We start from the raw sequence: 72,089 nt of genomic DNA on the forward strand, positions 1-72,089 counted from the left end.
CTCCTATTCAATATTTACGCTTTTTACTTTGTTTTCTTATTTAATTGTATTTCTTAGAATTTCTAGAACCATGTTAAATGAAGTGCCGATAGCATTTCTTTACTTGAGTAAATAAAGCTTTAAGCTTAAGCTTTATTTGAGAAAATAAAGCTTAAAAAATTACTTTAATTGAAAATAAAGCTTTCAATTCTACACTGGCAACTTCACACTTAAATTCATGAACGTTTATAATTATGTAACAAACAGGTTTATCAGTCTGATACTATAGCATTTACTGAAGCTCTAATTAAATTAATGATTTATTAGGCTCTAAAGGTAATATTTCAGTATATCAGTGGATAAACTTAAGAATAAAATGTTTTCTGATTATTCTGCATTTTTGTCTCATGACTAGTGCAGTTCATACTTTGCAGGAACTAATTTGTCATAAAAAAGAGGGTCCTTTTCAGTCTCTATAAGTTCCCCACCTCTTCTTGATGAAAAATCTTCACTTAGGGTAAAGGGAAATTGGTTCTAATAATTCACCGTTGAGAGGCCCTCCAGATGAACTCAAGTGTTTCAGCACAATTCAGTATCTAAGCCTTATTTTTCAATCCTCAGGGGCTTTGTATGTTGTTTGCTTCACTGCTTTTACCCGAGTCTTGAGGACCGTGAATGTATTGCTTGGACCCAATAGGTTTTATGCATCACAATTTCTTTGTCTGAACAGCTGTTTCATTGCAAGCTACACACAAATGCCCACACAAATGCCACAAACCATTAAAATTCAGAAATTAGGGTAGACTTTCATATGAATCTAAAATAAACTAAATAACTGAAAAAACAAAATTAAATATCTATATTTATTAGATAAATGAAGCTTTGGAAAATGTTTTTTTCACTTCACCCCACCCTATTGTTTCCCCACTTCTGTGGTTACAGTGGTTAAGAGTACAGCTGCAAAGGCAACCGTGTATGGGGAATGCAACCGACTTCTCACACACGGCTGCCCAGATGTGCTCCTGTCTCAGGGATGTGGTGCTTGCTTCTTTCTGAACAACCTGGCTTGGCATTCTTTTATCTTTAACAGTGATGAGGAAAGAAATTGACTAATACAACATCATTTCCTAAATGTTTATTCATTCCTTGATTCATTCATTTAATGTTTATGAGGGAATGCCTACTAAATTTTAGGTACTGTGTTGAGCAAGAGACGTAAGCCCCAGTAAGTCATAGTTCTCTGCGCCAGAATGCTTACAAGCCCCCACGAGAGTCAGACAAACCATATAACTACGAATCAGTGTGGTGACAATATAAACAAGTGAGGTCCTATTAGGAATGCACGCATGAGTCATATCCTGGCCTGTAAGAGGATGTCTTCCCAGAAGAGGCAATGCCTGAGGCTAGTCTTGAGGGACTGGTATGAACTACCTAGACAGTGGGGGTAGCAAGTGCAAAGACCGGCGATTGAGACCACAGGCTGAGAGTGGTGGCAAAAAGTGAAGAAAAAAAGGTAGGCTGAACAATCCCTTCCTCGACAAAAGTGTCCCACATCCTAATAATGAAAACATATAAATATGTTACTTCAATGGCCAAAGGGACTTTGTAAATGTGATTATGATACAATCTCCAGATGGAGAGATTAGCCTTGATTATGCAGGTGGACCCAGTGTAATCACAAGGAATCTTCTAAGAAGAAGGCAAGAGGGTCAATGTGAGAGAAGGCATTGTCGTGATAGAAACAGGGAATGAAATAATTCACTTCAAAGACAGAGGAAGGGGCTGGGAGTTGTGGGATAGGGAGCACAGGTGGCCTCTGGTAGATGAGAAAAGCTGGAAAATGGATTCTCCCTGCAGTCTTCAGAAGTATCATAGCCCTGTTGACACCGGGGTTTTTGCCCCAAAAGACTCATTTTGGACTTCTGATGCCTGATCTGCAGGCGAATAAGTAAATTTGTGTGTTTTAAGCCACCAAGTTTGTGATAATTTATTTCAATAGCCACAAGAAAGTAATACACTAGGTCATCAAGAACCTTCCATGTTGTGTTAGTTCGTTCTGGCATTACTATAAAGAAATGCCTGGGATTGGATGATTTATAAAGAAAAGAGGCTTAACTGGATCACGGTTCTGTATGGTTTACAGGAAGCATGGTGCTAAGATCTGCTTGGCTTCTGAGAAGGCCTCAGGAAATTTACAGTCATGGTGGAATGCAAAGGGGGAGCAGGCACGTCACATGGTGAAAGCAGGAACAAGGATGGGTGGAGGTGCCACACACTTTTAAAACAACCAGATCTTGTGAGATCTCACTCACTCTTGAGAGGACAGCACCAAGGGGATGGTGCTCTCACAAGGCTCCACCTCCAATAGTGGGGATTGCATTTTATCATGAGATTTGGATGGGGACAAGAATCCAAGCTATGTCACATGCCGTGCTGGAAAGTCACAAAGGATTTTAGTTAGGGAGGTAGCTCAAAGGATTTTAGTTAGGGAGGTAGCTTGATCAGATTTCCTCTTTAGAAAGATACTCCCAGTGGGCATGGGGGATAGGTCATCTGACAGCCAGACTAGGGCAGTGTCAGATGGACTTTTGTGATTGCTGTACCCACTTAGGGGACACCACAACCAGGTCAAAGATGAGTCTGAAGCTAAGACCAAGTGGATCTTTGTGCCATCTTTCTTTTTGTCAGAATAGCTCTTCCTTCTCTTCCTCCCTTCCATCTACCAGTACTTACTAAATATTTGTTTTATTCCAAGAATAATATAGGTAGTGGAACTTACACAGAACTTGAATTTTAGAATCAGAGAAAGGCAATAAGAACAATCAGCAAAAATAAATTAATATTAATAATTAGTAATGAATTAGTGAGTAATAAATGGTAGTTAATATTGAGGAAGGGGTTTTGAAAGAAATAAACAGGGAGGCATGATAGAGAATATCAGGAGGAGGGTCTTGTTTTCATCAGAATGACCACTTCTGTGGAGGTTACATAGAAGCTAGGACCTGGAGAGTAAGAAGGAGCCAGCCACACAAAGATCCAGAGAAACCACATTTCAGAAGGAGAAGTAGCAAGAGCAAAGGCCTTAGGACAGGCAGGCTGGCTGATTCCCTATTATAAGATGTTCTGGAGGAAAAGGATAAAAGCCCTTCACTCAAGCTCTAGCTTATCTAACTCTCAGCCAATCAGTAACAAGACACCCAGAAAGCTATTAACTGCAAGCTTCTATTTCAGGGGCCTAGGGATTTCCCTGGAGCCCCACAGGTTCTACTATCTATGTTATTCTTGGAATGAAACAGATATTTAGTAAGTAGTAAGTACTGGTAGATGGAAGGGTGGGAGAGAAGAAGGAAGAGCTTTTCTGACAAGGAGATAAAGGTGGCACAAAGACCAATTTGGTCTTAGCCTCAGGCTCACCTTGGACCTGGTTGTGGCATCCCCTTAGTGGGTATAGAGGTCACAAAAGTCCATCTGTCCTGGCTCTAGTCTGGCTGTCCTATGACCTATTCTCTGCCTTCACCAGGGGGATCATTCTAAAGTGGACATTTGATCCAATTACTTCCCATGCTTGAAGAGGCAGAGAGGTCTAGAGGATGAAAGAAGCTTTCACGACAACACGTGGAGACCCAGTTAATAGACAGTATGTGGATCATCCATGTTCAAAGGAACATGATGGGCCCTGACACATTAGCAGTAGATACAGCACAGGGGATACCATCCACAGACAAGACAGAAGCCTAGAGCTCAGAGGAGTCCAAAGAAGTCACATGGCCCCAGATTCCTTCTCCCAGTACCATGTGCATTCATTTTCTAGGGTGGTGATAGCAAAGCACCATAGACTGCGTGGCTTAAACAAGAGATTTATTGTCTCACAGTTCTGGAGCCTAGAAGTTTGAGATCAAGGTGTCAGCAGGGTTGGTTCCTTTTGAGAGCTGTGGGGGAGAATCTGTCCCATGCCTCTTTCTTAGCTACTATGATATTCTATCAATCTTTGATACTTACTGTCTTTTAAAAATATAACTCCTGATCTCTGCCTTCACTTTTCACGTGATGTTTTCCCTATGTGCATGTCTGTCTCTAAATTTTCCTTTTTTTATGAGGACGCCAGTCATACTGGATTACACTGCACCTTTATGACACTTTAAATTGATTACCTATTTAAATAAACTATCTCCAAAGAAAGTCACATTCTGAGCTATTGCATGTTAAGAATTCAACATATGAATTTCGAAGGGACACAACTCAATTCATACCACCATGTATCTAAAACTCTCAGGAGAATGGAAGGAGAAGACATCTGAATTTGACTGAAGATTTAACAAGAGACTGAACTAAAATGGCATGAACTAGTTAATGGCATTTAACTAGTTAAATGAACTAAAAATGGCATGACTGAGTTAGCTTGTGTGTCAACCAGGCTTTAATGTGGCCCCTGTGATGGCCAACTCCTGAGAATCTTGTCTTTGTATAATCCCCTCCCCTTGAGTATGGATGGGACCTCTGACTTGCTTCTAAACAAAAGAATATGACAACATGATGGAATGTCATGCCTGTGGTCATATCACTTATATAAGACACTATCTTGCTGGTAGACTCACTCTCCCTTGCTGGCTTTGAAGAAGCAAGCTTTTGTTGAAAGAAAGTTTATGTACCAGGCACGGTGGCTCACACCTGTAATCCCAGCACTTTGGGAGGCCAAGGTGGGTGGATCACCTGAGGTCAGGAGTTTGAGACCGGCTTGACCAACATGGGAAAACTCCATCTCTACTAAAAAAATACAAAAATTAGCCAGGCATGGCGGTATGCACCTGTCATTGCAGCTACTCAGGAGGCTGAGGCAGGAGAATCTCTTGAACCTGGGAGGCAGAGGTTGCAGTGAGCCGAGATCGTGCCACTGCACTCCAGCAGCCTGGGCAACAGAGCAAGACTCTGTCAAAAACAAACAAAAAAATGCTTATGAAGAGAGTCATACGACAAGAGGCTGTGGGTGAACTTTAGGAGCCGAGAGTGAGAGCTATCAAGAAGCTGTAGCACTCAGTTTTACAAGCACAAGAAAATAAATTCTGCCATAACCTAAGTAACTTTGGAAATGGACCCATTGCCAGTGGAGCCTCCCGAAGAGAAGCAAGCCAGGGCCAACATTTTGATTGCAGCCTTGCTGAGGACTCAGCTAAGCCATGCCCAGACTTCTGACCCATAGAGGTTGTGAGATAGGAAATGTGTGGTGTTTTAAGCTGTTAGAAAAAGAAAGAAGGAGGAAGAGGAAGAAGAACAAGAAAAGTAGGAGGGGGGAGGGGAAAGGAAAAGAGGAGGAAGAAGGGAGGAGGAAGAGGCCAAGAAGGGGGAGGAGTCAAGAGAACAGAAGCTATTATCTTCCTTTCTTTCCAAGTTCCCCTCACCACAAGCCTATGATAGGGTGTGTGTGACTTTAATTAGAATATAAGACTGCATGGCCAGATGCAGTGGCTCATGTCTGTAATCCCAGCACTTGGGGATGCCAAGGCAGATGGATCACGGTTAGGAGATCGAGACCATCCTGGCTAACACGGTGAAATCCTGTCTCTACTAAAAATAAAAAAGTTATCTGGGCATGGTGGCGGGCACCCGTACTCCCAGCTACTTGGGAGGCTGAGGGAGGAGAATGGTGTGAACCCGGGAGGCAGAGTTTGCAGTGAGCCGAGATCATGCCACTGCACACTCCAGCCTGGGCAACAGAGAGAGACTTGGTCTCAAAAAAAAAAAAAAAGAAAAGAAAAAAAAAAGAATATAAGACTGCATCTTAAAACTAGATGAATTAAACTTTGGTCACTTAAAGTAATCTACTTCAGAAAGGGATATTCAATGGAGCATCTTTGGAGATGAGTAATTAAAGAAATGTCAGAATTATTTTATATTTATGTCCTACTGAATTAAGATTCCTTCCTAAAACCTGATACACATATGCACAGAAAATGTATATTTCACATCACATTCCTGATTAAAATCCTGCCAAGTACCTCTATTTTCTGCAGAATAGATGACAACTTCTTAGGCTGCCATGCCAAATGCTTAATCATTGGCCCCCACCAATTCTTCCAAGCCTAATCTCCAGCCACTTCTCTACAGACTGTAGGGACTAGGTATACCAAGTGAAATAGGTGTCCATGCAGGGCTTCCATTGAACCACCTGTTGAGTGAAGCAACACTGTTCTCTCTGGTAAATACATTGACACATTGAGACTTAACTACTAGCAGGCTGTCTTCTAGTGCAGTGGTTCTCAACCTTTCTGGGACCAGGGACTGGTTTTGTGGAAGACAATTTTTTCCATGGACATGGGGGGGGGGGTGAGTTTTCAGGGGCTGAAGAGACGTGTGGTCCATTCTGGGAATCCCTCTAGCCACAGTTTCCAGAGAAGACAGACACAGCCACAAAGAGTTCCATAGCATTTAATTAAATATGAGATGGTTACATATATTGTACACTTATATAGTAAGCAGCTCTGCGAAATGTTTGTAATGCATGTGGATAATACACGGTCAAATCAGAGATCTTCACTGTAGTGAACAATGGGTATTTTAAAGAATAATTCCAACAATAAACCATGGAGCTGACAAAAATTCCTCCTGATCTGCATCATTTCCAGGAGCTCTACCACATATTCTTCCTGACCCGTTCCAAGTCTTGTAGCCCCTCTAGAAGAGCTAAGAAAACACAGGTATGCACCTCTGAAACAGCCCATACTTGGCTTTTCTGAAGCAAATTCCCATGGAAACCACTGTCTGAAGGACGAGGCAAAGGCTGGTAGGAAATCAACCGAATAAGCCACGGTGCCCTAGACCCAGACACGGTTGTTGGACCAAATTAGTTGTCTTTTCATTTCATGCTATATAGAACTGGCAGTTTACACTTCTGATTAATACATTGTCTCTGATTAGGAGGTTTATTTTTTTTCTTAATAAAATCTGAAAGGAGATTGGGCAGAACCAATTAGTAATCTTATATTACACATTGTCCCTAGGTATGTAATCAAGAATTAACAGTAGTTATGATTATACGATCATAATACATGCATTTTAAATACTACAGTAACAGACAGATGCTCAGACACTAAATTCCAATGAAACACATGCCAAACAACATTGAGACAAAGGATTTTAGAGCTGGAGATATCTTGACGTTTCTCTATGGTCATCTCTTCATTTCTTCGAGAGATTGTCTATTTATACCAAGGATACAAAATCACGGCTCCCAGTTCTGACTTAATGTGTGAGGTTGGGTAGTTTACCTGTCTTCTTGTGTCCCAATTTTCCCATAAGTCAAAGAAAGTAACAATAAATACTTCAAAGAACCTCTGTGAATAAGGTATCAGAGACCTAGGTTTCGCATGAGATTTTGTGGAGCCTCCTATTTGAGATTTGACTCCCATTTCTACAAAAGGTAAAGAACACCTGCCCACTGATGAAAAATGTCTTCTGCTGCCTACAAACCAGGCAGATTCTACTTTTCCTCCATGGAAATTTACATCATTTTTGTGGCATTTGCCCTGTCTCCAACAGGGCACTTTCAATATGCCTCTTTTATAGCATTTTATAATATAACAATAATTTGTTTACCAAACTGTCACTTTCATTAGGCTTTGTAATTTATGAGGCAGAATGCCATCCTTTCATTTGTCTTTAGGTCCCCTGTGCCTAACACTATGATTAACATGTAGCAGGCTTTCCATAAATGTCTATCAAGGAGGTGGAAGGAATGCTTATCAAAGTGCTTTGAAAACTGCAAAAGCACTAGGCAAACCTAAGGGATTATGGTATTGTATTTATTACTGCTGGTGCAGAGGAGGGCACTTCGGAAAGTAAAACATTCACCTGTAGAATAAGATGGTCTGATTTTACCAGTCCTTTAAGCCAACAGATAAGGTCCATTCATCCGCAGTTAAAACCCCATTCACAGACAACACAAAACAAAACAAACAAGAAAACTAAAATATCAGAAACACCTAGTCCCCCTAAATAAAGTAAAAACAGAACAAAGAAGAAAATTCAAAACAGAAAACAATAACAACAAATCTCAAACAAAACCCTAAACCTATGACCCCTTCTTTAGTTTTCTGTGCAGCATCTGCCCTTTGTGGTTCTGTGAACAACCAGGGTTTGAAGGCCTTGGGAGAGGGGTTTGCTGCACTTCCCTGAGCTGACATTACTGAGTTGTCTTGACTTTGAGCTAGTCATTGTAAGTCAATCTAGACCAAGAAAGGTAAGATGATAAATATCAAGCACTAATATGTCTCTTCCGTATATCTTCAAGAATGTAGCCTCAGTCAGTTCACTCATTGCATGTACTTACAACTCTTTTTCCCTGAAGTTTGTGGCAGCATCTATTGTTGGAGAACTTGGGACAATTTGGGGATGAATTTAGGTTGGGGTAGTGTCTATACACATGGGAGGGGTCATGCCTCCTCTCACTCATCAAATGTACCTGTGTCCAGGGTCAGTGACATGTTCCTCTGAGATCACGGATGGATGTGGTTGGGTGGTAGCAGCAAAAGAATCACAGTCTTGGTAACAAACAGGAGAAATTGTGAGTTTCTAATTTATTCCCTCTTGAGCTTATTTTCAGAAAAATGAAATCAAATGGGCTTCATGGCTTTTTCTTGCCTTCTTTACCTTCTCTTGACATGGCTGGTCATGGGACTTCACACCCACAAGACCATTTCTCCCCCTCTTTCTTTCTCATAATCATTTTAATTTAAGCGACCATATGTATGTTCACACTTGTCTGGGGGCAGTCCTACTTTCTGCTTATTGTCCTGGAGGGATTATATGTAAGTTCCCCTTTCACTTTCCAAAGTGACTCAGTTTGGATCATAAATTATCTAAGCACACCCTGTTACTAGTGAGACCTGGCACTCAAGAATGGGGCAGTCCTCAGTGAACAGAAAGGCACATGGCTCAGGGAACTGCAATTAGACTCCCAGCCATCATATCTTGGCCCCACCCTTCACTGTGTGAACAACTTGGACAAGTTACTTAACTCCTTAGTTCTGAACTTAATGATCTATAAAAAAGTGAGTAGTCATAGTAATTGCACACACCTCCCAGTATTATTGTCAGGATGGAGTGAGACAAGGTGCACAACAGCACTTGCAAAGCACTGGATATATATTAAATCCTAATAATGGCAACTATAATTTTTTATTTTCCTTTCTTTCTTTCCCCCCATGCTCTCTTCCTGCCTCCCTCACTCCTCATTCATTTTCTTTACTCTTTCATTATTTCCTCTTAAAAAAAAAAAAAAAAAAAAAAACAGCTGAATCATTTGGTCACCCTAAACCTTGTGACCAAATCCACATGGTAGAAGCAGGATGCTCTTGCCTCATCTTGAGTGCCACTGAACTCAGGAAGAGTGGTCAAAGCAATGCTTCAGAATCCTGCAGACTGTGTAGTGGGGTTTTGCTAATTTTGTCTTCTCTTTGCTGTGAGGGAGAGTAGGAACTCTAGACTTCCCCTTTAAATCATCTTTGTTGCTCACGGTAAGTTCAGTCTGGGTTTCTTACACTTCACTGGTTTTGGTAGAAGCTGGACATGGTGACATATGCTTCTTCTTGATTTGATCCCAGCGAAGTAAGAATGGGCTGCCCTTGAGCAACTGGGTTCAATGTCAGGATTCCGGATTGGAGAGAAAATGGAGGGGGCAGGGTGCTGTTTGTAGTCCCAAGGCTAAGCAGGAGGTCCTGGTACACATGAGGCCCGTTCTTGCTACTCTCCCTGCAGTCTAGGGACCTGGAAGAGGAGAGTATAGGGGCATCACATGCACTGACATTCCCAGCCAGGCATCTGAGGGATGAATCTCTTTCAAAACTTTCTGGGGTGATGACCACATCCTCAGATGGGCAGCTGGGGCTCTGCACATCCCTTCCAAGCCTCTGCTTCTTAGATTCTTCTAGTTGCTGAGGAAACCTATCTTGCAGAAAACCTTCCACTTCATCTCTAGCTTGAATGTCATCCACCCTATGAATCTGGCAGTCCAGGAAACTTTCGGGATTGAAACTCACATTTAAATTCTGCACGGAAAAAGCAGAGAAGGCATTAAGATGGCACCAGAGAGACACACCACCAAATGTTCAGTTCCAGAGTAGGTCTAAAGAGTTTTCTGACAGGGAATGTCGCAGAATTGCCTGCATATTCTTCAATGGACTCTTTGCTTCTGGAGCTTCTGAGACACTTCAAGACTTGAAGTGACCACTGGCTATGACCTCTAGCCCCAGGGAGCCCAGAAGTTCTGAGACGTGTATCTTATTTCAGTTCCCTAGTGCAGCTAGGGTCTTAGGAGGGGCCCCAGTTACAGGATGCATCAAATACCAAAAGGTGAGGTTCAACTGTTCCTTGTCCTGGAATATCATTCTTGACCACTGGGATGTTGCCAACACAATACTTTTTAAGCACCAAAAACACTCACCTTTCTTGGTTTCTTACAAAGATGCTCCAGAGTCTTCTTATGATCAGGGAGACTGGGCCATACAATAGGCTTAATTCTGAAATCAGAGAACATTGATAGATGAAGTGAATGGCAGAGGGCACAGGCACACTGAGTCTTCCCACTTACTCTAAGCCTGGAATCAGAAGAACAGAATTCTAGTCTTGGCTCTATCACAATTAGGTGGGTGACCATGGTCAAGGGACTGGTTTTCTGTGGGCCTCGGTGCCCTATCAATTCAAGGAGGGGTTGGACCAGAGACCACTGCTATCAATCCATTCTGTGAACAAGACATGACAATAATATACCTCTGGGAAAAAGCCCTAGAGGGAAGGAATACCGAGGCTTGCAAGGAGGTAGTTTTGGTGGAGCTATGGAAGTACAATTTGACCCCGTTGTTTACTTCCAATTTAAGTGTTGTCTTTTTATTCCTTCCCTTTACTGACAGCAACTCTGGCAGCTAATTTTGATGGAAGTGGGGGAATATTTTTCAGGTTGCCCAGGGAAATTGCTTAGTACTTTCAAGGCAGTACTTTTCAAATTAAGGTATTTGTAATCCTGGGGATATGTAGCCTTCTGCCAAGGGCATTCTCCTAGAATAGTAAGTAACTTAACAAGTGCATATTTAAAACATCATTTTTACGATGAAACAAACATAGCCTTAGCATGGATTAGAATACAAAATCCCATGAATTTATATGCCTAAAGTCAAGACTTCAAGTGCATTGTGCATTTGCCATGAATGATGGCTTCTGCAACCTTTAGGAGATACTGGAAGAAAAGCTTGGGAAACATTGCATTACAGAATTCTTACTTCGGGTACAGGGTTTGCCTAATGTCCAGTTTATACATTTTTGCCTCTTATGAAATTAACTGTGGAAATTCACTGAGGATAGATAGGGATATTGGGCACTAAATTTGTGAAATGCCTTAATCCCCTTTGTGGTTTTCTCATCAATAAATGGGACTCAAGCTCTGACTGTCTGTGATCCCACACAATCACCCTTTTTATTAGTTGAAGAAGGTCACCTTTTTTTCCATAACACACAGGCCAAGATGACCAACAGAGCCACAGAGAAAAAACTCAAAATGCTGATGGTTAGTAAGATAGGATCCATCTCCCCTGGAAAGCAAGAATAGATCGTGGTGAGCATTCAGTAGCCATGCAGTGGGGGTAGGGTCTCAGGATGCTTTGCATTTACTTAGTAATGTGGGCTGACTTACTACTTCCTGAAAGTTGCTTTTGAGTTAACAGAAAGATGTGACAGCTTTATGGAGGGATTTTGGTTTAAAAGGCATTGACTTGGGTGAACAGGCCTAGAGCATCTGCCACTTGAAATGTAAACATGATCTAGCATCAAAGGTACCAATGCTCTCTTCCCTTCTTAACTTTCTACCAATGGAAAGAAGCCAGAGCAGGAGTTGATGAAAGAGATGTTCACCCGTTGCAAATTCTAGGGAGGGGATGTCTCAGTTCCTAGACATTCTTAGTTCCAGTCCCAAGGACGTCTTCATCCTTCTGGAAAAGGAGATACAGGACAGCCACACCTGCCCACATACCTGACACCAGTAAAGGTGCTTCTTAGAGGGGACTTAAAGACTGCAACCATTGAGGTCCCAGGCTAAATTGGTTAACTGGAGGTAGTGGGTGGAGATTTTGTTCAAAATGTATGGCAGCTTCCAGGAACACAGACGGCCTGTACTAATTCTCAGGTAATAAGAACCCCGCTCCCTGTGCTTCCTTGTTCTTTACAAAAGGAGCGAAGACAGCAGGCAAGTCATTCTCCAAAGAAAGTGTAAGAATGCCCTCCAGGAGTGTCCTATTTTGCAGCTTAGTTTCAACAATCTTACTCTCACTTGCTCCCACACTTTGACATGCAAAGCACTCTGGGGGAACAAAAACTCTACCACCATTCCTTACCTGGGCTATTGTTGATCTCTGAAGTTCTGAAGTAATAACTTGGACTCCATTCACTCCAGAAGCCTTTAAAATAGTGATCAGGGATGGATCGAACTTTAATCTCATACATTGCTTCAGGTTGGAGGTTTCTCTGCAGGAGTGTCAGCTTTGTGCTGGATAAATTCACATGCTAGAGAGTAGAGTGCAGTTACATTCTTAGGATGGGAAAAGAGGTATTGCCTGAATCTCCCACATCATTTCAAGTGGGATTCCTTTAGTCCCATAAGCATTCTCTCAAGGTTGTCTCATATTTGTTAGAATAAGGAGCTCTGATATGTAAAGGAGTCAACAGCAAGATTAGGGACAGAATCTGAGCTTATAAAGGATGTTGTGAGTGGTCTAGGAGGAGAGTGAAATGGTGGGTCTTATTCAGGTGAGTTAGGCACTGCCCAGGCTCTCCCTTTCCACACTTCAATATCTTCTTCTTTTCTCTCTATCCTTTTGCATATCAAGGGGAGAAGAAATGTTAGGTTAGGTTACTGAGCAGGAATCATTTCTTTCCAGAAAGATGCCATTTTACATTGTGAATAGTGATATAGAGACAAAAGCCTCCCCCACACAGTGTATTATCTTTAAGATAAAAAAAACTCTGTAAATTTGATAGATAAAAAGTAGTCCATTGTTATTTATATCTGTATTTATTTGATAATTAGTTCATTTTCATGTATTTATTGAATTTATTCCATATTTCATGAGATTTTTCCCAAATTTTTTGCTCATTTTTCTATTGTGATTTTTTTAAGGAATTATAGGAGTTTGTTATCTATTAATGATACTAACCATCTATCAGCTGCTTATGGGGCAATTTAAGCCTACTTTTAAATTTGCATTTTTGATTTTTGATTATTATGTGTGTTGACATATATAAGCCTCTACATTTTATGTAGTCACATGTCTCAATCCTTTCCTTCCTTCTACAGCTTTGGTGCTTAAGAATGTTTTTCTTCATGTCAAGATTATGTAAACATTTGGCTATATTTTTTCTAGTTTGTTTAGAGTTTCACTTTTATATAATTTCCTTAAATCATCTGTTATTTTGTTGTTGTTATATGAAGGCGGCTAGGCATTTATCATAATTTTTTGAATTAAAAAAATTTTTGGCCTGCGTGGTGGCTTATGCCTGTAATCCCCAGCACTTTGGGAGGCCAAGGTGGGTGGATCACCCGAGGTGAGGAGTTCAAGACCAGTCTGGCCAACATGGTGAAACCCCAGCTCTACAAAAATACAAAAATTAGCCAGGCATGATGGTGGGTGCCTGTAATCCCAGGTACTTGGGAGGCTGAGACAGGAGAATTGCTTGAACCTGGGAGGCAGAGATTGCAGTGAGCCAAAATCGTGCCATTGCACTCCAGCCTGGATGACCGAGCAAGACTTCATCTCAAAAAAAAAATTTTTTTTTTTTTTTTTAGTTAACTAATTGTCCTGGAAGCATTTATTCATAATCCTTCCTTTCTCCACTAAGTTGCTTTCCATTGGTGCAATTTTCACATGAATAATGAAAGATGGCAGGATCAAGGGTGGGGTGGGTAAGTAGAAGGAGGGAGCAAGTGGTTTGGGGAAGGAGTTACATTTATGCAAGTGGCATCTTGCATCATACTGCAAACAAACAAGGCCAATCTTGGCCTGAAAAAAGAGGACAGCAAGAATAAGAAGGTCTTGAGAAAGAGAAATCATCATCTCTCCTCTTCGTCTCTGAGGTGCAGAAAAAACAGAAGTTAGGCTGGTGGGTTAACAGAAATCTCATAACCTGGTACACTCCACTATTCTGCCACCTCCTCCCCCAAAATAAATTTCAGGGACTGCCAAATCATTCCAACCTCAACAAATCATGAAGAGAGCATCTAAGTAACCCTCCTGATTATGAAGAAAATTAAGCTGTTACTTCAAAACAAAGACCTTGGGCTTTAAAATAAAAACAAAACAAAGACAAACATTATGCCTCTCTTCCTTACCTCGTGCTGGTCCCATGAATCCCATAAGCGAGAATGTGGCTATGACTTGGTGATCATAACCAGATAAACATTTTTGCCAGATTTGCCTATGAAAGCGGCACTAAACATGATACTTTTTGAGGCCCCTGAATACAGAGGATTAATTTGACCTCAATCTTTATTGTTATCCAACTCACTAATGTAGAAACATTCTGAAGACCAAAATTAGAGTAGAAAAAATAACCAGAGCTAGAAGAGTATGCACTAGGGAAGACCCAGGTTTTCATGGGGCCAATATTGGGAGCTTCTTTCAGTAGAAGGTAGGTTTTGAAAGCAAAATTGTTGGGTCCTCCCAGGGGAAATGCACCACTAGGCCAACAAAACAGAAAACATTGATGTTTTTATTTTATTAATGTAGTTGAACTACATACCATCCATTTGTTTTCATCCTTTTCCTGGCGGTAAGCTACATCATGCATTAAAACTTTTACATACTTCTTTTGCAAGTGTGATGTATTAAATGTCACCACAAAGTCATTGGCTCCTTCACGATAGACGACATTTAGGTCAAAAGGAGCCTCAGGTTTAACTGGAAAAGAAAAAGAAATAAATTCTGTCTAAAGGGCAGCCAAGGAAATAATTATAGTATTTTAAATTCATCTCCTCTGCAAATCACTTTGACCCTTTTGGTGTCAGTAAATGGCCAACTATTCAGAAAACCATTTCTTCTTCTTGGGTTTAAATCCAGTCCACATTCTCCAGCCTCCCTTGCAGTGGGGTGTGGCCTTGTGAATGAGGTGGGCAGAAGAAATGCACACCCACTTCCATCCTGGCCCAGACACACACCCATATGTGACTCCTTGGCTGTGTCCTCTTCCACTACTTGGAGTCCTGCATTACAGACGGTGGAGCCACAGGATGGAAAGTGCCCTGAATACTGCTTGGAGAAGCCCCAGTTGCAGGTTAGAAACATCCATTTTGACTCTGATGTGAGTGAGAAATAAACTTACGGTGTTTGAGATATCATATGTTTGGGGGCTTATTTGTTACAGCAGCTAGTGTTAATTTTACACTAAAACACATCCTCTTTGCTTTTGAATATTGGAGAACTTGTTGCTAATGAGCCCCAAAGCAGGAGTATTTAAATTCTGAGTCTTCATTCTTGTAATAAAATTAGGTTATATGCTGTGAACCTTGCACCTCATCTCAGCTACAGTGACACAAAGGGTCTGCATCCTGGCCCTGGCTAAGACCTTCCAGAGTGGCCTCAGGGGGTCCCCTCTGTCAGTCTCACTGCCTTAATGCTGAAGGAATGCCTTAATTCCTCTTGGGCTTCCTCCTACTGCCTTCCTGCCTTGCAGAGTTGCTGTTAGGATCAAATGCTCCACACATGCCAAGCTGCTGGAGGGAGATCAGTATTACTTCAGGTAGAACAAACCCAGAGAAAGGTATTGATTTCCTAGAAAGGTCCTGAGACTTCCCTGTCCTGGCCTCTTGGCTGCTCATTGATCACAGCCTGGGAAGTTAGCGGTCTGGGGATGGGGGTGCTACTTTTTGCATGACTGATCTCGGGCGCAGTTGTTCACAAGAGGATGTGGGTTCATCAAACTTTCACTCGGTAGAGTGTGAGCTGGGATTTAGAGCTACTTGCCAGCCCAATAAAATGCAGAGTTTGGCCCAGTTCTTGTTGTAGTCACTTGTTCATAGTGGTGACTGCCTGTTTCTGCTGCTTTGCCTTACAGGTACTGAAAAAAAAGTAGTGACTTCGTTTTTCACCCTTGGATGCGTTATAAAAGGGAAGTTTATCAAAAGGAAAGATGCCCTGGACCTAGAGGGAAGCAGGAGGAAAGGCGGTGGGTGGAGAACAGCCCAACGGAGAATGATGGCAATGCTTTTGCCCCTCTCCCTGGTTCCTGCCCTCCATCCCATTCTCAACAAGGCCTTCTGAGCTGAAGCCCCTGGCCCGTGCCCATCTTTTAATAATAGAGGAATTAAAGGAAGAACACATCTCCTAAGTACTGCATGCTTTGCTTATGCTGTCTTCAAACAACAGTCACTTATCACCAGCATATTGATAAGGAAACTGAATTTCAGAGAAGTTAATTATGTTGAGGTCCCTGTAAAATGGTTTAAAGGGATTCAAATTCATTTCTTTGATTCTGAGGCTCACTCTTCTTCATTTAACTTTTGTTTCTCTACCTTGTTACATATCACAATGGCTGGTCCTGGTGTCCTCTGGACAGTTCTGCCTCAAGCCCAAATGATTTATTTGAGCAAATTAGAAAAAGGGGCTCATTCGTCAAGCAATATTTTAGAGGGAATACATCCTCGTACAATCTGAACAATCATATCAATCTACTCTGCCCAGAGAAGTGGGAAGGCAGGAAGCTTCCCTCTTCAGCCTTACTGGGTTGGGAGACACCTAAGCAAGGGGAAGTGAGGGTGCAGGTAGTGGCAGGGGAGCGCTAGCTCTGGGGCTCAATCAGAAGCATCCAGTTTAAATTCACTTAAATGGTAGTTCCATGAATGAAGTGTCCCATTAGGACCTAAAAGGAGATGCTACTGTGAGACATGCCTCCACCACCTCTCATCCTGCTTGTCCAGGGGTGCTTTCCATAGCCCCAAGGGACTCACACCACCCCTTCCAAAGGGGCCTGTGCTATCAGCAGTGTGTGTACCGTACCTCTCCCCCTTGCCGTTCGGATGAGGCATGTCAGATTTACAGTTTCTGGGGGATGGAGACTGTAAGTGCATTAAGCATGTGGGATATGGGGATTTGGAGGTGGCAGGTGTCACCTGGAGGCTCTTGGTGTGTTGTTAGTGCTTACGTGCATGTAAGTGCTTGCATGCTGGTGTGGAGTTTTGTAAGAATGGGCTCTCCCCTGATGCTCCAGGACCTTGTCAGAAGACTCAGAACCTCTGCCTTCTCTGCTCACTCTTAGAGAAGTGAATGTATATTTGCAATGTAAATGGTGAAACTTTAGATATGGTGCCCTATCCATAGAGGCCTCATCTCCAAATGATCAGAACCCAACTTTTTCATAACCTCAGAGATACCCTGTTGTTGTCATCCCTGGTCCTCTGCCACTAACCAGGACCCACACTTGTCATGGCCAACACTGCTTCTGTGTGGCCAACATGCACAGCCATCTGCCTAATGTCTCTTTTCTACTACATTTGCTTTTTCACAAGTTAATTGTTCACACATGGAACTTCTGCTTTAACTCTCTATTTTACCATCTTAGTGAAACAAAACTGAGACAAAGCTGAGCTAGGTTTCTCACTCTTTCCTGTCTTTAATGAGTATTGCTCTCTTACCTTCAATTGTCTTTTTGAGTGTTGAAGTGAGTGCGAATAGGGAATGCTAAAGGTATTTTTTTAGACATGGTTAACATTTAAATCAGTAGACTTTGAGTAAAGTAGGTTGCCTTCCATGATGTGGTGGGCATTGCCCCATCAGTAGAAGGCCTCTAGAGCAAAGACTGAGGTTCCTTGAAGAAGAAGGAAGTCTGTCTCAAGAGTACAATACAGAAAATCTGCTTGAGTTTCTTGCCCTGTGGAATTTAGACTCAGTACTGCACTCTTTCCTGTATTTCTAGTCTACTGGCTTGCCTTATGGATTTTTGCAATTGCCGGTTCCCACAACCACAAAAGTCAGTTTCTTAATAGAAATCTCTCCTGTCAATTATCTGTCTATCTATCTATCTATCTATCTATCTATCTATCTATCTATCTATTCTCCTATTGATTCCCTGTTTTTTTCTAGAAAACTCTGACTAATAGAGAAGGCATATATACTTTTTAAAATAACTGGACAAGTTAGCTAAACTTATTTGGGGATTTGGGGAGAATACCACAAAGAATTCAGGAGAAGGACAGGTGAGGAAGGAAAGAACAGGTAAGGAAGGAAAGGACACCTGTGGATGGATGACAAGAAACCCAGCTCCAGTTAGACTCTTAATGTGGATTTGCACAAACACTCTCTTTCACAGGTGGGTTTGAAGATCCTCAGAATTCTTTCATGGCAGAAAAGTACAAATTTCAAAATTTTCATTTATTAAAAAAATTTGCAGTAGGGAATTAGCTATTGTCTATTGCCAATTGTTTCCACTACTTGTCTACTTTTAACCTACAGAATGTCCAGACACAGTGTTTTCAGGTATCCCCAAAATGACAACCATACCCTTATATACAACTTCTTACCTATAGTGGTTAGGTCTATTTTTTTGCAGGTTAGACTCTTTCCTCCAACCTTCACACATATATTGCTCTTTCCAATCAGTAAGAATTTCTTTGTCTCGATGAAATATATCTCTTGTAGTTTCCTGAAACTCAGGCACTTTACCTCCACGAGGGCCCCACTGTAGGAATAAAAAGGAGATATGTCTTGATTCAGGTAGGAGTTCCTGTATACAATGGAATAGTATCATATGCACATTGATGTATGTTAGACTTTAACTCTGCTCATAGGTATGTGGGTGGGTGAGTGGGGGCATGTTCAGGAATGAGAGATAATGAATTAAAATCATATGGCTTTCTGCTGCTATGATACTTAGTGATGATTTACTTACAATTAGATGCAATTGAACCTGAAATAGTCAAAACATGTTTATAAAATTATAGGACATTTCTGTATTTTTTATAATTGATCATTGAAACACAAATGCTTTGTTCAGGTAGAAAGGTAATTGCTTTTTTTTTTGCTGCTCCATAGGAATATATGTGAGAAATAAGAGTCGTAAAAATATTGATTAAAAAAGAGTTAAAGAAAATGATAACATAGTATAAAGGGTTATATACATAATATCACATATACTTGATGGGTAATGTAAGGGATTTTTGTAGGTAATTTTGGCCGATAAACCCTAACAAGACCGGTTAAGAAAACAAAAGATATAAATTACTAATATGTGGAATGTAAGAGGAGATATCACTATAGAACATGCAGGTGTTAAAAGTACAATAAGGAAATTTTAAATGTTATTTTAATGTATATAATAGCTTAGATGTAATGAAAATGTTTTCATAAACACAAATTAGTAAATCTGACCCACATAGAAATGGAATATTTCAAGAGTTATATTTCTGTCAAATAAATTAAACTTATTATCAGTAAACTTTCCCACAAAGAAAACTCTATGCCTGAGGGTTATATTCTGGTAAATTCTATCAAATGTATAAGGAAAGAAATAGTGCCAATCAGACACAAATTCTTTTAGAAACTAGAGGAGGAATGACCCTTGTCAACCTCTTTTTTGAAGCTAGCTTAATCCTTGTACCCAAACCTGGCCAAAATATTACAGAAAAGAAGCTGATAGACAAATATCCCTCAAAATGTATAAGCAAAATTTTACAAGAAAATACTAACACACTAATTTTAATACATAATGACAAAGTAGGGCATATCTCAGTAAACCAAAGCAGGTTAAACATTCAAAAATTAATCAATATAATTTGCCACATTAACAGACTAGAAGACATAAATAACCTGGTTATAGTCAACTGATGCATTCAAAGCATAATTTAGTAACATGAATGCATCTATTCATATTAAAAACTCACAGCAAATAAGAAATAGAAAGTTACTTCCTCAACCTGATAGAGAGCATTTACAAAAGCATACAGTTAATATCATATTTAATGCTGAAATTGTGAACATGAATTGTTTCCCTAAGACCAGGACACGATGGGAATATCCACTTTCACCATTTCTATTCAGTGATGTACAAGAGGTTTTAGCCAATGCATAAGACAAGAGAAACAAATAAAATGTATCCAGATTGGAAAGAAGGAAAAAATACTTCCAGCATTTACAGACAACGTGTTTATTCACATGGAAAATGGTAAAGAATATTCAATACAACTACAGAAATGAATAAAGTGAGTTATCAAGGCTATGATACAAAAGTAAGTTTATATGTCTATAGGCTAGCATCAAACAATTAGAAAATAAAATTAAAAATGATATTTCAATTTATGATGTAAATAAATACATAAAATAGTTAGAAACAAAATTAATAAAAGATGTTCAAGGTCTTTGCACTAGAAATGGCAAAACATTGTTGACAGATTTTAAAAGAAATCTAAATAAATAGAGAGCTATGTTTATGGACTAGCTAATTCAATATTGATAACATGAAATTTTCCCCAAAATGGCCCATATAATATGACTCAAAATCTCAGCAGAATTTTTTAAGAAAGTGACAAGCTGATTCTAATATTTATGTGGAAATACAAGGAACCCATGATAGCCAAAACAACACTGGAAAATGGAAGCCTCAGAAACCTGACTTCAAACTTAGTATAAAGCTATGATAATCAAAATAATTTAGTACTGGCATAAGGATAAATAAATTGACCAATAGAAAGAATAGAGAATTCAGAAATAGACTCACATATAATGTTAATGGATTTTTAAATGCAGGCACCCAATAAATTCAATGGAGTCGTAGCACATCATTTTCAACCAATTTCTTTGAAACAGCTGAGTAAATGTATAGAAAATATAAACCCTAGTTCCACATAGTTATATAGGATTAATTATATGTCGGATATTAACCTAAATATGAAGGCTAAAATTGTAGAACATTTAAAAGAAAACATAAGAAAATATCTTCCCAATTTTGGGGGTAGGCAAAGGTTTCTTAGCAAGGATACAAAAAGCACTACATATAAAAGAAAATAAATGATATATTAGACTCCATCAAGACAAAAAAATCTCTTGCTTAGTAAAATGCACCATTAAGAAAATAAAATAGCAAACTTCAGACTAGAAAATAGATGCAATACATCTATCTGACAAAGGAAATGTATACAGAATATATAAAGAACTCATATCCAACAATAATAAAAGGACAAATAACTCAATGATTTTAACAGATTCTAACCCAAAGAAGACATGCAAATTACCAAGTATATGAAAAGATGTTCAACATTTGTTATTTGAGAAACGCAATTAAAAGCCTAGTGAGATACTATCCCAAACTCAAATGTTGCAAATGATGTGTAGCTCTCATGCATTGCTGGGAGGAGAGTAGAATGGTATAACCACTTTGAAAAACTGTTGGGCAGTTTCCTATAAACTTAGATACACTCTTACTTTATGACACAGCAATTCCATTCTGAGGTTTTATAACCCAGAGAAATGAAAATACATATTCACAAACTGATTTGTCCAAGAATGTGAACAGCAACCTAAGAAAGAATAGTCTCAAACTTGAAAAAAAACAAATATTCATCAAGAGGAGAAAGAATTAAAAATTTGTGGTATATTCATACAATGGAATTACTATTCAGCAATTGAAAAGATGAGCGATGAGATGGACATCAACATAGCTAACTCTCACAAACACTATGTTAAATGAAAGAAAATAGAAAAGAATAAAGAGTATTCTATTAATAAGAACAATCGGAAACTGGCAAAAACCAAAGGGTAATAGAACTGAGAATTATGATTGCTCCTGGGATATGAAGATTGACTGAAAGGGAATATGAAGCATCTTTCTAGGGAAAAAAAAAAGTTCTATATCTTTACTGTTGGAATGGCTACATGTCATAGACATTTCTCAAAATTCACTAAAGTTTTGTGCATTTTACCACACATAAATTTTACCCCTAAAATCCATTGTAATCAAACAAGAAAGTAAACAAAATAAATAAATAATGTAAAATTAAAGAAGTAACAAAGGTATATATTCTCATTGTAAAGATAGAATAAAAGTAAAATCCAAGGGTTATTTTCCTTTCCTAACCCTAAATTTAATTTTCCTCTTCTGTGATAAACACAGTTACCAATTTGTTTTTCCTATGTGCTCTTTAAGCTCAGCCAAATAGCTCTAAAGAGGCATAACTGGGTCAAATTGGAAGTGAAGATCTGGGCAGAAAAAAGTTCCTCTGGGTAAGTTTGCGTATATGAAAGAATTCTTTCCATTAACCAGATGTAATTTTGTTTAAATCCTAAGGAGTGTGTTCTAGGAAGGCCTTTTACTACCTACAACCCACAATGTGTGTTGGTTTTCCTTGGTGAACTGGATGTGTGTACACTCTTCTCTAAATGTGCTCAAATGAGTCCTTTCGAGAACGGCTCCTGGACTCAGCACAAAAAGAGGAGCATGTTTGTCTAGCTTCGGGTGAGCTGGCCGGGAGGTTAAACACAGGGGAGAGTGTCCCAGCTTTAGGTACAGAATCTTTCACCTTTGGTTTATTGTGGTCTGAGAGTGACTGGTTAAGCTCCTACGGTCATGAAAACTAGAGATTGGTGAAAAATGTTAAGTTAATTAACTGGCAAAATATATTGATTACTTTGGGGACATTCCTTAAAACTGTTCTCCCAAATCGTTACTTTTGTTAACTGCTATCTTTTAGGGTATGCAATTGTTTAGGCTTTAAAGAGTATGCGTGTATGTGTGTGTGTTTCAAAGTTACTAGGGAGTTGTGTTCCTTGTTGGGGTAGATGGGCTTTCCCATTTGGAACAGGATAAAAATAAAAACTGAATTTTTGGGTAAGGTAGACAGATACCAGGGAATAAGCTTAGGACAAACACCAGGTGGAAAGATCTGAAGATCGTAACGTTGTCACGATTTGATAAATAAATCTAGAAGGGGAGACTGGGAGCGGGGTCCCATTTCTGAATTTTAGGTAAACATGGGTTGTAGAGAAGCTAGGACAATAACTTTTAGTTCAATCCTTGAGTATAGAATATATTTGTAAGGAAAGTATGTGTGAAATATCCAATTACAGGCCCCAACCTGTAGCAAGTTTCTGGCACTGTTGGGAATTTAAGGGGGACCTAAAATGGTATTCTCAGCTCATTTCCATGTTTTTGAGAAAGAAATTAATGAGCAATGGACAATCAAGGATGACCATATAGCTGTCTTGTGAAACTAGGCATCCTTTTAAGGGCTCTGAACTCCAGGAGTTAATCTATTAAAGAGCTCATACTTATATTTTCTGCTGAAAATATTTCTTAAGGCAGTCCCTTTCCAACTGAAATACCTGAATCCAATTGGAAAACCCAAATAGAGGAGGTTCTGGACAGATTACAATTACAATATGACAGGAAAAATCAAGAGACATGTTAAAGGGTAAGTGTGTTCACGTGGGCAAGGAAGTGGTCAAATATGGTGTGAATGAACGTGAACAGAAAGGTCAACCTCAGCTTGGCCAAGAGAAACCAGGATGAACACTCAGCCCACCAGCCAAAAAGCCAAAGTCAAACCTCTGTGTGGGAGAGTGATTTGCCCATGAAAACGAGTGCATTGTTTGAATGAGTTGTTTGGCTGTTTTAGTGCAATCCATTTCCAGCCTAGATTGTGGACACTGAACTGGTTCCGGTTCTTTCTACATATTTTATTCCTGGAAAATGTGTTAGGGAAGTGAACAGAGGCAGACGGAGAACACAGTACACTACTCAAGTCCAAGAGCATGTTTATATAAGGACTGCAGCAGGAAGCGCTGCAATGAATAGATGCAGGAAGCTCCCGTAAATTAACATAAACAGGAATTCAGGGCTTGTTTGGACTATGGACTATGGAGAATTGTCTCAGTGTCTATGGAATGTAGGAAGCCTTCTATTACTACTGGTGGATCTTGATTTACTTTGCTCACTAGGACACTAAGTAAAAATTAGGTCATTCGGATATGAATTTGGAGATAGCTTCACATCAGAATTTCAAGTTAGAGTAGTGTCTCAAATCACCAGAGATAGTAACCCTTGGCAACAAGAGATGACTTATGGTGGAAGGAGAAGATAAAGTTCCCTGAGACCTTTAGTAAACTTTCAAATCAAAGACTCTTTTTCTTTGCCTTTTCTGTGAGACTTTGTGAAAAAAATGCCAACTTGTTCCTGTGGATTTTTGGAAAATTTACATTGAGAGGATCATCTGAAGTCAAATTGTGTCAAGATGGTAGAAGTTAGGTCAATATTCACAGAATAATTTAATATTGCTTCCCCATTACTCGTTATTCACTGGCTATTTGGAATGATTTACATGATGAAACTATTTAACCATCACCACCTTCCTGTGAGGCAGGTTATCTCATTTTACAGGTGAGGAAACTGAGGCATAGATATATCACATAACTTTCTCTTGGTCAAAAAGCTAGTAAGCACTGGTATTGGGATTGGAAACAAGGCAGTTTAACTCTCAGATGCAACTTGAAGACACTGGATTGTCTCATGTTGGGCAAATAGATTTTTGGTGAGGCATGTTGTAGGAGACGCAGGTTTTAAATTCTGACATGAAGTTGGGAGGGATGTGGGATCCCCAAGATCCAGAGTGTCATTTGACTGAGCCTCAGGATCTGAAAGTTGGACCATGAGAGGAGCTTTGCATGAGTGTTTTTGGTGAAGGACAAGTAGTTTCAGGAGGCTGTTGGGAATTCCTTAGATGCTAACATTTGTTAATTAGGCCACATATTCTTTCTTCTGCAGCTATTAAAAAGACCACATGAAAAGAGAGACAGAGGATGCCTAAGCAACCATTAAAACCACCATCCCTCACCATATTTCAAATTCCAGATTGGTGGTGTTGACATCTGGGTCCTCAAAAGCACAGGTCAGTGAGTGCTGGGATCCATTCACTTCCAACTGGCTATAGCATGAGAATGAGTAGTCATCCAGTTCTGCATCTTCCAAGTCTCCTGGGGAGGAACAAACATGCAGCTGTTAATGAAACAAATAAATGCATCCTTTTGAAATATGGCATGACCTTAATAAAATAGCAGACTCTGTGGCAGACATGCAGTAGTAATGGATTATGTATTATCTAAGGAAGGAAAGCCCAAGGGCGAAGACAAGAAAAATGCTTCAAAACCAACCAACCAACAAAAAACAAAAAAACCAAAAATGCTCAATGCTAACAGAGTTTTCCAATAGAAAAAAAATCCATCATAATGAGTAAGTAACCGCCAAACATTTCTGAGTTAAAGAACCAGAGGCACTGAACACATTTCTTTTCTGTATTTAAACTGGAGTTTCTTCTACTACATTTGTTACATTGATTGTCCCTACATTTCAAAGAAGAGACACTTTATTTCCATTATCCTCATGCTACCTAATCTCACTTTTGACTTTATTACAAATCATAATTTATTCCCTCCCTAGTATCTTTTTTTTCTTAAATGAAGGACAATGATAGCTATCTTGCAGTCAGAATTTTGCTTTTTTAAGAAGTCAAGAAGTCACTTTCCCTTGTCTAAAAAGGCATCCCAACTAAAAGTGGCACTGATTATCTCCATTATCTTAAGCTACTGACTGAGACAAATGTGGTTAGGAAAAAAATTAGATCTGGCAGGACTCAGATTTGGTGAAACTTCCTGTGAATGTTGTACATACTGCTTCTGCTCTTATAGATTCTTCTATAGACACAGTATCTTATAGATTCTAGCAGGATTCTGGAAGAAAGTGGGGAACCAAAAATTTTCTTTTTTATTGCTATTACTTTTGGAAAGTGTAATCTGTCACAAATAGTATTTGGTTTCTTAAGCTGAGTTGTAGACCCTATAATGAAATCTACATTTTTTATGTATGTTTTACATGATAGCAAAGTGAGGCTGGAATAAATATGTCAGAAAGTGTACAACCACTGGGACCTGAGAAAGTCCAGAGCAAGCAAAGCCATTCTCAGAGTGCTCAAGTGTGAGCCTAGGACTGCGTCCATGTATTTTTGGTTCACTGGTACTAGAAATTAGATGCTTCCAAGGCTTTACACTGGAAACAGAAAATCGAATCCCAGTTTAGTGTCCCAGAGATCAAGGGCTATTGGAACAGCACTTTCTTTACTTAAATAACTCAGTAGGGAAAATGGGAAAGTTAGTAAAGCTGATTGTAAATGGACCAAGCAGTTGAATGACAGGTTGGCTCAGTCAAAGCAACAAATCTCAAACAGTCCTAGCTAGACCATAGGTATGGGTGGTGCTCACAGCCACAGGCATTTATCTTTCTGGCCATTCCCAGAATCCATCTGGCTCACAGCTCTGCCACCAGCAAAACTCTTTATGTAATTTCAGCAGGGTATGGCCCTCCTTCTGATGACAGCATGAAATAATGAGAGGCAGCCCGCTAATTTTGTAGACTTAGATTTCTTCCCTGTGCAGTGGTAGCTTTCTAAATGCGGTGGTTCTGACTTTACATGGCACTCCTCACACTGTCCTGACATTTTCTCTTCCACCAATCCTGTACACAGAACATACATTATTATTTGGATTCAGACATCCTGTGGGCCAGCTTTGTCTTCACGATTCTTCAATAGAGACAGCACACTCTAGCAGATGCCAGCACCCACATCACAAAACAAAGGACTCCCACTTCCACTCAGTCTGGCAAAGCATACAACATACAACGAGCCATTTATACCCTGTTTCCTGCACCTAAAATGGCTGTGTTTTAGGAAGCAGCTCACTGACTTTTCAGTAGATATTACTGGGGAGAGTTCCTTTGTAACCAAGAAAAATTCCCTTCAATGACTTATAAAATGTGATGGCATTTCACAAAGAGAATATTGTGCATGATACGAGCTGAAAAATTCTTGGCTAAGAGTAGTTAATGTACACAGTGGTTAAGACCTGTGGTGTCAGAGCTGGACAGATGTGCATTTAAATTCTGTCTGCATAGTCTATCTGTGGTCCTCTGTCAGGTAGGCAACTTCTCTAAAACATGTGTTCTAATAATGTAAACTCATGCTATGAGCAATCACTGAATGGATATATACAAAGAGGCAACTTAGAACACAGTAAGGATTTAATAGAGATTAGCTATGAGTATAACATTTTCTGAGAAATAAGTAATGAAAAGGTAAAATAAGAATTCTAATTCTGAAAATGTACATGAAACATTTGAGCTTCTCTTTAAAAAGTTTATGTCAATTGAAGGTGTTATAATCACTATGGTTTTGAAATTACATGGAGCTTTTGAATAATGAGTTAATCTATTATTCTTTAATTGCTCAATAATTAATATTATTCATATTTAAATAGGTATCTAGACATATTTATCCATAAAAGTTTGAATTTTGTGGAATATGTATCATAGGCAAGCCAGTGTCATTTAGAAGTCTTCTTCCTACTGAATGGAGTTAGTTGATTAATAGTGTAAATGATTTGGATTTTTAAAAAGTATACCTTTATTCTCTTGGTCATCCTTGTGATGATCAGAAAATTGACAACTTTTGACAAGCAGCAACTGAATGTGAATTCCTTATACCCCAAACTGGGAAGTATTTTGATGTAATCATGTGAATAGGGTAATTATACATCTTCTAAAAAATCCAAAACTTAAAAAGTTAAAGTGAAAACTCAGCTTTCAACTAGAATTCTTATATATTTTAAAAATAGTATGATCACCATGGTGAAATAGTGAGTATAGATGACACCAAAGAGAGTAAGATTTATGTTTCCTGCCACACATCAGTCTTTGTGGAAATCCAAGGCAATGTTTAGCATAGAATAATGATCATCCCCCATAAAGTGAGTCATACACTGTAAAAAATGTCAAACTCTCTGACAATTCCCTTAATGAGAAAATTCTAGGGATTTCCATCCTTCGTAATTACATGACTCAAAATATATAAGCTGAGTCATTAGGCTGATGTGTTTGATATTGTCTACAGGCAAATACTCTTTAACTCTTGAAGTGAAAGGGCTTAATTTGCAGGAGCAAGTTGATTGTCTAAATTCCCACATGCCTCCTGCTACTGTTAGATGCTTCTGTCTAGTTTTGTTATAATTACAATGTGTTTATATATGGGCTGGGTTGGCTTCTTGGTACTAAGTTTTTTAGATCCCAAAGAGAATCATTACATATGGCCAATTTGTTGGTGTAGAGGCAATTCAGTGTATTGCAATGAGTAAACTTATTTAGATCTTTCTCTAGTTAGTTATTTACTTAAAATCTCACATAAATCTCTCAAAACTATTTTGAAAACACTTTCAAAAGTTATTGGATGTCTACCATATTCTAGCCACTGATTTAGGTGTTGAGGATATAGCACTGGTCAACGCAGACAAAGCTATTGATTGCTTCTGGACATTATCTCATCCTGAAAGTTGTGCTTTCAGGATTTCTTAAAAAGTCAAACAAAATGAATCCAATTTGATCTCCTGACAAGGTAAAATGACTTTGGACATTTTCCTACAAGCAAAGTCATAGCATCTACATGAGTGTTCTTCTTGTAAGAGCAGAGGAATCTTTCAACATTTAAGATCTACACTTGGGAGTGAAATGCATTCCTTCTTGAGAATTCTGAGGTCTTATAAACCACCCATAGTATTGACCCCCTGCCCCCTGTCATGGTGGTTAGAACATTTAAAAAAATGACTGAATATGTAGTAAATTCTCAAACTCCACTCCAACCCAGTGCCTGACTCAGGTCTGTTAGGGAACTGAGTAGCCTGAAACCATGCTACAGATAATCCAAAATCCATAAGAAAAGTAAGAAATGACTCACCATTTTGCGCATAGCCACTTTCTCCAGAAACGACTTGAAGTAAAGAAAAAACTATGCCAAAAGTTGTACCTAGAATTGTCATTCTGAGAGAGAAAGAGAGAGAGAGATGTGTGAGCCAGTGTGTATGAAATGAATGAGAGGAAGAGGAAAGGAGGGAGGGAGGAAGACAGAGAAGCTTAGATCTAGGGCTTTATACTTATCTAACCACAGACAAGGGAAGTATAAACACAGCAAAAAAGAAGGCAAGTTCCAGAAACAGGAAGTCTGAGTAAAAATATTGCTGCTGTAAGCAGAGGTAAAGGACATGAAGAGACCTAGAGCCTCTGAAATTATTGTTCCTCCTGGATATTCCCTGCAGCCCCCACACTTACTGCGCTTACTTTAAAGTAAAGCAGTAGATTCACACCTAGGCTCAAGCTATCTTAGGCTAGAGGCTACTTTATTTATTTTTTTAATTTTTATTTTTTTGAGACAGAGTCTTGCTCTGTTGCCCAGGCTGGAGTACAACGGCATGATTTGACTCACTGCAATCTCCACCTCCCAGGTTCAAACAATTCTCCTGCCTCGGCCTCCTGAGTAGCTGGGACTACAGGCGAATGCCACCATGCTGGGCTAATTTTTGAGTTTTCAATGGAGACGGAGTTTCGCCATGTTGGCCGACTTGTCTTGAACTCCTGACCTCAAGTGATCTGCCTGTCTCAGTCTCCCAAAGTGCTAGGATTACAGGCGTGAGCCACCGTGCCTAAGGGCCCACTTTAAAAGAATCTGAAGACAAAAACTCAAACTTACAAAGTGAATCAATTGGTTGTTTGGAGTGAGTTTTGCTTTAAAGAAACAGTCTGCACTATATGAAGTACTTTATCGTAGGTCTATTTTAAATAGCTTACTTCCAAGTTTCACAAGAATAGCAGTTTTTCTCTTTTGTTCTCTGTGTATCCCTGGTATTTACTCATATCTTATGCATCATAGTAGACATTCAAGAATTATTTGTTTAATGTAATGCAGGAGTTGGCAAACTATGACCTAAGGACCAATTTTTTTAAATTATTTATTTATTTTTTCTTTTTCAAAAGATCATTTTGTCCCCAAGTAAGCCTTGGGACAAAATTTAGTCTACCACCTGTTTTTGCAAATAATGTTTCATTGGAATATAGCCTCACCCATTTGTGTATCATCTACAGCTGCTTTTATGCTACAATGGCAGAGCTGAGTAGATGGGATAGAGATTGTATGGTACAAAAGGTATAAAATCTTTACTATCTGACCCTTTGTAGAAAAAGTCTGCTGACCTCTTGTTTAAAGGATAAAGTAGGTCCTTTCTTAGTGTGTTTAAAACAGGATTCTATTTGTGAAAATTTGATTGCCACACAACTTTTCAGGTACGTATAGTACATTTGAACTATATTACTGCCTAGGTATACAGGGCAGAAGTCTGAGACCATGGCACAGACAACTCAGACTCCCCCGAACCTGTATGCCAGTCAAAAACCTTCTTAATATGGCCTCATGGTTAAAGTGGTGGTATTTGTAAAGCCTAACTGCTTCTTGGTAACTGTTGGATTTTTTTTTTTTTCTTTTTCTTGAAAAAAATAATCTAACCTGGATTTAGGCCATAAACCTCTATGTTTGATTCGCAGTGGCTCTCTTTTGGAAAGACACCACAAGACTGCAATCATAAGGTGAGGAGTGCAGAGAAACTAAGTGATTAGAGTTATGAACTTCTGTTGGATTCACTGTCATTAGGTAGAATTGCACCTATGGGCTTGTGAAATGGCTAAAATTAGCTGAGACAAGCAACATCCCCCTAGGTGCAAAACAAATCGGAGAGATTTTAAAAGACACGTGACTGGCCAGGTGCAGTGGCTCACGCCTGTAATCCCAGCACTTTGGGAGGCCAAGGCGGGCGGATCACGAGGTCAGGAGATCGAGGCCATCCTGGCGAACATGGTGAAACCCCGTTTCTACTAAAAATACAAAAAATTAGCCGCGCATGGTGGAGGGTGCCTGTAGTCCCAGCTACTCAGGAGGCTGAGGCAGGAGAATGGCGTGAACCCAGGAGGCGGAGCTTTCAGTGAGCCGAGATCGCGCCACTGCACTCCAGCCTGGGTGACAGAGAGAGACTCCGTCTCAAAAAAAAAAAAAAAAAAAAAAAAAAAAGACACGTGATTTAGCTTGTCCCATCATTACAATTATCTGACATTAATGAAGTAAGAAAAAAAGGAGGTCGGACATTTGTACCAGTCTCTGGATCCTCCTTTTCTGTTTTAAGACACTTGGTCTGCACCAGTTACAATGCCACACTTTGGACTATAGGCTCAAGGAATACTTCGGAGCAATAATCCAACTGAAGGGGACATATCCCATCTTCTCCATTTTTCAGGGCCTTCTCTGGGCATTTGAAAACACTTTCCAAGTCAAATAAAGAGTGAAAATTTTGTGCATTGATAATAATTTGTGTCCTCATTTCTATCTAATCTTGTTTTGAAAGCTTGGTTAGAAAATTGTAAGCCTGATTCACAAAAATTGGTATGTTTTGTGCACTGAGCTAAATACCCGTTTAAGAAAGCTATAATTATAAACTCCCATGAATTAAGCAAGTGTTCAAGGAAAAATCCCAAATTATATCTATCTACCAACACAGATCTCCTAAACTGCTAACAGATTGTCACTTCATGGGTGAGTAACTGGGTCATGTCTCTTTAAATTCTCTTGTTTATCATTTAAGTGGACTATCATTTTGATTGTATCTCTTTCCTTTAGTTGTGAAGATGTAAAAGAACAAAGCCAAGACACAATATTTTGGTACAGCATGTGCTGGTTTGTTCTGGGGATTTCCACAGGGGTGCTTACTCTCTGGGTGGGGCAGGAGATGCTGAAAAGACCTCAGAGAGAAGCCTAAAGTGTGGGGAGCTCAAAGAAAAATGACATGCATCACCAGTCCTTCTAGAGATTGTTGGGGAACAACAGTGCCTTTTCTCTTTCCTCACTCAGGTCTTGCTAGTCCTTTGGAGACTTAGAAAAGCTGAGGAAGAACCACCTAGCTCACCCTATCCCCCAGGTAACACACATTTACTGTATTACTTTGTCATTACTTTTGTGAGACAAGCACAGAAAGAAGAAAGGAGGATGAGGAAGACTATTTGGGGGCACTCAGGCCTCCAAATGTGAAATCAGGATGCAAACATTGGGCTGTGGCAGAAGCAAGCAGTTTGGGGTAGCAACTGACTTGGACGTATTTCTTTTCCTCCTCTTCATCCATCACTTCCTTTCATGGCTACATTTTCTCATCTCTCTTTTGTACATTGTCTTCCTTTAGTTTAATGAGTTTGTATAATGTAGTGAATCATTAAAAAGGAAAGCCAGCTGGGTTCAGTGGCTCATGCCTGTAATCCCAACACCTTGGGAAGCTGAGGTGGGCAGATCACTTGAGCTTAGGAGTTCAAGACCAGCCCTGGTAAACATAGTGAGACTCTGACTCTACAGAAAATAGAAAACTTAGCCAGGCGTGGCAGGGCCCACCTGTAGTCCCAGCTACTCAGGGCTGCAGTAAGTAAACCGAGATTGCGCAGTGAACTGAGATTGCACTACTGCACTCTGGCCTGGGTGGCAGAGAAACACCCTGCCTCAAAAAAAAAAAAAAAAAAAAAAAACCATTTGATTCTTTCTCATGCACAACCAAAACACATTAACCTTGTTAAGATTCCTGATACCAACTGACCAAGTTTCCCTTTCTTCCTTTTTCGTGATTGTTCAGGCCATTTGCCCAACAGGCAAAACACAAAAAGACTTTCTTTTATCTTCAGATTGCAATAAGTTCTGTGGTATTCCTATATAACCAGTAGAGTCCTAGCAAGTTCAAAGAACCGACCTTTCAGTGAGATTGAGATCCTAAAATGTTAGAGGGGTGTATGCATTATTTGGTTGTTTGTTGTTTGTTAACTGGATAAAAATCTAGTCCAGGTCTTCCTTTTTTTTTTTTTTTTTCCTAATTAGTAAGGACAAAGATTTTCCTGGGAAAATTATTCAGGCTGAGCATCTTGTCTTATTGCTAATGTTTAGTATCTGGATCCATCCATAAGGAACAGAAATTTTGACTCGATTCTCTACAGAAATTATGAATTTATTTATGAACAGATACCAGTGTATCATGAGAACCCTGAGAAACAAACTGTTTCAAAGACAGAAGCATTCCTCTGACTCAGTTTTTAGATGAAGCTTATAAAATAGTCCTTAAGCATTTAGTAAATTGTCCTAAATGAGGATGATTTAAAAGTCACTCATCTGGGGACTGTATATTGAAGGACAATAAAGTGAAAGAGCAATAATAACAGGCAGTAAATGTTGCAACAGGAATATCCTGGGCAAAATCTGATATTTGAAAAATATTGAAAACACATTCTATGACACATTCTATAAAATCTGTATAAACTGCCCCCATCTACTGTCAACTTACCTTTCTTAATAGGTTTTATCCTTAAGGTGGCAAACAATCCTGGGGACCAGTTTTCTTGTTTAAAAAAAAAATCCAGTCCTGCACAAGAGAGAGGCTGGGGACCTCAAGAGCTGTGGACAAAAAAAAAATAAAATAAAATAAAACATCCAAGAGTGTCAAGAAGGTGCGGACGGCTGTAGGGAAAGCTAATGACACTCTAGTCCTAAAAGAATAGTCTCTAGCATTTGATCAACATATGCTGAGTCAGTCCCTAGGGTTCTGAGGGGGAGTCCCAGTATCTTGAAGTTTCATTTCCAGGAGCATGACATTTTCCTTGTTGTGGCTCTTCTTTCATTTCCCTTTCCTCCTTCCCCCACGTCTTCAGCCTCATGTCTTGCTGCCATTTGTGTTCTTTCTGGGCAGAGTTTGAAATGTCATGCTTTTTTCGCCGTTATGAGATTTTAGTCTCTGTCTCTGGATGCAATAAAAATGGAAACTTTGAGCACCAACCTTTCACTCTTTGCTGATGACATTTCTGCCAGAAAGTGAGTGGTATTTCAAATTCAGGACATGCCCACATTTTGATAAAACCATGAACAAGAGGTCTGACCCTGGGAAGAGTAGGGAGAGTGGTATGCCTTAGGGCAAAGACTGAGTCGCGGTGCCCCTTTGGGCAGTGGGAGCCAGTGTGGTGTCCCCACAGCTCAGTGTCTCCCTCTCAGGCCTTCCCAGCAGACAGACAGTTCACAGCAGCTCATGCTGCCCACTTCAGTGTCAGACACAGTGACCCACTGTGTTCCTGAGAAAAGTCTGGATCAAGCAGATCCAGACTTTGCCCCTGCACACAGTACTTGCCTCAGGGTAAGCTCCTATCCTGCAGAGTGGTTCCTGAGGGACCACAGTTGGTGGCCACACCCTGCAGGTCGTTTCCAAACCCGGACCACTGGGAAAGCTGGCAAGAGTCCTGAATTCTACTCTGAAGCTTCCTCTGCTCTATTAGAACCCAGTCCTCTGTGCAAATTGAGTTCCCAAGAGCAACTCTGCTAGCCTATAATTTCCCAAATTTAATGTGCAAAGTCCCAGCCTGGGCAATATGGTGAAACCCTTTCTCTACCAAAAAAACAAAAAATTAATCAGGTGTGGTGGCATGTACCTGTAAGCTACTCAGGAGGCTGAGGTGGGAGGATCACCTGAGTCTGGGAGGTTGAGGCTGCAGTGAGCCAAGATGGCCCCACTGCACTCCAGCCTGCGTGACAGAGTGAGACCCTGTCTCGAGAAAAAAAAAAAAGTAAAGTCAACCTTAAAAGTGACCCTGAGTGATACTGCTCATGGAATTGTCACAGAGAATTAGCAGATGTTCCTAAAAAAGCAGGAGCAAGGGCTCTGTCTTTGGTCACAATGCATACCCCTGGGCTAAGTGATTAAGATACAATCATTCTTTCCAGATGCTTTCCAAGAAAATGGTAACGTATTGCCAACTTTTGCTTTCACTTTATCGTCAGTCTTAGGAAACTCTGGAATTTAATAAAGAATTTTTTTGTTGTTGTTATATGTGTTAGTTGAGCTATGCTGCCAAAACAGGGAGACCCAGAAACACAGTGGCTCTAGCAAGGATGAAAATTTATTGCTCTCTCAATTAGTGGATTATCCACAGCAGGCAGGCAGCTCTGTGAGCTCATACAATTAGGAACCCGGTCTATCTTTCATTTCCTAGGTGGCTGCCCATGTCTACCTATTGGATTTGATGTTAGCTTACCAGCACTATGATCCCATTTCATCTCTGGGAGAGTAGATAAAAAGGAGGAAGTGACGGGGTTCCTTTTTAAGGACATGATCTGAAAGTTACTTCTGCTGATAACATTTTGGCCAGAAAGTAGTCACCATGGGCACTTTAGCTGCAATGGACAAAGGGTAATGAGTCTGAAGAGGGGGTTGCTATATGCCCAACTAAAATTGGAGGTACTATTAGTTAAAGAAAGAAGGAGAGAATGGATGGGAAGAGAAGCAGCAGCCCCTGAAAGGGTTGTATATTTAGTGGTTATGCAAACTCATGCATCTCAAAGACCATGGGCAGGAATTTAAAGTCTGTATTCCAGTATGACAATTTTTGCTTGGAGCAATGGGTAACTGGTCGGAGAGGGTCAAAGGGTGAATTCAATGGGAGAAGGAGAAACATGGTTTAATATTTTCTAATATCACTTGCCATATTTGCTATCTTCTTGATTAAAGCAGACAGTGAAGAAAACTCACATGCACCCAATACCTGTGTGACAGGCACTGAACCATGTTCATTGGTCACAGAGTAACTCTCTGAAGTAAATGTTATTCTCCCTTTTTGCAGATTAGGACAGTGTAGGTGAGAGGCATTTGCAGGAATAGAATTGGAACCCAAGTGCAATTCTAAGTTCATGCCCTATTTATTAGAATTCAGAGTTTTTTAAGCAGTAGAACTCATTTTCTTTCCAAACAAAATTCTATGCAGAGAACCACAACATAAAACAGATTTAAGCAGAGGGAGGTTGTCGTTCTCCTCACTCAACACTCTCATGTTGGTTCCTTCAGCCCCTCAGGTACAAATTTGTGGTGAGGATAAGAGCAAAGATTTTCTTTTTCTTTTTTTTATTTCCAGCCCCATACGAGTGGTCAAAGGCATATATTTCTTCTTTAGGACTTAGCAATTACCTGAAGCTCTGTTGCTGTAGAAGCCAGACCAGATCAGAGTGTTGTTCTTACTGACATGTCCATCTGTGCTCTAACTTGGGTCCTAAACACAGATTGGAGTAGGAGGGGCAGGAAACCCCTCACAGTAGTGTGCAAAACTTGCTGTCCATTTTTCTAGAGAGATTTGTAGCTTTTCCTGATTCTCATGTGTCTGTGACCTCAAAGATGTTAAGAACAACTGCCTGGCTGTGCAGCTGATCCATCCCCTTCCATCGCCTTCTCACCAGCTCTACCCTCGTTTGAGGCCTGGCGGGTGGCAGCCTTTGGCTTTCTTACTGAAAAATCTTATTGCTGGAGACCCGAAGCATACCAGCAGTCCCAAGGTTCTCCTCGTGACTTCTCTAGAAAGAATCACATCATGTACAAATTACATAGAGCTGGGTTGGGTGCAGTGGCTTACGCCTATAATCCCAGCCGTTTGGGAGGCCAAGGCAGGAGGATCACTTGAGGTCAGGAGTTCAAGACCAGCCTGGCCAACATGGTGAAACCCCATCTCTACTAAAAATACAAAAATTAGCCAGGCAATGGTGGGCGCCTGTAGTCCTAGCTACTCATGAGGCTGAGTCAGAAGAATCGCTTCAACCTGGGAGGTAGAGGTTGCAGTGAATGGAGATCATGCCACTGCACTCCCGCATGGGCTACAGAGTGATACTTCACCTCAAAAAAAATTATACAGGAACTTAATTCTTTTGGATATGTATATCCAGTTGATGGAAAAGCTACTTATTGAAAGACTGTTCTTTCTCCTTTCAGCTGTCTTGCCACTCTTGTCTGAAATCAATTAACCATATTATACGGGTTTTTTTTTTTCAGATTCGCAATTCTATTCCACTCATCTATATATCTATTATTTTTGTGGCACTATGCTGTCCTTATTACTATAACTTTGTAGTAAGTTCTGAAATCGGGAAATTAAGATCTCCAATTTTATTTTTCCCTTTTTTCAAGGTTATTTTACATATTTTAGGTCTATTGCATTTTCATATAAATTTTAGGATTAATTTACTAATTTCCAAAAAAAGGCTGCTGGAATTTGACAAGACTCCATTAAATCTGAAGGTTAATTTTGAGAGCGTTGCCATTATAATATCAAACCTCCTCATTCATTAGCACAGGATATTTTCCATTCTTAAAGTTTTAAAACATTTCTTTCAATAGTGTTTCATAGTTCTCACTTCTTTTGTTAAATGTAGTCCTAAGTATTTATTTTTCTTCTGAATGCTATTGCAAATGGATTTGTCTTCTGAATTTCCTTTTCATATTGTCAGTTGCTTGTTAAAAAATACAGTTGCTTTTAGTATATTTATCTTATATCCTACAATTTTTTGTTCTAATAGTGTTTTAATAGTGTTTTTTCTTGTGGATTTCTTTTTTTTTCCTTGTGGATTCTTGTGAATGTAGACAATTTTCTATATCTAGAATCATGTTTATGCATACGGTGATAGTTTTACTTCTTTCTTCCAGTCTGGAGGCTTTTTACTTCTTTCACTTGGCTAATTGTCCTGGTTAGACTCTCAAGGACAATGTAGAATAGAATTTGTCAGAGTCTTTTTCCTGATTTCTGTGACAAAGTATTTATTTTTTTGCCATTAAACATACCCTTAGCTATGGGGTTTTCTTAGATGTCCTTTATCAGGTTAAAGAATTTCCTTCCTATCCCTTTGTTGCATGCTTTAATTGAAACAGATCCAATAGTGCCATAGACTAGGGGTCCCCAGTTCCTGGGACACAGACTGGTACTGCTCTGTGACCTGTTAGGAGCCAGGACACACAGCAGGAGGTGAGCAGTGGGCAAGTGAGCATTACTGCCTGAGGCCTGACTCCTGTCAGATCAGCGGCAGCCTTAGATTCTTATAGGAGTGTGAACCCTATTGTGAACTGCACATGCGAGGGATCTAGGTTACGTGCTCCCTATGAGAATCTAACTAATTCTGATGATCTGAAGTGGAACAGTTTCATCCCAATATCATCCCCTGCTCCCACTTTATGGAAAAATTGTCGTCCACGAAACTAGTCCCTGATGCCAAAAAGTCTGGGACATCTGCCATAGTCAGTTATTATTTATTTTTATAAAAATAGAAATTGATGCTTTTCTTCTGAAACAGAGCCAGACCGTGAGTTTAGGCCTCTCAAAAGGTATCAAAGACCTGAAACCCACCAGATAATGGCCCCTCATACATCATGATTGCTTCCTTAGCCCTCCTGGGCTCCTGTTTTCCCATACATAGTTACATTTCTTCCCTGCTGCATAGCCCCCTAATTTTAGTCAGTCAGGGAGATGGACTTGAGACTGATTTTCCATCTCCTCATTTGGAGCACCCGATTAAAGCCTTCTTCCTTGGCAATAATTGTTGTCTCAGTAATTGGCTTTCTGTGTAATGAGAACAGTACCTTAACTGAACCCCTGATGCTTTGGTAACAGATTTTAGTTGCCTGACCATGACCGTGTTGCTCATGACTGGGCTGCTGTGTGTCAGCAGTCTCAGAAGGCTTTTTAAGCAGCTGTCTGCTCAATTTTGGCTGGTGATAACTTCCCATTTTTCTCTGGCTTCACTATTGCTGGCCCCAACCATGTTCCTGATTGCCTAGGAAAGACGGCCCTCAAAATATGACATCTGCATCTGGATAGATGAATGTCCTCTGTGGACCCAGACAGCAGGATCTGCTCCACTCAATTAGGGACATTTTTAAAGGAATTTCCATTTGTAGGCTGAACTAATCCAACTGACTAAGAGAGGGATGCACCTTGACTGTTTCAGTATAAAAACTCTTGGGGACTTGTTTGTAACTGCATGTCGTGTGTGTGTCCAGGCAAGTGAGTGTCTTTTGTGGGTCCCAGACAGTGGGACTGGCTCCTTTCAATTTGGGAAATTCCTAAGGAATTTTTGTTTGCAGGTTGATCAAGCCCAACTGATGGAGAAAGGAAGCACCTCGACTGTCTCAGTTTGGACACTTATATGCTTTGGCTGTGTCCCCACCCAAATCTCACCTTGAAAGGTAGTTCCCATAATCCCCAAATGTCATGGGAGGGACCCAGTGGGAGGTAATTTAATCACAGGGATGCTGACCTCCATGCTGTTCTCTTGATAATGAGTTCTTACAAGATCTGATGGTTTTATAAGGGACTTTTTCCCTTTTGCTCAGCAATTCTCCTTGCTGCTGCCATATGAAGAAGGACATGTTTGCTTCCCATTCCACCATGACTGTAAGTTTCCTCAGGCATCTCAGCCATGCTGAACTGTGAGTCTATTAAATCTATTTTCTTTATAAATTACCCAGTTTTGGGTATTTCTGCATAGCAGTGTGAGAATGGACTAATACAGTAAATTGGTACTGCAGAGATTGGGATGCTGCTCTAAGGATACCCCAAAATGTGGAAGCGACTTTAGAACTGGATAGCAGGCAGAGATTGGAACAGTTTGGAGGGCTCAGAAGAAGACAGAAAAATGTGAGAAAATTTGGAACTTACTGGAGACTTGGAGGGCTCAGAAGACAGGAAGATGTGGGAAAGTTTGGAACTTCCTGGAGACTTGTTGAATGGCTTTTACCAAAATGCTGATAGAGATATGAACAATAAAGTCCCAGTTGAGGTTGTCTCAGATGGAGATGAGGAATTTGTTGGAACCAGAATAAAGGTGATTTGTGCTATGCTTTAACAATGAGACTGGTGGCATTTTGCCCCTGCCCTAGAGATCTGTGGAACTACTTTGAAGTTGAGAGAGATTATTTAGGATATCTGGTGAAACAAATTTCTTTTTTTCCTTTTTTTTTTCTTTCTTTTTGAGACAGAGTCTCACTCTATTGCCCAGGCTGGAGTGCAATCACATGATCTTGGCTCACTGCAACCTCCACCTCTCGGGTTCAAGCGATTCTCCTGCCTTAGCCTCCCAAGTAGCTAAGATTACAGGTATATGCCACCATTTCGTATTTTTAGTAGAGAGAGGGTTTCACCATCTTGGTCAGGCTGGTATCAAAATCCTGACTTCATGTGATCCACCCACCTTGGCTTCCCAAAGTGTTGGGATTACAGGCATGAGCCACTGTGCCCAGTCTGGTGGAAGAAATTTCTAAGCAGCAAAGTGTTCAAGCAGAAGCAGAACATAAAAGTTTGGAAAATTTGTGGCATGATGATGCAGTAGAAAAGAAAAACCCACTTCTTGAGAAGAAATTCAAGCCTGCTGCAGAAATTTGCATAAGTAATGAGGAGCCAAATGTTAATTACCAGGACAATGGGGAAAATGTCTCTAGGGCATGTTAGAGACCTTTTGGCAGCCTCTTCCATCATAGGTCCGGACGCCTAGAGGGAAAAAATGGTTTTGTGGGCTGGGTCCAGGGTCCCTCTGCTATGTGCAGCCTTGGCATCTGGTGCCCTGTGTCCCAGCTGTTCTAACTATGACTAAATGGGGTAAAGGTACAGCTTAGGCTGTGGTTTCAGAGGGTGCAAGCCCCAAGCCTTGGCAGTTTCCACATGGTGTTGAGCCTGCAGGTGCATAGAAGTCAAGAATTGAGGTTTGGGAACCTCTATTTAGATTTCAGAGGATGTATAGAAATGCCTGGATGTCCAGGCAGAAGTTTGCTGCAGGGGAGGAGCCCTCACAGAGAACCTCTGCTAGGGCAGTTCAGAAGGGAAATTTGGGGTTAGAACCCCACACAAAGTCCCCACTGGAGCACTGTCTAGTAGAATCGTGAGAAGAGGGCCACCATCCTTCAGACCCAGAATGGTAGATCCACTGGCAGCTTGCAACACACGAGTGGAAAAGCCATGAACACTCAGTGCCAGCCATGAAAGCAGCTGGGAGGGGGGCTGTACCCTGCAAAGCCACAAGGGTGGAGCCACCTAAGGTTATGGGAGCTTACCTCTTGGATCAGCGTGACATTGATGTCAGACATAGAGTCAAATGAGATCATTTGGGAACTTTAAGGTTTAATCTCTGCCCTATTGGATTTTGGACTTGCATGGGGCCTGTAGCCCCTTTGTTTTGGCCAATTTCTCCCATTTGGAATGGGTGTATTTACCTAATGCCTGTACCTCCATTGTATCTAGGAAGTAACTAACTTGCTTTTGATTTTGCAGGCTCATAGGCAAAAGGGACTTGCCTTGTCTCAGATGAGACTTTGGATTTGGACTTTTGGGTTAATGCTGGAATGAGCTAAGACTTTGGGGGACTGTTGGAAAAGCATGATTGTATTTTAAAATGTGAATGCATGAGATTTGGGGGGGGCAAAGGATAGGGTAATATGGTTTGGCTGTGTCTCCATCCAAACCTAATCTTAAATTGTAGTTCCCATAATCCCCATATGTCATGGGAGGGACCAGTGGGAAGTGATTGAATCATGGGGACAGTTACCTCCATGCTGTTCTCATGCTAGCAAGTTCTCATGAGATCTGATGATTTTATAAGGAGTTTTTCACCCTTTGCTAAGCACTTCTTGGTGCCACCCTGTGAAGAAGGATATATTTGCTTCCCCTTCTGCCATGATTGTGAGTTTCCTGAGGCATCCCAGCCATGCTGAACTGTAAGTGAATTAAACCTATTTTCTATATAAATTACCCAGTCTCAGATATTTCTTCACAGCAGTGTGAGAATGGACTAATAGAGACACTCTTGGTGTTTGTTTGTTGCTGCAGCAGTTGGATTGTGTTTTGGTGATTGTGTGTGTTTGATACAGTCATGGAAAATTAGAATTTGGTAAACGGGCTTTCTTTTCATAATACTGTTTGGCTCATGTTTTCTTTGGAATCTGAAGTTTGTTGTTGAATGGGAAAATGAGATGGAGTTCCCATAAAAGAACAAGCTTTTATGTTGCTGTTCTGTTCTAAGCAGGGGTAGATCTCATTAGTAGGTTTCAGGTGGTATTCTTCTGTGGTGCTATTTGGCCCCAGTGCTCTTTAGAGTTGGAGAGATTTGACCTTTAAAAATCAAACTGCTGTGGAAATTGCTTTACCCAAAATTTTAGTTTGCAGCCTTCACTGGATTACCTATCAGAGCTAACAAAGTTCAGCCATGTGAACATGTTTATAGACTGGTGAGTTTGTATTGCTAGCTCACGGGTAGAGTTCCAAGGTAAAAGTTATTGGCTCATTTGTTCATGTGCATGTGTACATGTCTAGATGTGTTTATGTGTATGTATATTTAGTTATATATTGTGTCCACTAAATTGGCTTATAAATAAAATAGTGTTCATAAATTAAGTAAATAAATCCATTTTCAAATTCATGTGTGTTACTAAACAAGCTGTCTTTAAAATTATTGGTAAATTAAAATAGAAATATCTTCAGAATTGTCAGCATATATCTTTGTCTGGGTTTTATGTTTGTCTTTGCTAGATATTTTGAGATATCAAGGTTTGCCACAGATGGTTATAAAACTGTAAACCCAGCCAAACCAAAGTGATCTTTATGTGAATCTTTTGATAAGTTAGCTAATTAATGTTGTTGGTTTAATGAAAACAGCTGAATCTTCTAAGTTATTGGTGAAAATGCCCATGTAGTTAACTTTAAGGTTCTTATTTAGGTGAATACCTGATATTCACAGGTTATCAAATGGTTAACACAAATAAATGATGCATAAATAATCTAGAGAAACTGCTAAAATAAATAAAATGTAAATGAGTGAATGCTATAGGTGAACTTTTTGTGTAATTTTAAATCTTAAAATTATTTTGATGGTCATTAGACCCCTGAGTCTTTTCCAATTAAGAGAGGATTATAATATGGGGAAACGTGTTTCTAAAAATTGCGGAATTGTTCTTAACCATAAAATGCAAATATCTGATAGTTCAGGATTTCTTGCTTCCTAAGGATTCCCTGAAATTTAAGGTTAGTAAGGATAAAAGTTCCAGTTAATATACAATTCTGTATATAAAATGTGCCAAAGAAAATGTGTTCTCAGTGAGAAAAAGAATACTTTTGACTAACTCAGAAGTTATCGTAGGATGAATTCAAATTATAGACTTGAAAAGGTTATTTATAAAACAAGGTAGAAAGAAATCAGTAAGTAGAGGAGAGAGATGTGAAGAAAGTTATGGATATAAAGTTGTATTTTAGTAAGAAAGGTTATCAAGAAAATAGAATAATTTTGTATGAGAAAGGATTTTGTATGGTGAATTTTTGTCTTAAAGTAAAATGACTGATTATTTAAAACAGAAAAGAAAATTTAGGACAAAACAGAAAGTCCAAGCATACCATAGATGGTCTGTGTAAGTCATATATAGTTTCCCCATTTCTCTGTGTGTCTATCTTCATGCACATACAGAGAAAATAGAAAGTTGAAAAAATTTAGATAGTAAAATATTCTTTAAAACCTGATAGAAAATTGGAGAAATTTGGCTAATTAACATTGCTCGCAGTTAAAGCTTTTAGTCTTGATGAAGGTAAATTAAGCAATATTGTAAAGAAATATATTGGTAGTCAATTTTTTGTTAATTAAGTTAAAGCATGAAGCCAGATTTAACATGGAGCCAAATTTCACACACATGCTTGCATTACTTTATTTCACACTGTATTTACTCTTCTGCATAGATAGTGTTGGCACTGAAGTACTTACTGGTCATGTGCCTAAAGTGAATTTCTTAATTGACCAAAATGTATAGTGGTATTGGTGGACTTAAAGACAGTAATTTGTGTATCAGGAGTGAAATAGCTATCATGTCCTTTTTTTAGGCTCTGGGTTGCACTTTAGCTTCCAAGATTAACTGAGTAGGAGAAAACTTTGGGGTTGTTTTCCCGTTTATTTGTTTTGCTTTTAATTTTCATTTATTTGCTGTTTGTTCTACTTTGGGTTTTACATATATATGTATATATACGTATATATACATATATATATACCCATATACATACAAATATATATGTATATATTTATATAATGTAAAACCCATATGTGTGTGTATATACATAGGTGTGTGTATATATGTGTCTATATAGGTATATATGTGTGTATATATTACATATAGATGTGTATATATAGGTATATATACATATAATACACATATATACACACACATATATGGGTTTTACACATATATAAACATATAAATATATTTTACATACATTACATATGTAAAGCTGAATTTTGCATATATATTACATATATAATTCTAGATATATCAATCTAGAATTCTAGATAGATATATCTATATATTCTAGATATTCTATATATATTTACATCTATATATACATATATTCTAGATATATATATCTAGAATTCCTAAGTTACCTTTGTCAAGCATGCAAAAACTGATGGAGCACACCAGTCACTTAAAATTTGGTTGGTTTTGTTTACCTCTGATGATTTAGAGAACTACAAGAGCTTTAAGGTTCATGACAAAAAAAAAAGACTTATTTTGCAAGTTCTGAGCAGAGATGGTGCATTCTTTATTTTGTTATTTGAAAAAGTAGTTGAGAAGAAATATGTTTAAATGGTGTTTATTTCCAAGGTAATTTAATTCAATCAATAATTTGAGTTTGTTTCAGACCTTTTCCTTTAGGTAATGAAGAAAAATTGTGATGTGTGTTCAAAGTTTTAATGTTCAGGAAAAATTGGCCTTGTTCTTAAGGAAATTATATTGATTGAGATTTTTCTCAAACTAATTTAGTTATGTTTACCATTATTAAAATTAAGTGACATTCACTTAATTGGTTGAACCCAGGAGGCAGAGGTTGCAGTGAGCCAAGATGGAGCCACTGCATTCCAGCATGGGTGACAGAGACACTCCATCTCAAAAAAAAAAAAAAAAAAAAAAGCTTAGTGATCTTTGATCCCAAGCTGTTTATCACAGATGGGCATTCATGTGTGTATTTAAAAGCAAAATATGTACAAGTGTTGCACTTGTTTGAAGATTTTAGTAATGAAAATTATCTAATCAGTTGTCAGTATTATATCTAGAAACTAGTCTTACAAATATATGATGATGGCTGAAATAGCTGAAAAGAAATTACTATGTGCTTGTTCTTATTTTGTCCTCTTTTTTTGTGTGAAAGGAAAATAAATCTTGGGGCCCCAAAATCACTAAGCTAAAGGGAAAAGTCAAGCTGGGAAATGCTTAGGGCAAGCCTGCCTCCCATTCTATTCAAAGTCATTCCTCTGCTCACTGAGATAGATGCATATCTGATTGCCTCCTTTGGAAAGACTGATCAGTGATTCAAAAGAATGCAACCCTTTGTCTCTCACATACCTGTGACCTGGAACCCCCTCCCTGCTTTGAGTTGTCCTGACTTTCTGGACAGAAATGTATATCTTACATATATTGATTGATGTCTCATGTCTTCCTAAAATGTATAAAACGAAGCTGTGCCCCAATCCCCTTGGGAACATGTCAGGACCTCCTGAAGTTGTGTCTCAGGCCATGTCCTCAATCTTGGCAAAATAAGCTTTCTAAGTTAACTGAGACTTGTCTCAGATATTTGGGGTTCACAGTTGTATGATATTTAAATGAAAGGAGATTATTTACCCTCATATTGAATTTCCGAAACCCATATTTGCATTTACCATTTTTTTTAAATGATGGAGATAAAAGTTAGTTGCCTTACTTTGATAAGTTTGGCATAGAACTTATCACATTTTTGGTGCTTTTAGTCAGAGCTCTGCCACTAGAATGCTAGCAATTAGACATATATAGAGAGTAACCTAACTACTTTAATACTGTGGTTTGAAGTGCTTCAGGCAGTAACTCTTAGACACAAAATCACAGTGTTTTAATTTGTGACGTTAGAATGATAGGACTTTCTGCAGTATAAATATTGTATTAATTAATCCTTGTGCTAAGGTTTAAGGGCTTTGATTCCTGGGTCTGAAAAAGGCACTGACCCCTGCTAAATCTTGAGCATTGACACCAGTTGAAACCTCATCTTCACACCAGGGAGAGGATGACAATCAAAATGAACTGCTTTCATGAGACACAGGGCCAGAAATTAAAACCATTTAATCCCTCTAAGTTCAGGGGCATCGAGGAAGAGATGGGGAGATGAGAGTGTAAGGGCTGATTTTGAGGGATATGATTAGTTCAGAGTTTGTCTATAAATTAAACATTAATATCAAAAGCATGCTGGTGCAAGGCCAGCATTGGGGTCTATGTGTCAGAGTAACAGGGTTTTCTTGGAACCTCGATCTGCTTTTTAGTAGAAAATGGTAAAAGGTCATAAAAAGTTTATGGAAAGTATTCCATCCTCTTTTATCTTTTGGAAGAATTTGTGAAGTATTGGCATTAATTCTTTAAATATTTGAGAGAATTCTTCAGTGAGGCAATCCAGGCCTGGGCTTTTCTTTGTGGGAATTTTAAAAATCACTATTTTGACCACTTTACTTGTTCAGGGTTATTTGAATTTTCAATTTCTTTCTTGAGTCAGTTTTGGTAGTTTGTATCTTTCTAGAAATTTGTCCATCATTTAGGTTATCTAATTTGTTGGCCTATAGTGGATCGTAGTATTCCCTTTTATTATTTTTAAATTATTTAATAATTCCTTTTATTACTGTAAAGCCAGTAGTGATGTCTCCTCTTTCAGTCTTGATTTTAGTAATTTGAATTTTCTCTCTTTTTACATGGTGGTCTAGTTAATGGTTGTTGTCAATTTTGTTGATTGTTTAAATGGCATGTCTTTCTAACCTACTATATGTGTGTGTGTGTGTGTGTGTGTGTGTATATATATATATATATATATATATATATATATATATATAAAATCTATCTATCTATCTATCTACCTGTCTATCTATCTATCTATCATCTATAATCTCATGGAGAGGAGAGAATAGAAGAGGGCAATATCTTGTTGAGAGCATCTGTTCAAGTCAAGTCCTATTCTGATATTTGATTGGAGAAAGCATTACTAATAAAAAAATCATACTTTAGTATTCTAGTATGAATAAGTAGAATCACAGAATAGACACAGGAAGAGGTGAATCATAGAGCAGATGATGTGATTTGAAGAATTATATGTTGTTCATGGGACTTCAGTGAGACTGATTGAATATCTTACTTCACACTGAAATACTCATAGATGTGCCCATGCAATAGAGATCTCACTTCTTTGAAACTGGACTCTATTTCATAGAAGCTACAAGTGTGGTGGAGAGCATATTTGACCTACCAGACACCGTGTCATTCTCTTTGGGTGCAAGGGGTTGAACAAGATCATTGTGTGGTTGGATGAATGGGGGCTGGCTCTTCAAGGGTGTAGTTATAGGCAATGGGTCGACTTGTGGCTGAAAAACAAGTTTTAGTATTGATAGACAATTCGTGTGCTTTGTTTTATTTAAGAAAAGAAATAGCCGATGTGCACTTGTAAGGAAAATTGGGGATAGATGCCAAGAGCTTGAGTGACCAGAGAAAAAAAGATAGTGAGGGACTAATGAGAGCGGGATGCAGCACAAGTTGGCAGTGCCATATGCAATAGATCTTTGTGCGAACTGAGAGTCCTGGGCTGTCTTACTGTGTGTATTGTACCACATAACAGCCTTGCTCCAAATTCTCAAAAAAATCTTCAGTAAAGTCTATATTAGTACTACATGTTAAGAGAGAGAACAGACAATAATAACAACCTTGTATAATAGAAACTATCTTATCTGACCTTCTCATAACTGACTCCTCAGGCCTGCTGACCACCCAAGCCACACTGCTCTGACCAGTGGAGTTGTTTATTTATGAAAGACAAATTGTGTGTGTCTGCAAACTTGTTTACACCAGATGTAATTGTTATTATAATTATACAGGTAAGTTAAGTGCTAGATCAACTGGTGAACTATCAATATAAAATAAAAATTATCATTTCTATAAGACATGTTTGAATTATTTGAAAAGTAAAGTTGAGGCCGGGCACAGTGGCTCACACTTTTCATCCCAGCACTTTGGGAGGCCGAGGAGGGTGGATCACCTGAGGTCAGGAGTTCAAGACCAGCCTGATCAACATGGTGAAACCTCGTCTCTACTTAAAATACAAAAACAAGCTGGGCATGGTGGTGGGCACCTGAAATCCCGGATACTCTGGAGGCTGAGGCAGGAGAACAGTTTGAACCTGGGAAGCAGAAGCAGAGGTTTTAGTGAGCTGAGATCATGCCACTGTACTCCAGCCTGAGGAACTCCATCTCAAAAAAAGGAAAGAAAAAAATTGCAGCAGATTAAGTATGAGAGAATTTTTAATGATTAGTATAAAAACGTAAACATGTAAATGGCTGTTCACTCAGCTTCACAACATAATATTACTCCACTTAAGAGAAAGATAAACTAAAAATTATTAGATGAGGCCTTATGAAATACAGGGAAAACAATATTAATCTCCAGTAAAAGGAACTATACTAAAAGAAAAACTGTTTAGTCTTATACCAACATTTTAGAAATGAATGCATACTAAGTAAAAAATGTTCACATTATGATTTTTAATGATTTTACTCTTTATACTGTTATCTTCAGTATACTGATCAATTTCCACTTTAATAGGAGCATTTCTGCAGCAGTAGTTTTTGTCATTGCTTACTTTGTGCAGGTATTTATTGTTTTATTTATGCGTCACTACAACTCTTGTAAATTGTAGCACTATTCCCATTTTACAGGTGAAGTATCTAAAACTTAGGAAGTTTAAATAACCAGCTCAGGCATAGAGTTAGAATATACATAGCAAGAAATAAACAAATAAAAAGATTTTTAGAAATCTCTATTCTAGACAAAATTCTTAAATTGTAGTATTCAATTTTTAAAAAAAAAATTACTGTAAAACAGGGACTAGATTTCAAGAAGATGCAAACATTTTAAAGATCTGTCTGCTCTTGACACGAGAGGATGGAGCGATTAAAACAGATAACCACAATACAACATGGAAAAGGCTAATTAGCATTAGAGAGCTATCAATCACATCAGAGATCATTTACAGAGTGGTGGAAAGAACAGGGCTGTGCAAGCCGCTCCACTCAGTCTCAGTTTTCTCGTTTCAAAAATGCAGATAATAACGCCTTTGTAAAGGGCAGTTATGAGACTTAAACCATTTAGCAGGAACATGGCATGTAACAGGTACTCAGCAAATGGTGGCTATTATTGCTGGTTGGTCCATGATATCTGCTTTCTTTGTTGTCCTCAGCATCAAAGGTTGATTTTTCTACTTTGCTCCCTTTATTTGCTTTCATGCAAACCTGGGCTTTTCTAGTCAATCACCAAAGTCAGTCACTTCAAAATACGAACTGTCAAACCAGTCTTTCTTTGGAGGTCAGACGCACAATGCACTGAACTTTTCCCTGGTCAGCCACCCGTTCTGGTGTTATGCGGATAGAGCACCTGCACTGTGTCCCAAATTAACATGGTCCTAGGAGGCTGAAGGAGAGGGCGGCCAGGGAAGAGGAGCAAGGCTACTCACTCTCGGGACTCATTTCAAAAACGCATCTTATTGACAGATGGAGTATGTAAAGCAATCAGTCTTCACTGTGGTCTGACTTACATTGATCTTTCTTTTTTACATTTTGTGAGTTTTTAATTGCCTCTCATTTGGTAAAAAAAAAAATAAATGTTTTTCACTGTCAGTTTCCCCGTACTTTGCTGTAGTGTTTTCCCCTTCTTTGTGTTCACATCGATCTTGATTCACTGTTGCTCAGAACTTTTCTCCTTTTGGTAATCAAGATGATAACCCATTGCTATGTTTTGCATTCACAGATGAACTAGGATATGAGATCTAAGTGCGTATTTTATGATATTTAAAGTTAAAATTATTCAGAAATTTTAAATTTCATCACTTGGCATATTTAAATTTTAAAAATTTAGTCAAGACAATAAAAGAGAATGTCGGAAGTGTCTGCTTAACGCTAACCACAGATTCCAGACAAAGACTTCAACAACTTGAATAGTCTCATTTCTTCAAAAGTTTAGTCATAAAACATCACTTTCAGTCTTTCTCTGATTAACACTGAAAAAAGAAACCAGTGCCACCACTCCTTTCCCTCAACTTTCTAGGTAGATATTTTGCAATTACAAGAAATGTTTGTTTATGAGGCATTTGCAGGAACAACTATGATACCAAGTAAGAATTTTAATTATGAGTGCCAGCATATAATTTGGAATTGCTATGACTGTAATTGAGGAAGAATTGTGAGAATGTTTATCAAAAGAAAAATCTGAAAGTTCTAAATGGTAATGGAAAGGACCCCAGGCAGGAGAGAGAAGTAACTGCTCATGGCCGAAAAGCTATAATTGCCAAAGGGCTATGTTACAGTGAAAGAAAAGGCGACTCTTACTAGGCTTAAAATTGGCAAAAACCTCTTAAAGAACCGAATGAATAAATGCATGGACATGGGGCTCCTTATCACTGGCATCCTCGATCACTGTCATCATCATCATCATCATCATTGCTAACACATGCTGGGATCTTCATTCTATTTCATTTAATTATTATGACAACTTTATTTCCTACGAAAGAAAACTGAGGCTTTGAGATTTAAGTAATATTCCTGGAGTCACACTGCCATTTTAAGAAAGATGTAAGTTCATATGATTTCAAACCCATGCTCTTCGTGACTACATGAATATGCCTCTGAGAATACAACTTTGAAATTATATATGTAGGAACGAGCCAAACCCTAAAAGTTAGTCTGGGCTTCGAAAAGACTCTTCCAAAATCATCTCAGTAAAAGAAAACTCCCCAATCTTGTGTCCAAGGAATAGACTCCGTCGGCTCCCTGGCATTCTACTCTGATGCCGCACAGTCCCCTGTGGTGCACATTCTAGTTGCCCCTCTGCTGCTTCCCATAGCCTCTTGGGGACTCACTACAATAGGGACGAGTGGGCAAAGACCTGTTCTAGTCTGTGTCCTTCAGTAAGTAGGGAGTTCACTGAAGAGAGGCTTGATGTCCGAAACTGCCTGGAGCTTCATTTGAGGTCTTCTAGTTCAATCTCATAAAAGTTTACTGAATAAAGAAAGCTTGGGCTGGGTGCAGTGGCTCATGCCTGTAATTCCAGCACTTTGGGAGGCTGAGGTGTGTGGATCACTTGAAGTCAGGAGTTTGAGACCAGCCTGGGCAACACAGTGAAACCCCTTCTCTACTAAAAATACAAAAATTAGCCGGGAGTGGTGGTGCACAGTTGTAGTCCCAACTGCTCAGGAGGCTGAGGGAGGGGAATCACTTGAACCCAGGAAGCGGAGGTTGCAGTAAGCCAAGATCGCACCACTGCACTCCAGCCTGGGTGACAGAGCGAGACTCCAACTCCAACTCCAAAAAAAAAAAAAAAAAAGCAAGCAAGCTTGGAAGTGAAGCTAATTCCTTTATGCAGTAGTTTAAGTTCATTTTCTTTTGTTGAAGTCAGTAAAACATCAAAAAAAAATGTTATTCATGGCTTTTCAGAGGCATCTTCACATACATGAAAAACATTACTAAATTACACACACACGTTTCTTTCAGGAAGAATAATCTCAAATCATATCCTCTATGTTTTCATTACTGTGTCATCTCTCAGCCCTCTAGCTATCTGAATGGTTCTCCTCTAACATTTCTCCAAGTTGTTCTGCCCTGGCTTAGTTTAAGATCACGGATTTGGGATGCCAGCAAATGTCTTTCAGCACGACTCTCTTGAGAGCCCTACCATGTTTTCTATAATCTGAAAAAGATTCCTGTACCTTCTAGGAGAGCAAATGCACATGTTGATGCTACTTCAGTGGAACAAATCAGAAAAGAGTAATCTTTCAGGTTTTCAGAAACAAGGTAGTTTCTGATTTAAAATTTTCAAATAATGAAAATGGGTTGACTTCAAGTTTTAAAAGATTCGTTTAATTAATAATCCTGGTTCAATTTACTCTCACATTCTTATTTCAGTTCTCAATGTAAGGAAGTCATAATCTTGAACATGTTTTTGCCCATCTTTCTTCTTCCTTGGTCCCTTCCCCCTTTTCACTGCAGATAACACACAATTGGCTAAGTTCTGGTTGGCTACACCTATTCCTTTCTTGGTTATCTTGTGGTAAGTTATGTTGTCAAAGAATCAGTATTTTAACCATTGCAGGCAGCATCTTGATGTTTCCTGATAATATATCAACGTGCTTGTTTGAACAACAACAACAAAAATGGGTTCAGGTAGGAAACTTTAGAGAAATTAGGTTTTCCTGTTTACATAGTTTAGACAACAGTTCTGTCTTGACACATCAGCTTTTATTTTTGTGATGCCCCAGAAGTTCACTTTGTTTTAGCCACTTTGAGGTAGTGGTGCTCTGTGAGACTGAATTTTCAGATAAGTTGAAATTAGTCTTGTTTTCCAGGCAATAAAAACACAACAAAAGTCTTGAGCCAATTTTGCATTGAAATAAAAATGATTTCCTACACCCCTTTTCTGCTTGATTTCTGAAGTCCAGTTCACCCTCAGCCTTTTATTTCTGTAGACTCACTACCTTCTGAGCTGTGAGTCCACATATGTTCTAAGTCAGCACTTTGGACCAGAATCATGCTGATAGCAACTTTTGCTTACGGATACAGTTGATCTTGAACAAATTACGGGAACAAAGAGCTTAGTTTAATCTGACACTCTACTTGTGGTTTATAGGTGTTAAAAACATTTTTCCCAATAAGGGAACACCCAAAATACATGTAATCAACACATTGGCAATTATATAATAGAAATGAATGGATATATGGTTTATCTGGATAATTTCAGATACTGTAAATGATTAGATCCTTCAAAAGCTTAATCAAGTGTCATTTTGAGTTGCATTTCCATATGTCCTAAATAAAGATAATTTTATGTGCAGCAGTGTTCAGTATCAAAAACATGATATTCAGACAATGTTGCAATGATACTTCATAAAAATCCCAGATAATTTTATCCAATCCTACAAACAGCTTTTTAATTCAGAGATTTGTTTAAAAGTTCATTTAGGTATGAGTCATCATTGTAGTAAAAAGGATTCAATTGGTTATTTGAGAGGAGATGAGTTAACTAAAGTAGCAACTTGATTCTTGATGATAATGAATCAACACTCAAGGAGGAAGAAAAAGAGGATCATGGAAAAAGATGACACTATCTGAAAAACAGAGAATAGGATTTTGTAGTAGCATTTTCTGTCATTTTGCTCTTGTCTGATTGAAGAGGCAATTCCATAATGATTTAAATTCGTGTTCTCTCTTGATAAGTGTTTCAGAGAAACCTTATATGATTGAAAATAGGTCAGTCAGTGTTAGTGATTTGCAATTGTTCAACACATTCCCATTGAAGTAGGTCAGACTGGTATCCTGCTAGGCACAAGTATATTTGTTTAAAAAGGTGTTCAGCTCTAACAATAAAAATCTATGTAACATTTGAATGAAAGCAAGGAGAAAATAGTTGGAACTACATAGTCCTCCTTTTATGTTGATTAAGTATAAGTTATAATCCATTCAAATGGAATCAGGTACAATGAGAAGACCAGACACCTGGGCTTCAAGCCAGGATAGAAACAGGTAAGATGATTACAATAACAGTAGAAATTGCCTTTAAAGCAAAATATCATTACTGTGGCATCAAATAATTCAGAATTTTACTAAATCAGGTAACTTGGAAGTTTAATTAGATACTAACAATAAAGAAAACGATTCCAAGGTTAAACATAGTTAAACCAACCAATAAACAAAAAACCTGACAGAGCATGATTAACACACAGCTTGAAGCCCAGCTGTCTGGTCTTCTCATTGTACCCGATTCCATTTGAATGAACTGTAACTTATATTTAATCAATATAAAGGGAGGACTATGTAGTTCTAACTTTTTTCTCCTTGTTTTCATTCAAATGTAAGAAAATTACTGCAGGTAACAAGAAAATGAGACAAGGAAGACTGTCTTTGTGCTAATCCATGATTAGAACCTTCTTTTAGGAAGGAATCTTCTTAGAAGAGAAGGAAGCACATAGTAGATGTTTGGGATATCTAGATATCTTACTACTTTTCAATTTCTCATAAAAATAAACATTTTGGGTGACAGCACGTGATGTATCAGATCACGTATTTGTTTAGGTCGAATAGCTTTATCGTTGAAGTGAATTAAGATCTGTTCTGGAGCTTCCAAGGAGAAAGAGTTGGAAACCTATACTCTTTTTCATTTCTGAAATGGTTAAAGCATTGCCCTGGACTGTAAAACTGGAACTGCGGCTCGGAAACAATCTTTGATATTATCTGAAAATCTTCAAAACAAAATGCAAGTATGGCCGTATTTTTTTTCTAGCTGATCTGCCATATGTGTATTTTGGCTGGCTGGCTGATTGTGCTCAGATGTGGGTAGTGGTAAGGAGGAAAAAATAATGTTTCTTAACTCTGAGGATAAAAAGACTTCAAATTGTGTGCCTCTCACATCCTTTGGTAATCTGCCCCACATTCTGCACCGTGATGTGGGATATAGATACTGCTAATTTGGTGTTTATTTCTTCGGAGTGGGGGTTGGGGAGTAAAGTGGGGAGAACAAGCATTAAAGAGGAAGGTGTTGCAGATAGGTGTCAGTTTCTGAGCTCAAGTAGAACTCAAGGTAGAACTCAAGAAGCTTTAATCACTATTATTACTTAAGTAATAATAGGCACTATAGGTGTCTGCTATTAAGAGTAACTGATATGGGGTGATCCCAGATCATCACCTTCCTTGTCATTATTAAAATATCAGTCTTCACTGTCATTTATTTTTTCTACTCAGAGCAATCAAACTGAGAGGTACCATGCAGGCAGCAATGATCTAAGCAGGAATTCTCAAACCTTCATCTCAAAGTCATTTGAAGTAAGTTAAGAAAGGAGGACATGTTCTGAGGACATTGAAGTCTTGTGTTTTACCTTAAAATGTATTTATATATGTATATTGCACTTGCTGGCATATATAGGTTTTTAAAAATAAAGAAAATAAGGTGACCAGGCGCAGTGGCTCACTCCTATAATCCCAGCACTTTGGGAGGCCAAGGCAGGCGGATCACCTGAGGTCAGGAGTTTGAGACCAGCCTGACCAATACGGTGAAACCCCATCTCTACTAAAAATACAAAAATTAGCCCGGGGAGGTGGCGTGTGCCTGTAGTCCCAGCTACTTGGGAGGCTGAGACAGGAGAATTGCTTACACCCAGGAGGTGGAGGTTACAGTGAGCTGAGGTCTCGCCACTGTACTCCAACCTGAGTGAGAGTCCATCTCATAAAAAGAAAACAAAAACAAAACAAAACAAAAAACCAAGGTTTTCCAATTAATTTCTCTTTCTCTCTTTTTTTTTTTTTTTTGAGATGGAGTCTCACTCTGCTGCCCAGGTCGGGGTACAGTGGCACGATCTCGGCTCACGATAGCCTCTGCCTCCCAGGCTCAAGAGGTTCTCTTGTCTCAGCCTCCTGAGTAGCGGGGATTACAGGTGTGAGCCACCACACATAGCTAATTTAGGAGAGACAGGGTTTCACCATGTTGGCTAGACTGGTCTTGAACTCCTGACCCCAAGTGATTGGTCCACCTTGGCCTCCCAAAGTGCTGGGACAACAGATGTGAGCCACTGCACTGGGCCCTCAATTTCTTTATGTATAAAAATACACATACACCCATAATTTTGCATGAATATGATATCAAACATGCTATTCGAATGCAGTTTTCCTCTTATTTTTTTGTTTGCACTTTCATGTACAATAATCTTTTATCCTCTAAATTCAGGCTAATAACGTAGAGTGTATCTTACATATTTTTCTATATGTTCACAGAATCATATATAGCATATGCACATCTACGAGTATAGATGCTACACACATTCATATATGGAAACACAAACAAATGCATTTAATTTTTGTCTTTTATTTTGAAAAAAGAGAATTATATAATACATACTTGCCTGAGTCTAGCTTTGCACACACAACGACAATACATTGTGGAAATCTCTGAACAAACCAGTTATCTCTGAAATCTTATTCTCTTTAAATGACAGCACAGTGTCCCATGTTATAGTTATATTACAATTAATTGTTTCCTTGAAGTAGGGCTTTGTTTTCTACTTATTGGGAAACAAAACAAATATATATATACTTTCTATCTATCTATCTATCTATCTATCTATCTATCTATCTATCTATCATCTATCTATTGTTTTCCTATGGATTAGATCCTCAATAATGAGATTTTTGAGTTTAAGACTTCAAATATTTTTAATTTTAATGGGGTTTTCTAAGCTTGCTTCCAAAAAGCCTGTATCAGTTCACATTTCTACCAGCATGGATTAGAATAAACATAATGTTTAAAGTACTTGTTATTCAAAGTAGAGTTCACGGACCAGAAGCAACGGCCTCAGCTGGGAGCTTGTTGGAGATGCAGGCCTGCAGCCCCATTCCAGACCTACTGAATCAGAATCTGCATTTTAATAAGATCTTTGGGTGATCCATATGCACTTTACCATTTAAAAATTACTGTTTTAAAATCTCTTGCAATCTGTTAAGTTGAGAATATATTTATTAACTGTCTTCTCTGGAAGGATAATTAAGAAATTACTAACAGTGGCTGACTTTTGGATGGAGGATGGGAACTGACAGACAGACTTGGATGGAAATTGTTTTTCACTAAATAGTTGTATAATGTTGAACTTTTTCATGTGCATGTATTCCTATTTAGAAAAATTTTAAGAACAGCTCTTTGCGAATATGATGATTAATTTCCACCCTCAAGTCTGCAGGCAGATAGTAGACCATGGTTCACAGGTACTCATCACACACTAATGCCCATATGGTCAGTTAGTGTGTTCCAGTTTAAGAAATGCAGTGGTAAAGGAAAATTCTCCAAGCAGCATGGCTTGCTTTTTGAGGATATGAAAATGTAATGATGTCAATGAGGGTTTTTCTGACAGGGAACATTTGACAAGACAGACAGTGAGTCAGTGTCACAGAATACTTTCAAACTTTCCTCTGCAACATTCCCATAGTTTGAGTTGTGATTACCATCCTACTGTTAAATTTTTAATAATCTAAGACTTCCCCAAATCAGAAAGTTGCACTAAAAATTCTGACTGATTTATCTTCTTGGGATATGGGTATTCTCAGGTTTGCTGTGAATCAAGGAATTGGCAAACAAGTATGGAATATCTTGGTTGCAGGGTCCACAATTAGATTTGTTGACACCAAAGTAGGGGTGAGGTTCAAAGGTGTAGGGTAAGTAGTCCTGCCTTTGTAAGTTAGAAATGGAGCATCCTCATCACACGGTTGGTTCCTGTAAATCTGCCTAGAACAAGAATTCCCCTTCTACCTCAATAATGCATTGTACATACACCTTGTTCTTGGGAAATATTTTATGCAGGCTAAATTGAAAATATATGCAACTTCTAAAAAGTCTCCGAAGGTTAAAATATATCAGTCTTTGAAATCTATTTTCTCCAGGAGCCACAACCTTTTGGGTCTCCATGGCTTTACATTAAGAGCAACGGTTCAAATTTGTTTGGCTCATGTACCCAAACCCACCCATTCTCTCAGGACCACCAACCTGGAAAATGTTGCCCAACTATTTGGGGGACTTTTTTATGGTGGGGGAGTTGTACTCATTAACGCTCACAAACATCTGGTTGGCCACCAAATAATCTGCCATTTCTTACTTTTCATTGGCTTTGTCCCCTGCTTTCAGGTACCAACACTCCTGCCAGGAATTTTTTTTTTCTTCTACAGAGCAGCTTCTTTCTCCCAGTGGGCATCTGTCTCCAGCTATAGCTGGGACACTGGAGTCCTAGCATGTGTGTAGGGTGGAGGGGACAAAGCTTGCATGACATTCTTGTGGATGAAAGGAAATAACTTAGTCTGTCTTCTTTAGGGGTATGAAGGTGCCAGGTCCCAGGATGTTAGTGAAACACCACTTTTGGCATTTACTTAACAGGTTCCTCTCTCCTGAGGCCATGGGTATCAGGGCTTTCCTAGAAGACAAATCCAAGTATCAGAAAGCACACTGTGGCCATGGCCTTGTCATAAAATCTAGCTGCTGGGCTTTTGTTTCTTTGATGTTCAAGGTATATTTTGTCTCAGGATTATACCTCCTGCATATGGGCCTCTGAGTCCCAAATTAAATTCACGCTGGGGTTCCTGCTACATTCACAGCAAAAAATCTACACTCAAAAGAAATAATCGTTTATTGCTTGGACTTCTCTGAGCTCTAGTACCTGAATCAGAGGGTTTCATGGCAAAGCAGATATGATCCACAAAACTCTTAAGGAGCTTCCAGGGGCAAGAGTCCAGCCAGCTGTTCAGTCATTGGCTCCACAGCAAGGTCAGTCCTACCTAAACCTTAGTCCCCTCTTCTTGCCCTCTCTAGAGTAGAAATGGAAATCAGTTCCATTCTGCATGGGAGAGAGCAGCACCCAGCCCCTCACAGGATGATGGAGTGAGGAGGAGGTTGCTCTCTGTTCTCAGGTTCTGTGATGCTGCATGCTGCCTTGTGCAGCTCAGCTCTGGGGAATGTCTGGTGTGGATGGTTGGGTCCTGGGACAGAAGGAAGGGAACAGAGGATGGGAGGAGAACAAAGGAGATGCTTTCCCTCAATGCTCCACTAGAATCAGTAATGTGGTTCTCAGAAGACACATTTTATTCTCAATAAAAATCTTACTTTATTCCCCAAAGAATAAAAAAAGGTGTGTTGGTGGCCATGAAAGGAAACTGTGTGATGGGGTGGTTATGGGGAATACATTTTCTCTCCATGCTCTCTTGTTCCTGAAAATTTCTGTGAAAGGAGAGGAGTGCCTTGTGAAGCAAGCCTGCAGCCAATTTGGAAATAGATCCCCCATCTGTGATTTCCAGATCAACAGTGTGATTACAATTGATATGTGGGTAGATGGTAATCACCATCTCAGTGACTGTAGCCTGAAAATAGTGGTATTGGAGGGGTGGTTACAGGAAACCGTGCTGGCTTTTCCATTTCAGTTAAGTTTTGCAGATTAATTGAAAGTTTCACAAAGATGCATTGCTAAACACTTACTTTCTTTCTTTTTTCTTTTCTTTTCTTTTTTTTTTGAGACGGAGTCTCGCTCTGTGGCCAAGCTGGAGTGCAGTGGTGCAATCTTGGCTTACTGCAACCTCTGCTTCCCAGGTTCAAGCGATTCTCCTGCCTCAGCCTCCCGAGTAGCAGGGATTACAGGCACACACCACCATGCACAGCTAATTTTTGTACTTTTAGTAGAAATGGGGTTTCACCATGTTGGCCAGGATGGTCTTGATCTCTTGACCTTGTGATCCACCCTCCTTGGCCTCCCAAAGTGCTGGGATTACAGGCATGAGCCACCGCGCCTGGCCTAAACATCCTCTTAGTGCAAAGGAATGTGTGGGCAAATGGATTGACAGGTTGTGCAATGTGTTTGCAGGCTTGTTCTTGGGGCCTGTCCTACTCTACCACTTATAGGTTTCTTCAAGACTCAGCTTCATCCCACGCATCTGTATAGTATCTCACTTCTAACCCTGTGTGTCTAGTGTGGGCCAGAGATACAGGTGATGTGAAATCGGGCTGTCAAGAGGCTTGTAGCTCTGATTTTGAGCCAACTGTGCACCCCTAGACTCCCAGGAATCAAATGACTGGCAGCCTCGGAATTGAAGAGCAATAACTGGAGAACTTGGCTGCTGATTGTCTTCCTTCCTCAGATTTTTAAATTTTTTCACCCATATGGTTTGAGTGTCCAGGTTTGCTGGTTGGGGCCACCTAAAGCAGCTGCCTGTGGTTGGGTGGCTTATGCTCTGTAATAATGTAACCAGTTGAGAGGAGAATGGAAGCTAACCTGTGTTAGCCAGTCTTTGTTCCCTGCCATGTGCTACACCAGTCTGAAGGAAGGGATGTCTTTTTATCATTTATCCTCCCAGAGAGTGCCTTGTGAGGAGACACAAGGGCCCTGAATGAGCTAGTGGTGGCCCTGGGCAGATAGTTTTAAATTGTCAAGCCTTGACTTGAAGCCTGTCCCCTCACTGCCAAGCCCAGACTTTCTCTGACTTGCTTGAATCTGACCTTGAAAAATTGATAACCACAGGCCATATATACAAGCTCCACGAACGTATTTATTTGGTTTACACAAAGCTAGACCACATAGTGTTGTGGAATATTTGAATTGGATGTCAATACTTAAAATTTAAGAGATTTTACATAAATATCTGAGTTTCTGGCTTCCCACAGCACTGCCAGATAACATTTGGTAGCAACCAGTTAATGTGTGACAGCCCTTGCCATGCCCTGTGGCCTCTCCAGCACTGAAGATGAAGGTCAATTGCTGTTTTTGTTTGTTTGTTTGTTTGTTTGAGATGGAGTTTTGCTCTCGTTGCCCAGGCTGGAGTACAATGGCACAATCTCAGCTCACTACAACCTCCACTTCCCGGGTTCAAACAATTCTCCTGCCTCAACCTCTCAAATAGCTAGGATTACAGGCATGCACCACTATGCCTGCCTAATTTTGTATTTTTAGTAGAGACTGGGTTTCTCCATGTTGGTCAGGTTGGTCTCGAATTTCTGACCTCAGGTGATCCGCCCGCCTCGGCCTCCCAAGGTGCTGGGATGACAGATGTGAGCCACCATGCCCGGCAATTGCTGTTTATCATAGTGCTTGTGCTCTGTTTTCTTCTAGAAGAGTTAAAAGGAAAGCAAAATCTATCTTGTGCTCACTTTTTAAAGTGGGAAGGTTTAAAAATAGATTGAGAAGCCATTTGTGGAAAAGTCTAGCCTGCTACACATTTTCTAATTGCCTGCTAAGTCTTTATCATCTGTGTTTGCAGCCCATGTCCCCGTGTCTCATAATCATGCAGTTGAAGAAATTCAGTTCTAGCACATGCTCCTCCATTGGGCCATTACAAGCAGCTACTAGGCTTACAGAGGAGCCTGAATTTATCATGACCCCTCTGCAGCAGAGGGGCTGATTTGGAGGAGCGTATTCTGTGGGCTCATCTGTTCCACTGTCATCAGTCTAAAGTGTTTATCATGACAAAGAGTTGAGACCCTTCTTGCTGAGCTGTGAGGTTAGTCAGTGAGTAGATGACACCAGGGCAAGGTCAGATGGTCAAAGGAAAGAATACTGTGATGAGAAACATGAGACCAGAATCAGGGGGTGAGGATACGGACATTAGGAACCTAGATGACGCAAGCCAAGTAGCTGCAAAAGAGGTACATAGCTCAAGGAAATCAGGTTTCATACGCTAAGGCCCCAATGGCAAAGTTTTTTTTTTTTTTTTTTTTTTTTTTTTTTTTTTTTTTTTTGACAGTGTCTCATTCTGTCACCCAGACTGGAGTGCAGTGGCTTGATCCTGGCTTACCACAACCTCTGTCTCTTGGGTTCAAGCGGTTCTCCTGCCTCAGCCTCCTGAGTAGCTGGGATTACAGGTGTGCGCCACTACTGCCTGGGTATTTTTGAATTTTAAATAGAGACAGGGTTTCACCATGTTGGTCAGGCTGGTCTTGAGCTCCTGACCTCAAATGATCCACCTGCGTCAGCCTCCCAAAGTGCTGGGATTACAGGTGTGAGCCAGTGTGCCTGGCCGTGCAAAATTTTGCAGTAGGGAGCAGATGCACAAAATGCAGAGGGTTGGGAAGCTCAGTCCTTAGCTCAGAGAAGCTCTTGGGGACTTTACATGCTTGGTCATCCCTCAAGATGCCTCTACATGGCCCATAGGTGACAGAGAGGCAGTCTAGTCTAGTCAGATGGTTAAGGGCAAAGGCTCTGGAGACAGATCCCTTCCTAGGTGAAAATCCTAGCCTCTTGCTGGCTATGAATCAGGTGAACTTCTTAACCCCTTCATGCATTAGCTCCCTTTTCTGTATAATGAAGATAGTGATATACTCACCTTATAAGGTTGCCTATACATGAGGATTAAATGATCTAATTATTACAAAGTGCTTAGAATAGTAGCTGGCACATGCAAAACCTCCAAAAAGTGTTTATTATCACGTGCTTGCTACTTTTCCCAGCTTCCTTAGGAAAATGCAATCTTTAGAAACATGTTTATCAGCTTGGAGGAAATTGCCCTCTGAAAGAAATAACAGCAATATATGCATCTTAGTATTTTAAAGGAACTTGCCAAGCATGCACCTGGCACAATGGGCAAACTTTATAAAGGGTAGTTAAATTCCAAAATAAATTGTAAAGGGCTCCTGTAGCATCAGAAAGCTAAGTGATGTTTTCCAGTAGAGGATGCTATTCCTTTGGACACTTTTGGAGGGAGCATGGTGCAAAGCTCTCTTTAATTTAAAAGGATGTTACCATGAAATGGGCTCACAGTGAAATCTGTTGGGAGAAGAGTGAGCCTCACTCTCTGGAGTGCATGGTGGAGTCTGCCATACACAAGAAGGATGTTGTGGTTTCAGCCAGGTTTGTGGGGGCACAGCAAGGTGAGGCTGTCGCTATTTTCTCCGTGTGGTTAGTGTGAAGTGAGCAAAGACACAACAGCCTGTGTTTGGAACTTGAGTGCTCAAGGCGCTGCTTTGAGCCCAGTGCGGCCCTTTGGGGCTTTGAACTTCAGCCACAAGACTTTGGTGGCATCTCTTTCCAGATTTGTTTTGAAACAAGCTTGAAAACAAGATTTCACCCAGTCCTTATGCTAAGATCTGTGATGAATGTGCTTGTGCATTTGCTTGTCCCTGGCTCAATAGAATGTTCAGCGATGTATCTAGTAACTAACAGAGGATGCCCTGCTAAGTCTTATGTCTTTGCCAGAGAATATGGCAGAAAAGCTACTGGAGACAGTAGGAGCTATGCCAATAGGCAATATGAATTTGTTAGAAGTCAAATTCAGTAAAGTGTGAAATGAAAGGAGATAAAATAAGTTGCAAAGGGTGTTGAGGCAGAGTTAGAACACCCTTTGTTTAGGTAAGAAATGGGTAGAGTAGGGGAGGGGTTAGATACAGTCTGGATGTCAAGCTGCAGGGCTGACCTGTTTAGGATTAGACCAGGCTCCAGGTCCTGAAAGCAGCTGATTATAATAGACTTTGTGGTTCTCATTAGCTTTCATGTAGTAGACTAGAGCTTTTCAGCCTCTAGTAGATGCACCCTCATGGTGCCTAGTCTCATCTATCCTGAGCTACAAGGGGTCAGCTAGGGAAAAGAAAAGTGACATTCTTTCTACTTCCACATGCTCATTTGCACACACACACACAATCCTGTAAACATTAATTCAATTCTCTCTATAGATCTAGCATAAGGTACATATAAGATTATAGAAACATCTCCACTCTAAAGAGTTCATCTCCACTTCTGTTAGTAGGTGACTTCCATCTTCATTAATTAATTCATTCCAAATTTATTAAGTATACGACAAGTGCCAGAAGCTATGCTGAGTGAAGCTGGGTTGGGTGTTGAGTGTGAGAAAAAGATGAGTAAGCACTGAAACATATATTAGAATCAGGTTCTGAATAACATTCTACGAAATCTAAAATTCATTTAGTAGGGAGGGGTCAGAGGGAAGGGTTTTTTGTGTTTTTCCTGAGACAAGGTTTCACTCTGTTGCCCAGGTTGGAGTGGAGTGGTACAATTATGGCTCACTATAGTCTCACCCCCCCACTCAAGCAATCCTCCTGCCTCAACTTCCTGAGTAGCTAGGACTACAGGCATGCACCACCACATCTAGCTAACTAAAAAAATATATATATTTTTTGTAGAGACAGGGTCTTGCTTTGTCACCAAAGCTGGAGTGCAGTGGTATGATCATAACTCACTGCAGCCTTAATTTCCTGGGCTCAAGTGACCCTCCCACCTTAGCCTCCTTAGTAGCTGAGATTACAGGTGCATGCCACCACAATCAGCTAGCTTTTAATTTTTTTGTAGAGATGGCATCTCACTATGTTGAGCAGGATGGTCTCGAACACCTGGCCTCAGGCAATCCTCCCACCTTGGCTTCCCAAAGTGCTGGGATTACAGGTGTGAGCCACCATACTTGGCCTCAGAAGGAAGGTTTTCTAAGCAAAAATGTGACATGCTTAATCAGAGTTTCAGGAATATTATGTTGAGAGTAGAGTAGAGACAGTGCTGTGAAAGAAATATAGAGGATTGGGGAGAAGATACAGAGGGGGTCAATTGAAGAGTATTTCAAGTCTAGAAAAAATATTTTGAGAGCTTTTGAAATAGAGTAGTGACCGTGGGAACCCAAAGGAGAGGAAAATTGTGAGACAAATTTACAAAGAGTAACCAGTAAGACTTGGGTATGACAGGAGAGAGAGAATGAGGAAGCAAGGACAGCACTGAAGTTTTGGGTATGGGAGACCAGAAGAACCACAGATGTTGCCATTAATATAGAATGGGAAGTTAGGAGGAGTAACTCTTCCTGTAGAGCCTCAGAAATGGAAGGGGCTACAAGGTCATCCAGTCAAATGCTACATCTGATGTTGGTATCCCCTCGTCTCCGATGTTGGTATCCCCTCGTCTCCCACTTTAATAATCTGTTAGGGAACCATAGACTGGCCCGGATAGTACAGCAACTAAGTGGCTGGGTATGGTATTGGGTTCTGAGGCCTGGAGTCCCAGTGCAAGGAAATCTGGGATGCTCACAGTGCGATAAGCCTAGTCAGAGTGTTCTAGAGAAGTGAGAGAATCACACATGATAAAGGATAAGCTGAAAGGGCCCTTTGGGGAGTTAGAAGTTTGGGTAGTAGAGCTGAGCAACTGATTCAGTAGAGATGAAATTTCAGGAGGAGCAGGACAAAGAGCAGGACTGGGCTCCTGCCATGGCTGTCAACTTCCCGCTACAGTGAACCTGGCCTTTGTCAGAAAACTTCTGTGCTTTTGGTGAGAGGGAGCTCATAGCTTTCAATGGTCAACTGAAATCTCTCATGCTTTATCATTCACCACTAGTGTTAGTTCATCCCTGGAGGCCCGGAAAGGATGCTTCATCTAAACAGTTGTTCAGTGGTTGGTGATAGCTCCCCTAAATCTGAAGTTTCTCTTCCTTGTCCCCCAAATCTGAAGCTTCTCTTCAGTCACACGTGTATGTGTATAGAATTGACATATATCCCAGTTCATCTGCATAGAGTGCACATATATTAAATTGTGAGGCCATTAACTTTATCCAGAACTGCAGTTGAGGTCTGACCACCACATATCAGAGGAAAGTCAGCACATCCATTATCGAGCTGTTTTATTACCACTAATTCTCTGAAGATAATGGGTTCTCCTGGGGCCACATAACACAGCCAATTAGATTCACTTGACATTGAACAAAGCCTTTTGTTTTTATTTTTAAACACTGCTAAGCCATGCTTCATCCTGTGTTTGTGTGGTGGGTTATTTGTACCTGAGCATAGACAACTGGGTAAGAGGATGGCTTTTGGGGTTAGTATTGGGTTCCTAGTCTGTGTTTTTTACCAGCTGTATGACTTTGGGCAAGTTACGTAACTTCTCTAAACCTCATTTCTTCATATATAAATGGCAATCTTAAGGGTACCTACTTCACAGAATTGTCAGAACTAAATGAGATAAGGAGCATTTAGCACAGTTCCTAGCTCACAGTAAACCCTCAATAATACTAGCTATTATTATCTATTGTTACCTAATATTAGTATCTCAATCTTGTTAGGTGGGACTCATCCTTCAGGAAATTATTGGGTCCTCTTTCTCTTGGTAAACATAATTTAATTCCAATCTCTTTCAACTTTATGTCAACCACAATTCTAATTAACATGAATTCTATACCTCTCTTTGAATATCTTTGTTGATGGACTGTATCACAGAGGTGAATAAGACAGACATGGTCACTATCACCTCTAGTCATCAGTCCAGTGAGGAAGACAGTTAATGAATAACCCATGTATGAATCTTCTGTGTTTGCTAAAGTTATTTCACCAGTTGCAAATTCACTTGTCTTTGCATCTAGCCATATTTGTCTACCTTGTTCCCGAGGATATCATGGAGATATGAATAACTGTAAAAATGCTCTATTGATGTCCAAATGCCCTGTATCTGGAAAGAGATGAGTAATGATGAAGACTCAAATTTGGAGATTATATCTAAGAAGCCTAGCAGGTTTTCAGGCTAGTAGGTAGATGTGTGTGAGCTTCTGGAGGTCACAGAAGTCAGAGATGAAGAAAAATATTTAAGTCCTTTACATACCGATGAGAATGGAAGATAAGTAGATGGTTGGAGTAATCAAGAGAGTATGGAATGAGACATAGGAAGAGAAAATAAACTGCATAAGGAGAAGTAATTATAGAGATAAAAGGACAGTTAGCAGAGTTTGTAGTCTCTCTTGTAATCCAAGGGAGAATAAAATTTTGAAAATGAGCAGTGATTAACAGGATACAAATATGGAGATAAATTGCTACTGCATTTGTTTATTGAAAGGCCATTTAGGACCTTTCTGAGGGGTAAGTTTCAGTGGATCAGCAACGAGAAAGCAAGATATTTTACCGGTTAAAAAATTGGCTGCAAAGCAGAAAAGTAGTAGATAAAAATTTAATAAAATTAAAAAGCTGGTTATTTGAAAAGATGAATAAAATTGATTAATCTCTAGACAGAGTGACCAAGAAAAAAGACAAAAAACATATATCAGGAATAAAAAGAGGTAATCACTACAGAACCTACCAATATTAAAATAATAGTAAGGGAATATTACAAATTTTTTGTCAATAAATTTAGGAACTTAGATGTAAAGGACAAATTCCTTGAAAGACGCCATATCTCACTCAAGAAGAAACAGATAATCTTAATACTCCTATAGCTATTAAATAAATTGAATTAGTAATTAAAATTCTTCCAACAAAGAAAACTCTGGGTCAGGAAGCTTTATTGGAAATACTCAAGGAATAAAAACTAATTCTACATAAACTCTTCTATAAAATAGAAGGAATGCATACTAACTCATTTATGATGCCAGAATTAACCTGCTATGAAAACCAAGTATATTACAAGAAAATAAAACTATAGACCAATATCTCTCTCAAACCCAGGTCAAAAAATTCTCAAGAAAATATTAGTAACTCAAATCCATTTTATACAAAAGTGTAATACATTCCCGGAATGCAAGGCTGGTTCATCACTCAAAATTAAACTAAGTAAATTCCCATATCAATATACTAAAAAAGAGAAAACATGATAAATTTTTAGATGCAGAAAATAATTATCTGACAAAATTGAATATCTGTTCATAAAAATAACTGTCAGGTGGTAAAGTAGGAGGAATGAGGGCAAATTATTATTTTAGGAAGTCTGACAGTAAAAGAAAACAGAGACAGAAAGAGAGAAAAGTAACTCTAGGCATAAGTAGAGTAGTGTTATAGGAAGGAGCTTTCCCCCATATCTTTTAAGTCTTGAACAGGTTTATATCCTGAGGAAAAGTGGCAATAATGATAGACTAGGGTTTTAGAGGTCGGGGAGGGATTATGAGCTATAGCATGGATAGGAACAAACAGACTTTAAGAGGTTTGGTACTCTGGGACTGAAGGGAAGGATGACAGAATACGTATGGATGCAGAAGTTACATGAAGCAGCAAAGTTTGGCACTGTTAGAGGTAAGAGGGAAAGTGAAAAGGCTCACACTGGACATTCTTACAGCTCTCAGAGATTCCCATCTCAAAGGAAGGCAATGTGTTGTGGAGGAAAGAGCATGGACTTTGGCCTTGGTTTCTATAGGGGTTGAATCACAGTTCTGCCTGAGCCTAGTTGGGCAATCCTGTGCAAGTCACCTAACCTCTCTGATACTCAGTGTCCTCACCTGTGAAGGGGAAAGTAATAGCAAACCCAGAGCATTATTACAAGGACAAAAATAAGAAAATTATGCAGGCAACATAGCATAACCCATAGCCTCATAACCCATAGCAAGTGCTCAATACATGCTATTCTTATTTCTTTTGCCTTTATAAAGAAAATAGAGGTGGGACCAACATTGTGGGAAATAAAAAAGACATCTGGATCAGAGCTTGTGGGAAATGCAATGAGATGTTTACTAAAGACGTGTGAAAATAAGTGAGTAGTAGCAAGGTCAGATAAGATTGCGGTTATGTGTTAAATAGATCATGCTATGATAAGCAAATAGGGTAGGAGATAAATGTGCAAACAGTGGAAGAAGTGAGAGAGACTCTGGCTCATGCCTAGTCACCAGACCTGCTTCATTCTGATGATGATTGAGAGACTCTGATCTGGCAAAGACCAGGAGACACTTTGTGGGCTGGTTGCCATCCTACTGCTTAGAGGAGTTAATGAGCCTCAAAAGAAAGATTCTATAGTTTTCCTATTTAACCACACTGTGCCAAAAATTATTATGGGAATGCTGCTTGCTATGCTTTAGTGTTTTTCTATTGCAATGTATTGTTGCCTTGTCTCGTTCAATTCTTAATGAAATGTGGATTTGCTTACTGCCTATGTCCTTATGATATTTTATTGATTTGAACTCTGTTTTCAGATATTCTTCTTCTCTCTTCTCTATAATTACTAGAACTACCCTGTTGGCCCACATGTGAATCAGCTAAATTGAAATTTTGTAATCTCAGGTAGGGCTTCTTCTCCATCTCCCAAGCACACATCTGGATCATCTGGATCAGTATCCTCCATTAGCTTGAAGATAAGTGCTCTTGGAATAAAGCTTCAAGTGAACTTTACCCCACAAGAAGCAAAATTAGGAAATATGTCTCTTTGTAGAATTAGAATTAGAATTCCCATTAACAATAAGAATTGCCTTGGGCTGCTCATTGACTTAGTGATCAATTTAAATGTGATTTTCTCACATATTTTGCACAAATGTATCAACATAACATAAAACTGGTATGGTTTTGAGTCTTAGGTTCTGGGGCACAGCAACAAAGAAAATACACAAAACTCTGACCTCACAGAACTTACAACTGACTGGAGTGATAGATGACAGAGTAAAATATACTGTAATTTGTTAGACGCTGATAAGTGTGATGGGAAAAAAAAATAAGTGTGGGAGTAAGATGTGGTGAGTTGCTTCTATTTTGTATAAGGTAGTGAGAGAAGGCTTTATTGATAAAGTGACATTTGAGCAGAGACGCGCAGGAATTTGTGGGACAAATAATGTAGAGATGTGGGAGGAAAATCATTCTAAGCAGAGAGAATAGCAAGCACAAAGGCCCTGTGGCAGGAGTGTGCCCGGTGGGTTCCAAGATGGGCAAGGTAGTTTTGTGACTTAAGCAGTGAGAAAGAGGAGAACAGGAGATGGGGTCAAAGAGGCAGCGAGGGTAAGATCAAGATGAGGACTTGGGCTGCATTCTGGCTGACACAGGACATAGAGGGTTGGAGCAGAAGTGTAACATGGCCTGACTTGAATTATAAAAGGTCCCCTCTGGCTGCGGTGCTTAAAAACAGCCTGTAGGGGGAGTAAGAACAGAAACAGGATCACTGGTTACCCGGATACTGCAGTAATCCAAACGAGAGATGGTGATGGCTTGGACCAGACTTCCTGCGACAAAGAAGTAAAGAAGATCACGTTCTAGATGCATTTTCAGGGTCTATCCTACCTGATTTGCTGATAGACTGGAGGTAGGATATGAGAGAGAGAGGCAACTCAAGGATGACTTCAAGTTCCCTGGTTTGAATAGCAGGAGGACACAGTTGCCTAAAATGAAAGAGGGCTTAGAGGAGCAGGTTTGAGGAAGAGGAAAATCAGAAATTCACCCCGGACACGCTGAGTTTGGGATGACTATTAGTCATCCATGTGGAAAATGGGGGGCCATTAAGACAGAGAAGTTTGGATTTTGGACGAAGGTAGGAATAGAAATTTCAGTGTTGGGAGACTCTATAATACCCATGAAAGTCATGGAAATCAGTGGATCATCCAGGGATTGACCGTAGATGGAGAAGGCCCTCCTACACTCAGAGGTTGAGCAGAAGAGGAGGATCTAGTCAATGAGGAGACCCACAGGGGTTATCATAGAAGCAGCCCAGCCACTGAGAATACATCACCATTCTTGAAAGTTTCTTGATAAGTGTCATTGAATTTGAGTCACCAACTTATCAAGTAAAAAGATGAAATTGTACATCTATCTATGAAGGAAATATATTCTATTAAGAAATAATTATGAATAGATGATGGGAACAAAGCTTTACTAGCAGTTCAATTATGCAGCCTTCTTCTTGGCTACTGAAATAAACCTGGAAATTTTACTGCATATGGAGCAAGAACTATAAGATGTACCTAGAAGCACTGTGCTGATGTGGAGTTTTGGGGAAATTTTCACTATATCTGCCTAATGTAGATAGCCCTCATAGGGAGTTTTCATGACTTCTTTATATTTGAACATACTGTTTTGGGGCCTTCCATTTTCAGAATCACTTCAAAATGCATGCTGTTTATTTTGGATTTTACTTTGGTTTTTTTTTTTCTCTCTTTATTATGAAATATTCTCCAAGTTAAGGAAGGTTCTCTTCAATGCTGATAATAAACTGGTAGGGTTCATTTCTATACTTAAAATCATAACATATATGACAAATACCATGGTCACATTTAATTTTTGCAAGATTTATTGCTGAATTACAAAAATCACACTCTTTTGTCCTCATTTCTTTTCCTCTGTATGTCTTGAAGGTGATCTCTCTCCATCACTTCCTTGTACATGTTCACTCCTTTGGAGAATTATTTTAATATCCTAAGACAAATGGTTCAAAGAGAAGTTACAAATACTAATAAAGGATGATCAGTACTATGCTACACAAATACTAATAAATGATCACATAGTACATGGCAACCATTAAACAGCTTTTATTTCTTTTTTTCCACTGAACAAACTTCTCCATTTAGTTTTAATCGCACCCTGAGACTTACTACTTGTACCTTTGGAAAGCTATCTAAGATCTTGGAACCTCAGTTTCCATGTCTAATAATGCAGTTGTCATATTAGGTTAATTAACATGTGTAAAAGCAGTTCCACAGAACCTGGCATATAATAAATCTGCAAGTTAAAAGATTATTTCCTTATGAATGAATACAAAAACCAGTATTCACCTTCTATGAAAGAAAATGCTAATGCTAAATTAATCATGTCTATAGATTTGTAGAATTTTAAAACAAAAGATTACTTTCCTGAAACTGTCTCATTCTTTCATTTAAAAAACATCAGGGAAAGAATGATCTGTTTTTCATTTGCTATACAGCTATCTTACATCGTAAATCACAGATATTTTTCAAAATACATTTAAACTATTATCACAATGTAGAAGGAGTACCAACACATGAAAATACAGAATTGCATTTAGGTAGCTTTTAGGTTTTTTTTTTTTTATTTCACAAATTTAGAGAAGTGTTTAATAATATAAGTTCCTTTTCCTCAGAGCTGAGTTTCAAAGACTTCAATTTGACTGTGAGCATTTTAGTTGAGAAGACATGAATTTGTTCACCATTTGTGTTGACCCTTGCTTCTATGCATTGCTTCTATCAGTCACTGTGAGGGATCATAGTGAATCATTTTCTTTAGAGATCTTGTTCCTTATCTCCTAAAGCCACAGGTCAATGCTAAGTGAAGCAAGTGGAAAAGAAAACTGCTCCCCATTGACTTTTCTAGTCTTACCCAGTACAATGCTTTCATTTATTATTTATTTTTTTAGAAATGGAGTTTCGCTCTGTCACCCAGGCTGGAGTGCTGTGGCAAGACCATAGCTCACTGCAGCCTCAATCTCCGAGGCTCAAGAAATCCTCCCACCTCAGTTTTCTAAGTAGCTGGTACTACAGGCACATGTCATCATGTCCAGCTAATTTAAAAAATTTTGTAGAGAGGAGTCTTGCTCTGTTGACCAGGTTTGTCTCAAACACCTGGCCTCAAGAAATCATCCCACCTCAGCCTCCCAAAGTGCTGGGATTACAGATGGGAACTGCTGTGCCCAGCCCACTACAATTCTTAATAACATGTCTTCTTTATATAGTATGTTTATAATAATTAATGTCCTTTTAATATTATCAGAAGTTGATTTGAGGATTAAGGAACAAGCTAACTTGTGATTATCTGACACTCCATAGCATGGGGAAAATGATAAGCTCCAGATATATTTAAACCAGTTTTAGCTAAATTTATAGCTGAAATCAGGGACCATAATTTTCAGTAGCAGTGAATGGAGAAGAGCCTGTGAAAGTCAGAAAATGTTTGACACTGGTGCTTTGAAAACACAAAGCACTGAAGCAGCTATCATATTTTGTTATAAAGATAAAGGAGAAGCTTAGAGAGTACTTTAAAGTCAGTTGCCTTGAAGACAAAGAGGGATGAAAGTCTCCTTCAGTTCACATTTACAATTATAGGTATGTTATCCTAATGTAATTGGGTCCTGATTCATTTGTTCATAAGATATTTTCTGGTGATATTCTGATTTTAACATTAAAA

At 39.3% G+C, this 72,089-nt stretch overlaps 2 protein-coding genes across 2 annotated transcripts in view; both read right to left on the minus strand.

Moving 5' to 3' along the window:
- Nucleotides 1–6,386: 6,386 nt before the first annotated feature.
- IL7R (interleukin 7 receptor) lies at nucleotides 6,387–28,976 on the minus strand. Its single transcript, XM_017878301.1, has 8 exons — nucleotides 28,769–28,976; nucleotides 24,827–24,965; nucleotides 18,527–18,684; nucleotides 14,755–14,912; nucleotides 12,354–12,522; nucleotides 11,462–11,555; nucleotides 10,415–10,490; nucleotides 6,387–10,019 (listed from the first exon to the last, which is right to left on the minus strand). The coding sequence occupies exons 1-8, from the start codon at nucleotides 28,848–28,850 to the stop codon at nucleotides 9,516–9,518; spliced, it is 1,380 nt and encodes a 459-aa protein (XP_017733790.1). The 5' UTR covers nucleotides 28,851–28,976; the 3' UTR covers nucleotides 6,387–9,515.
- Nucleotides 28,977–70,219: 41,243 nt separating this feature from the next.
- SPEF2 (sperm flagellar and cilia associated 2) overlaps nucleotides 70,220–72,089 on the minus strand; it is a 198,216-nt gene continuing 196,346 nt past the window's right edge. Inside the window, exon 36 of the mRNA XM_017878302.1 lies at nucleotides 70,220–70,367. Coding sequence (XP_017733791.1) covers nucleotides 70,278–70,367 — 90 coding nt within the window. The 3' untranslated portion in view covers nucleotides 70,220–70,277. The remainder of the gene's footprint in view (nucleotides 70,368–72,089) is intronic.

The sequence above is a fragment of the Rhinopithecus bieti genome, unplaced genomic scaffold (genome assembly GCF_001698545.2).
Source record: "Rhinopithecus bieti isolate Rb0 unplaced genomic scaffold, ASM169854v2 scaffold_11655, whole genome shotgun sequence".
Taxonomy (NCBI): domain Eukaryota; kingdom Metazoa; phylum Chordata; class Mammalia; order Primates; family Cercopithecidae; genus Rhinopithecus; species Rhinopithecus bieti.

Excerpts from the sequence above, each read along its gene's own strand:
- IL7R (XM_017878301.1), bottom strand. The coding sequence starts at position 28,850 with ATGACAATTCTAGGTACAACTTTTGGCATAGTTTTTTCTTTACTTCAA. Across the intron at positions 12,523-14,754 it reads AGGATGAAAACAAATGGATG|CATGTGAATTTATCCAGCAC; the intron begins GTATGTAGTTCA and ends TCTACTCTCTAG. Across the intron at positions 11,556-12,353 it reads AGAGATCAACAATAGCCCAG|GGGAGATGGATCCTATCTTA; the intron begins GTAAGGAATGGT and ends CTTGCTTTCCAG.